This window comes from Carassius gibelio, chromosome B19 (assembly GCF_023724105.1).
Source record: "Carassius gibelio isolate Cgi1373 ecotype wild population from Czech Republic chromosome B19, carGib1.2-hapl.c, whole genome shotgun sequence".
Lineage (NCBI taxonomy): Eukaryota > Metazoa > Chordata > Actinopteri > Cypriniformes > Cyprinidae > Carassius > Carassius gibelio.
Window position 1 is genome coordinate 29,696,700 of NC_068414.1, and position 72,089 is coordinate 29,768,788.

At 35.9% G+C, this 72,089-nt stretch overlaps 4 protein-coding genes and 1 long non-coding RNA gene across 16 annotated transcripts; 2 read left to right on the forward strand and 3 right to left on the reverse strand.

Moving 5' to 3' along the window:
- Window positions 1-1,747: 1,747 nt before the first annotated feature.
- LOC127979131 (MAP7 domain-containing protein 1-like) lies at window positions 1,748-40,973 on the reverse strand. 10 transcript variants are annotated; one of them, XM_052584327.1, is made up of 20 exons: window positions 40,628-40,973; window positions 26,094-26,288; window positions 23,279-23,347; window positions 22,920-22,940; window positions 17,980-18,143; window positions 17,660-17,768; window positions 15,075-15,179; window positions 10,447-10,566; window positions 9,017-9,156; window positions 8,573-8,703; window positions 7,252-7,493; window positions 6,822-7,104; window positions 5,578-5,737; window positions 4,387-4,491; window positions 4,202-4,252; window positions 4,065-4,113; window positions 3,861-3,939; window positions 3,535-3,767; window positions 2,398-2,424; window positions 1,748-2,292 (listed from the first exon to the last, which is right to left on the reverse strand). In XM_052584327.1, the coding sequence occupies exons 1-19, from the start codon at window positions 40,692-40,694 to the stop codon at window positions 2,414-2,416; spliced, it is 2,334 nt and encodes a 777-aa protein (XP_052440287.1). In that variant the 5' UTR covers window positions 40,695-40,973; the 3' UTR covers window positions 1,748-2,292; window positions 2,398-2,413. The 10 variants fall into 10 exon arrangements, with proteins under 10 accessions (XP_052440287.1, XP_052440285.1, XP_052440284.1 ...); XM_052584325.1 differs by having other exon boundaries at window positions 1,748-2,317; XM_052584324.1 differs by having other exon boundaries at window positions 1,748-2,332.
- Window positions 40,974-47,409: 6,436 nt separating this feature from the next.
- stpg1 (sperm-tail PG-rich repeat containing 1) lies at window positions 47,410-51,112 on the reverse strand. 2 transcript variants are annotated; one of them, XM_052583954.1, is made up of 11 exons: window positions 50,984-51,112; window positions 50,598-50,664; window positions 49,987-50,079; window positions 49,831-49,877; window positions 49,642-49,748; window positions 49,429-49,527; window positions 49,105-49,284; window positions 48,720-48,831; window positions 48,187-48,355; window positions 47,804-47,994; window positions 47,410-47,713 (listed from the first exon to the last, which is right to left on the reverse strand). In XM_052583954.1, exons 4-11 carry the CDS (start codon window positions 49,859-49,861, stop codon window positions 47,640-47,642), a joined length of 963 nt encoding a protein of 320 aa, XP_052439914.1. In that variant the 5' UTR covers window positions 49,862-49,877; window positions 49,987-50,079; window positions 50,598-50,664; window positions 50,984-51,112; the 3' UTR covers window positions 47,410-47,639. The 2 variants fall into 2 exon arrangements, with proteins under 2 accessions (XP_052439914.1, XP_052439915.1); XM_052583955.1 differs by lacking the exon at window positions 50,598-50,664.
- Window positions 50,987-59,482, forward strand: meaf6 (MYST/Esa1-associated factor 6). Of its 2 annotated transcripts, XM_052583956.1 has the most exons (9): window positions 50,987-51,135; window positions 51,606-51,721; window positions 51,805-51,892; window positions 51,999-52,024; window positions 56,870-56,889; window positions 57,178-57,367; window positions 58,569-58,598; window positions 58,866-58,899; window positions 59,065-59,482. In XM_052583956.1, exons 1-9 carry the CDS (start codon window positions 51,046-51,048, stop codon window positions 59,080-59,082), a joined length of 612 nt encoding a protein of 203 aa, XP_052439916.1. In that variant the 5' UTR covers window positions 50,987-51,045; the 3' UTR covers window positions 59,083-59,482. The 2 variants fall into 2 exon arrangements, with proteins under 2 accessions (XP_052439916.1, XP_052439917.1); XM_052583957.1 differs by lacking the exon at window positions 58,569-58,598.
- LOC127978939 (uncharacterized) lies at window positions 52,862-56,867 on the reverse strand. The gene is made up of 5 exons (XR_008158675.1): window positions 56,565-56,867; window positions 55,112-55,787; window positions 54,886-55,022; window positions 54,466-54,593; window positions 52,862-53,648 (listed from the first exon to the last, which is right to left on the reverse strand). It is a non-coding gene; the product is annotated as an uncharacterized LOC127978939 (long non-coding RNA).
- Window positions 59,483-60,501: 1,019 nt separating the features above from the next.
- Window positions 60,502-64,619, forward strand: LOC127978932 (E3 ubiquitin-protein ligase TRIM39-like). Its single transcript, XM_052583951.1, has 7 exons — window positions 60,502-60,590; window positions 61,869-62,404; window positions 62,513-62,602; window positions 62,727-62,960; window positions 63,050-63,188; window positions 63,605-63,631; window positions 63,763-64,619. The coding sequence occupies exons 1-7, from the start codon at window positions 60,524-60,526 to the stop codon at window positions 64,308-64,310; spliced, it is 1,641 nt and encodes a 546-aa protein (XP_052439911.1). The 5' UTR covers window positions 60,502-60,523; the 3' UTR covers window positions 64,311-64,619.
- Window positions 64,620-72,089: the final 7,470 nt, after the last annotated feature.

The window sequence follows — 72,089 nt, forward strand, 5'->3', positions numbered from 1 at the left end:
CTGTGCACCAAGGGTTCATCATGACACAGCGTACTATTTAACAGGACTTTAAAGGTCAAAGGTTAGAGACAAATACGCACTTTGGATCCAGAGCTCTGTCAGACACCTTGGTCAACTCAGACTTTGTAATGCAAATTTGTGTTGTGAGTTTATATTAAAACCAGTGTTGTTTTAAAACCATTTATATTTTTAGCATATTAATATTTTGAATTGCCTTTTATTTGTATATTTTCAGTTTTCATTTTAATCTTTTTTATATTTTGTTGTGCCTTTGTCTTCTTATTATAGTATTCATGAGTTGTTGTTGTTGTTTTTAAACTTTACTTTTAGTTTATTTAAAACTTTTAGTTTTTGTCATTTTGGTACTTCACCTTAAACTGATTTGATTTCAGGTGCCAGAAAAATCATAAATTAGATTTTTTTTCACTATGCTTACATTTGAAACTCAAAAACATATCAAGAGCAAAGCTCTGTATGTGTCAGGTTTTATTTCCCCAATAATTTCAGGAGAAACATCTACAACAACAAAGTTGTAGCATGATTTCTTAAGTCTCCTGAGCAACCATGGAGCAATGGATTTTTTCCTAGGAGTTATTCAAATCAAATGCAAACATGAGACCAGTTTTTGTAGACACAGGCGGCATGCTCTGTCACTCATTAAGATCCTATTCGCTCCTGTCATGCCATATGAATTAAAACCCAGCTGGCAGCGTCTGACTTACTCATAACTCACTAAAAATAAAGGGCCTGAGACGAGCCTCAGACTATCAGGGCCAAGAACACGTCAGTGGGTGTTGTGATGGTGAAACTTCAGGTGGACGCCGCCAGAGTTAAAACCACTGGAGCAGTTTCTTTTGTTTTCTGTAGATAATATGCTATGAGCAGGTAACTATGTTTTCTTCGTATGTGCACCTAAAAATAAAAAAAAAATGCAAAAAATTTAGAAAAATTAACCAACTCATGTCATCCTGGAGGAATTTTTCATCAGATCAGATTTGGAGAAATTTAGCATTGTATCACTTGCTCACCAGTGGATCCTGTGTGTGTAGTGAATGGGTGCCATCAGAATAAGAATCCAAACAGCTAAAAAAAAACATCACAATAATCCACAAGACTCTAGTCCATCAAATTACATGTTGTGAAGCAAAAAAGCTGCATGTTTGTAATAAATCCATCAATACGGCATTTTACTGCACTCCATAATCCACAACAATGAACAAAATTTATAACAAAAGCTCCATTCCAGGTTTTCCTCTCACATCAAAGTCTATCAACATATTAGTTTACCACTGTTTTGGACTGTTAACTTATAAATTTGATCTGTGCACATTTCTCTCCTGATTCAGACGAGGTGGCTTTTTCAAGCATGTTTATGGATCAATCGAGGAAGAAACAGTTGAAAGCTACTAAAAGAGGTCTTAATGATGGATTTGTTTCTTACAAAAACACAGCTTTTTGCCTTTTCATTGAACTATTCCGTTAACATCTCTTTGAATGACTAGATCTGGGTGTCCATGCATGCACAGACTTTCAAAGAGAACGAGAGGATACAGAACTAGTTTGTGAACTTCATAAATACAATATGCTTAGGAAAATGAGAGAGGAATGCAAATGTACACTAGTTATTACACAGGAGATGAGAGACTGTTCAACAAACATGGGCTGAGTTTAGATTCAGCGATGCTCTCTGCTGGCAGAAAATATTCACTGCACAAAGATGATATACTAACGTGAACTGACACACAGCCCCTTTCATAAAGATTTATTCCACAGGTCCGTCATAATCAGGCAAATATACATTAACATACAGAATATCGCCCCGCACATTAAATAAGGCAATAATTCAAGACGCACGTTTTTCTACTTAAAGGAACAGTAACAATACACCATAACAACAACAATAACAATAATAATTATTAGCATAATGATAGCCAAACATTGTGTGTTTCCAAGTTGTATTTTTTCTAAAATCCATCATATAGCGACTCTTTTAAGGTGCACCACATAATCGGCAGGTGACTTTTTAAAGAAATGCAACAATTTTGCACCATGACACACAGTGAAATAGACAGACATTGCAAACGTCTTATATGTATAGAAATGTCTTTTTAAGGTTCCTCCTCCTCTTCTTTCGCTTCCTCAAAGTGCTTCCACAGAAATCGGTGGTTTCTGTCTTGCTGTGTTTCTAAAGTTAAAGCAGTCTTTAGCAGTCTAAAGCAGTTTGTTGATTTGGCACACGTCACGGTGGAAGCAGTGGTAGCGTAAGGCTTCTCTTCTCTTCTCTTCTCTTCTCTTCTCTTCTCTTCTCTTCTCTTCTCTTCTCTTCTCTTCTCTTCTCTTCTCTTCTCTTCTCTTCTCTTCTCTTCTCTTCTCTTCTCTTCTCTTCTCTTCTCTTACAGAAGGCTCTGCTCTCTCACAGGACCTCTGCAGGAAGAACAAGACAGAAATAAACATGTATACAGAAAGAAACTGATTTAGCATTTAAAGTCAGTTTCTGAAATAGAAGTAACTGACACTGTCAAGCTCCCAATGACAAAATAACAGAATGTTCCTGCAAAAAACTAGCATACGGCTTCAAAGACAAAGAAAAGCATTGCTCGTTTTCATGCAGAAAAGTGAAGCCTGGAGATTCTTCTAACCATTTTAATGTTCAGCTGAAGAGAGTCTTTGCTTTGGATCATCTGAGAATGATTAGGTGAACTAATCCTTATTATTGTCATCAGGACATTACTGATAAAACTGCAACAGCAGTACATTTCAATTTTATATGGATAATGCTGTCATAAAAATGCTATATTTTTCATAATATAAGTACCAAGATATCTGCATGCTTAAAGGGAAAGAAATTTAAGACATTTTGAAATATTTTCATTATAATTTAAAAAGAATAATAAATAAAATTTAAAAAACGCCTTTCAAAAGTAAAGCAATTCATAAAATGTATGCTATTTGTTCACTATATTTCATGTAGTAATTCACTAATATATGTAAATATATATAAAATATAAAAAAATATCATAAAATAAAGTTTTATAAAAGGTAAGAAAAAAAATCCATTTATTTAAATACAGACAATTTTTTTTTACCTTATATTTGTTATATATTTAGTCACTATACAAAAATATAATCATATAAAAAAATTACATAAAGATAAAGAATCCATACATTTATATACAGACACTTATTATGATCTTATATATATATATATATATATATATATATATCTGTAAATGTAAGACCTTTTAATGCACATTTGAATACAATCTAATGAATAATAATCTAACAGAATAATTAGTCAAATAAATAGTCTAATATTGTAAAATAAATAAATATATATTAGGAATAAATTGCATACATTTATATTCAGTTGTACTTTTTTATGACCTTAAACAACATCACAGAACATCCAGAGTATTTTGTGCAAATTCTCATTTTTAATTTTTTTTTTTTTTATATAGTAATATGGCCTATAGTCTTGATATAAAAATACAAAATACAATATCTAATCTAATCTAATAATATCTAATATCTTACCAGCCACATGTTGTGGTTTCATAGGCCCCGCCTTCATCATGAACGGTTCCCCTCCCTCAAAGGCCATGATTGGGTCAGCAGGTTGGCCCTGCCCACTGTTTCCACTGCCACCGTGATTGGACAGCTTGATGATCCCCTCAAAGTCTGCTCCCTCTCCATTGGAGGACAGTCCATTCTGATGCTTAGTGGGCTGGACTCCGTTAACGATGGGTGCCGTGTCCCAGGACACAGAGCTGAGCAAAAAACATGAAGAATTCTCATCAACAACAAAATATGCACAACATCTCTTAGTGCATTTCAAATCATTCCTAATTGCTCAACTTTACCTAATTTTCATGTCTCCTTGTGATTGGTTCAAATTCGTCGCACCACTATGCAGAGTTTCAGATGGGTTTTTCTGGATTACTGCAAGACAAGAGAATAACAGCACTCTATTTTTCATGTAAACTCATTTACAATATTTTGAACAGAGTAAATAGTTATTTTTAAGAGTAACGTAGCATACACAGCACTACAAATAAAATGTTTACCGCTGTCAGAGACTCTGCCGTTCACTTGAGCTGGAGCCTTAACGTCTTTCTGCAAAGAAACAAATAAAGCAAGTTCATTTTCCCTTCGCTGTGTGTGAAATGAATTCAGACTCAATAAAAACACAGATGTGTCCCACCTGTCCCCCTGCGTCACTCTTACGAGTCCTTTTCATGATTTCATCCAGACGCTAGAAAGGTGAACACAGATGTTAGTCAAAGCCACAGGAAGAGAAAATCATATCAATATCTCGCGTGTTTCTCATAGAAAGCAACGAGATTCTTTCTAGTTTTCAGTAAAAGCATTTGCAGTCTCTTGCTTTACCTTCTTTCTCTCCAGCCGCTCCTGTTCCTCCTTCTGGAAGTGTTTCTCTCTCTCTATCCTCTGTCTCTCTGCTTCCTCTCGGGCTTTGCTTTCAGCCTCCTCTCGCTGGAAAACGAGATACAGTACATTACACATACAGTACATCCTGTAAATTACCCATAAGACACCACAAAGTAATACAGTGGTTGGTTTTTATCATCAACCAAAACTCAAATTATAACTGTTTTGAACAAATGCTGATTATAATTTAATTACTAAAAAAAGAAAGCTATACGGAAATATTTAAAACAAATACAAAAATGACAAAAATATAGCAAAATTAATAAGTTAATTTAAAAGTTAAGTTAGTTTGTTTAGTTAATTTTTTAATTAATAAGTTCAACATTTATCTAATAAAATGTACAACCACAACTTAAAAAAATATAAAAAAATATATAAAAATAAAAGCTTTTTCAAAATATCAATACATACTTTAATAATATATAAAAAAGAATACTAAAATAGGCAACGATCACATCATTTGGTAGTGTTTTAATTTCACTCCTTTACCACAAGGGGGAAGCAGCAGGCAAAAATTCCCTCTGTTTGATTGATTTGAATATTCCTCACCTAGACACAGTATTTTCAACTGCATATCAAAATATGGACTGCATACTGAATCATAGGCATAAATGCATCAAGATAGTATATTAAATCTCATAGCCCATAAGTGCAGATGTGGCGTCAAGTTAATTCTGCTTATATATATATCTGTGTTCTGGGTCACTGTTTAGATCTGCTCAGACGTCACTGATGTGCTTTGTATGTCCATAGAGCCACAGACAGACCCATTAGGCCTGTCCTGCATGATCAAATCAGACCAGAACACAGGCTTGGTGTCAGACGCGCTCTGTCGCCCGCAGGCTCACGTGACGTCACAGATCTGAACCACCGGAGACTCAAGCTAACGTCCTTTAGTCTGCCTCTGCCACAGTCTCCTTGAAGCCTTGAAGGTCTTTTGTATTATAATGATTTAAATGAAGACGGATTTGCTTGAAACTAATATATGCCACAAATATAGAATTAAAATGAATATTTACGCCATTGAAAATTGCTGAGCCAGTTGAGTATCTAACAGAAGCTTTTCAAAATCTTCTAAAACTTGAGATGTTTGTCATTAATGGCCTCCATTACCCACGAAGCACTGCTCACCTGTCTCTGCAGACGCAGGTTTTCCTCCTGCTCGGCCTGTGCTCTCTCCTGCGCCTCCTTCTCCTCCTGCAGACGCTGCTGCTCTGCCATGAAGCGCGCCTCCTCTTCCCTGCGCCTCCTCTCCTCCTCCTCACGTCTGGCGTGCTCCTCGCGCAGTGCTCTGAGTGAAGATGAGGCAGGGTTAGCAACACGAGAGATACGAATAGTCACTCTCAGTCAACGTCTCGGAAGCAGGGTTATTACCACTAACTAAAGCTAAACCATGAAAAAAAAACATTTTACTTGAAAATATAGTTATAATTGTTTTATTTCTGCCATTTGCTTAGTCAACATTTTTCATAATATGAATAATAATAAACTATAAAGACATATTTAAAATGACAAAAACACATACCAAGGTTACTACAACTTTGGACTACAATCAAACTAACTAATACAACTTATACATTCTGAACATTAATACAAATTATAATATTAAAACTGAAATTCTAAATACAAAATTATAATGTACTAAATATGCTAAATACAACGATACTAAAATGTAACTGCTCATTTTTATTGTTATGAGCTGTCTGGCGAACAGAAAAGTCATGGAAATGATCTTTAACAAAATCATGTAAATCAAAGTCTAATTAATTATTAAATCAAAATATATATTATATTTAATACCATTTTTTGTATTTATTATGTTTAATAATCATTTATGTAATTTTAATCAACTCTAAAATATTTAATCTCCAAGAATTTGTAGAGCATCTATAAAATTATTTTAAAAATCCTTATCCAATAATCATAAACAACTGGAAAAGTTGTAACTTAGCTTAAAACTTTGAATTAATTTTTATTTTTATATTTTAGTATATTTTTTAGTATAAACATTTTTTTTTTATTCATTTAATTTTTATTTATAATTTTGCTATGCACTTTTGTCAATTTTGTCAGGGTCTTATTTTACATTTTGTCCCCCCCACACACTTTTAGTTTTAATTCATTTTTATATTTTATTTATTTCTAGTTATGGTAATTTTAGTGCTACAAAAAATATTTCAGTTAGTTGCAAAGGCAACAAGTTTTTAATCTAGTATTAATATTAATATTAATATTTTTTATAGTTTTAGTTGTAGCAAATGATAACAACAATGCAGTGATCATTTTAAGTCAATCCCGCAGTATTTTTCTTTCTTTGTAAAAGTGGTTTTGGACATTATTTTGGCTGTGCAAGACCAAAGCTGTCTATAACTGACCTGCTCTTCTGCTCCTGCTCTCGTCTCTCCTGCTCCTCCCTCTCTCTCTGCTCACGGGCCTGACGTCTCTTCTCCGCCAGCACGCGGGCCGCCTCCTCGGGATCATTGGTCCCAGCCGTGGGCTTGGCGAGCGGAGGGCCGGGCTCAGGAGAGAGCGATTGGGAAGGTGTGGCTGCCGCACTGGCCACCTCTGGTGTCTGAGGAGCTGCTGTGATTGGTGCAGAGGGAGTAATGGGCGTGGCCGGAGCAGATGAGATGGTGATGTCAGGAACACTGGAAGCAGCTACACAGAAAAAACAGTCAATCAAGAACAGTAAATGCTTACTTTTTGTTCACACATATTAAAACTGGAAAAAAGTCCTTGAAATCCACTGAGCCTTCACACTGATTTATCTGAGAGCAAACTGGTCGTCATGATGATCACACTCACTCTTTGTGTCTTTGGGAGGGTCAGCGTGACGGGGTTTCTCCTTGGTTTCCACGGCGACAGCAGAAACGGCGGGGGCCTGCACGCGGGCGGGAGTCTGAGCCCGTTTAGGCCGGGTCTTGGTGCCAGGAGGAGTCCGGCCCGCAGATGAGGGTGGTTTAGGGGACACCGCTGGATTGGGTGAGAGGGGGCGACTCCTGGGCGTCGCAGGTGATGAAGCTCTGTTCTTAGCTCTTATATTTGGGCTAAAAAGAGAAGAGATTTCAGAAAACATCCCAGTACAGACCAAAACAAATCTGGTTTTAACAAATCAGTTAATTTTCTTATTTTTTGTTTTGATATCTATTAAATTACTTTGATATCTTGAGCTTTCAATATTAATATTTAATATAAGATTACTATTTAGGTTTAATTAATTTTAGCTTTAATTCAGTTTTGGTTTTTAAATCAATTTTATATTAGTATATTAAGTTACCAAGTTTTACCAAGTTTTATTTGGCAGATTGTTTAGGTGATAAAGCTCTGTTTTTAGCTTTGATATTTGGGCTGGTTTTCTAGCGACACTGAAAATATTACTTAAATACATAGTATCTTTATCTTTATTTTTGTATTATATTATTTTGATATTTTCATTTCTTTTTTTTTTTTTCTTTTTTTTTAGTTTTTTTTTTTTAATTCTTTATCTATTTCTTGAACATATTTTCCACTAAAACAATTAAATCTGGATCTAATTGGGAATAAAAAAATTTATTAAGTTACAAAGATATTAAGATGGACGAAAAATGGATGAAAATTAAGTGCGTTTGAGCTAAAACCAAGAAAAACATATCCTATAAGAATAAGATTTTTTTTTTTGAATTAAGTTTTCTTGTTTTTTTTATTTTATAAAATCACTTCATTCAATTCTACAGAAAACAGCACTTACTAACCCTAAACTGAATAATTATATTGATGCTTGCCTTAGCAATAATGTGGATTTTGTTGCAGTGAGGAAACAGATTATGCTGGAAAGTTGGAGGCAGTTTAAGAAACATTGTAAATAAGCAATCAGGCAGGACATGGCCTGGCCATAATAAGAGTACAACCTTAATTCTATAATGGCTAATTTATCACTTTTCCACAAAGCAACTGAACACAAAGGGAACACAAAGGCCTGAAAAGACCCAACAGCCTGTAAGAAACCCTGCTGAGCGGGATCAGAGCTTCTCTTTGGCTCATGAGCGCACAATAATTTAACCTGCTGCAGCTTAAAGAGCATGTGCTGTGAGTGTGTGTGTGTGTGTGTGTGTGTGAGAGAGAGAGAGAGAGAGAGAGAGAGAGTCACCTGGCTTCTGTTTTCGTTCTGGTTATGGATTGGGACTGTCTCTTCTTCTCCACCTTTTCTTTAGACAGAGCACTCTTCTCCTTTTCGTTCTCTCGTTCCTTGTCTTTCTTTTCTTTCTTCTTCTTCTCAAACTAAGTAAACACAGTGATGGATAATTTCAAAGGCAAAACAGGACGAGCTGATTTGTTGTTATGTAACTTAAAAGATAAATGAATGCTTTCATTCAGTAAGGACACATTAAATGGACTTTTATAATGTCTTCTAAACAAATATAAACAAAAATGTACAAATTATTTTCTCAGTATTACTTTTTAACAAATAAATGCAGCCTTGGTGAGCATAAGAAACAATAAAATATCAAAACTTTTGAACGTGAGTGCATATTAGCATTATTATATGAATAATTGTACATTTGTGAGTGGGTTATTATGTGCATGTACTTACTGGTGTAGAGTTGCGTCTCGGCTGGCGTTGTGTGATGTCAGGTGTGCTGGCCGAGACCCTCCAGCGTTCAGCGCTGTGCTGGTGAGGATGATGATGGGAGCAGGGCGTCAGAGATACGGACGCAGAGCGGGAACACTGATCTGAGATCAGACAGAGACATGATGTTTACAGACACTCACTTGCTGTTATTTAAAACATGAATGAGAGATCTTACATTACTGTTCAAAAGTTTGGGGTTGACGTGTATTTTTATGTTTCTAAAGAAGAAGCCTCTTATGCTCAGCAAGGCTGCATTTATTTGATCAAAAATACCTTAAAAAAAGATAAATATTGTAAAATATTAAAATTTTAAATAGCTGTTTTCTAAGTTTATACAGTGCTTCAGTCCAAAAGAAGTTAAATAAAAAGCGCCCATCCATAATAAAAAGTGCCTCATATGGCTCTGGGGGTAAACAAAGGCCTCCTGTAGCAACTTGATGCATTTTTGTAAGAAAAATATCCATATTCAAAGCGTAATAATCACTTTGATCTAATGTGAAACCTTTTTTATTTTTTATGGATGGGTGCTTTTTATTTTATATTTATTTCTATGAGTGGCATTAAACAGCGTATAACTCAAAGTTATTTATGTCTAGGATGTCTTTAGGGTGAGTAATTTATGGGCTAATTTTGATTTTTGGGTGAACTAACCCATCAAGTAACATTTCTATAATCATGAATTGATATGGGGTATAAAAACAACCCACCTCGAACAAAGCATAACATCAATAACACCAATTTAATACATAAACTATGATTTTCATCATTCTTGATTTAGATGAAGAGCCAAAAGTCAAGTCTTTTTTACACACAAAAAAAGCAATATAATCATATTTATGTGCAAAAAAATGATAATTGGATATTATATAAACATACTTATGCAATAATATCATGTGACAACAATGTAGCATCTTAATGTTCAAACTGTATACTGAAGGTAAAAGTATATACAGTTTCACATACTTTCTTTAAATTGTACAATAGTACATACTGTGCAATATACAGTGAGCTAGTATGTCTATTCTGAAAAACAAAAAGAAAATCGTCAGATTTAGTAATTTGCTGAAAATTATGTGCTTTCATTTGAAATCCTAAAGATGGAAAATAAAATTTTCCATTAAAAACACTACATAAGCTCAAATAGATAAATAGATTCCATTTGGGAATTCAATTGCTTCATTTTATACTGAGACTAATGAAATGTACATAGAAGAGACTGAAAGCTTTTTCTCTTGTTTGATTTCAGCAGACAAGATTTACTGCTTGTTTTCTCTCAATGAGGTCCATTTATGATGTGTGTTTGACTCATTACATGGGTGTGCATGTGTTTGTGGTGAGTATAACCGTTACCTCAAGCTCCTGACATGTTAACTGTGTGATGTGTAACTCACGGGGGTCACTGCTGTTCTGGAGGGTGGCGACACTCCGGCTGCGAGCCAGAAAGGAAAGGGTGGGCGTCATCAACCTCTCCACAATGCGGCTCTCCCACGGGCTCAGACGCAAGCTGCGGGCTGACACAAGAGGGCGCAGTTAGCATCGACACATGTGGACACGGACCGCAGGTCACTCGACAAAGGGCCGAAGTGCTGGCTAACATCCTGTAACAGGGTGTTTGACCAATCAGAGAAGCTGTTACTTGAAGCAGAATCTTCAGGCCCTTCATTGAGTGAGCGATTTCACGACCTGGACATGTTTGTGGACTTCTAATCCACATAAATTTCAAGTTTCAATTTAGTTAGTGAATTTAACCAGTACTATAACTCATGCTGGTTAAATCAAGAATGCAGTAACTAGTATAGTACAGAGTGATGGTTTATATATACTACCATTTTGGGGTCGATTAGAAATTGTTACTTTTATTGAGCAAGGACACATTCAGGTACCATCTTCATATAATCTTGAAATATAAACTGTAAAAATATGATCATTTTTTAAATGCTTTCACCATCAGTGTTTCATGAGCATGAAATCAGCATATGAGAATGATTTCTGGAGGATCATGTGACACTGACGACTGGAGTAATGATGCTGGAAATTCAGCCTTGCATCACAGGAATAAATTACTTTTTAAAGGAACACTCCACCGTTTTTTGAAATAGGGCTTATTCACATTATTTCCTACATTTAGATAGGTGGGCAAATGCATTTTTGTGTCAGTGCATGCATTGTTTTAGTTTGACTGGGTCGGCGTTAGCTTAGCTTAGCACAATGAATGGAATCCTTTGTTGCCAGCTAGCATGGCCTGAGTAAAAGTGATCAAAAAATAAAAAAAAAACACCTAATTACTTCTTGTGGCCTGCGTATTCACAACGAGTACAAATAGCGATCCAGATTAACACTAGGCGATTTCCTAGGCAGATATTGACTTGGGACTATATTGTGGGGAAGCACAGAAGAAAGCACTGCTACTTCGGCGCAGAGATATCACGCAACACATGAAAACATCAACTCTATGTGAATACAGGTATAATATGGGTCGATCTATACATGCGTCATGATTAAAATAATCACTTACTCTGTGGACAGCTGTCCATTTGGTCCATTCGGCGTGGGGCGTTTTTTCCAGTTCACTTTGTCACACCGGAAAAAAAAATCGAGTACTGCAGAATGGATCAGCGCCGTGAAATCCTCTGTAGATGTGACACAACTTCGGGCACGCTCATCTTGATCTGACGTGTTGAGCCTGGTCATCAATGGCAAAAACATGTCCCACTCTCTACAGCAAAGACACTCTATTTCCGTCGGCATAGATTGGCATATTCCCCCACATTCACACCACCAGTTCATGTTGGCTCTCATCCTCACGTCCTCAGGCTGTTGAGCGGTCGCAACTAATACACGCGCATATAAATTTCACTCGCGGCTGGCTTGACGGTGTTTTTCTGAAGTGCGGCTGGCTTGACCGCAGTCTCCTACTGTCGTTCTATTTCCAAAGCACGCAGCTCGTCTTCTGTAAACTCTGGTTCAAATAGGTATGGTTCTGGTTCTTGACTGTCTGAGAAGTCACCCTCTTCGTCTCTCTCAAAATCAGCCATGTTCATCGCCATTCGTGTACTGTAAGGAAAATAGCCAGGCAGGCAGCTACTATTCACGCCGGTATGTTGAGGGAAGTCGTGGGATTTCATGTGTTGCGTGATTCTCTGCCCCGAAGTAGCAGTGCTTCGCCTAAGCAGCAGTGCTTCGCCTGTGCTTCCCCATAATATAGTCCCAAGCCAATATCTGCCTAGGAAATCGCCTAGTGTTAATCTGGATCGCTATTCGTACTCGTTGTGAATACGCAGGCCACAAGAAGTAATTAGGTGGGTTTTTTTTTATTTTTTTGATCACTTTTACTCAGGCCATGCTAGCTGGCAACAAAGGATTCCATTCATTGTGCTAAGCTAAGCTAACGCCGACCCAGTCAAACTAAAACAATGCATGCACTGACACAAAAATGCATTTGCCCACCTATCTAAATGTAGGAAATAATGTGAATAAGCCCTATTTCAAAAAACGGTGGAGTGTTCCTTTAAAGAAAATTCAAATAAAAAAAAATATTTTAAATTGTAATAATATTTTACAGTTTTTTACTGCATTTTTGATCAAATACATTCAGTCTTGATGAGCTTAAGACATCTTTTAAAAGCATTCAAAAATATGACCCCAAACATCTTAATGGTGGTATAGATGGCAAGAAATATGAGACAACTTTGAGTTCATGCTGAGATTTTTTGATCGATCGCAGACTTCAGTGTTAACATAGTTTGAGATATTATAAGCCTCTAGAAGAGACAAATCTGAGCATTTTGCTCTTCATTTGATCTCATTGCTCTCTAGGAGAAACATTTAGATATTTTAGAGACTATACATCTATTCTATAAATGATTTAACAGCATGTCTAGACAAACAGCACTCTTATACTAGAATAAAAGCTTTATTAGTTCAAAAACGGCTTAAAATAGGTTTTATTTAGGGAATTATGGGATACTGCTGTGTTAATAATCTGAGAGCACATTAAAATGAAGTCTGTGCTGTCGAAGTGCCGAAGAAATGAATCTGTGGTCTTGTTTTCTCCCACTCTCCTTTTCTACACACACACACACACACACACACACACACACATACACACACACACACACACAGGCACAAACAGGCAGAAACCCACTCTGAATGTCGTATTTGCAATCACACAACATTAAATCGATGCTGTGTATAAAAATGGACATAAAAATGTAGCAACAAGGTAGTGCTACAATCTGACACATTAGCAACACTTCGTGATGTCTGGTCACTGGCTGTTGCTAGGCAACAGCTGCATTTTTTCTCCCTCACTGCGGCAAGCTGTGCTGCTGCCTGAACTACTGTAACAGAAGGTTTGATCACGATCTAGGATACAAACTCTTTATAATATTTGTTTTAAAATCTGATACAGAATACTGTATTTTTACAGGACGCTCGATGCAAAAAAAAAACACACCTTAAACAGTATGAGCTAAAATATGTTTAACCCAAGTATTGTGTGTTATATCTCAGCATAAAGTGCACTCTGAGATGAGTGGTAATCTCTAATGACAGGGAAATAAGTACAGACCATGAGCTCCACGGTTCTCATGCGGTGCACAATGCTGTTATTATGTTGATTTATACACATCTGTATAGCCACAGCTTTGCTGACTCATCATCCTGCTGCATGTGGAAGTCAGCATTCTAGAAAACCCATTATTTCCTAGGACAGGAAACTTAAAATGAGGCTATGTTCAAAAAACTATTTCTGCAGATTCTAGCATGTATACCGTGCATAGTGCATAAATTATCCATATATAACATCAGGATGGCACACTCACTTTTGCTGTGTAAAGTATATAAGCTCACAATACAATGTGCTCAAACTGATTTCTGGGATGATGAATATTATGATTTCTGACCTCTTGTCTTTAATTTGACAGACAAGAGTTGATTAAAAATGTGGAAAATAACTTTTTATTACTGATGACTAGACACCGGTTGTAGAAATAAACATACACATACTGATAAAAAAATAGCATACTACTATATGCTATAATACTAAAATATTCTGGCAGTGCTTTTGATTTTTTCAGTTGCATTTGTGAAACCTTTTTGCTTTTGTATATAAACTACCATTTATAAGTTCATAAAAAAGAAATGTATTCAGCAAGAATGCATTCAAATGATCAAATAAATGCAGCCATGGAGAGAATACATTTAAAAAAAAAAAACAATTAATAAAAAATCATAACAAACCTCTAAAATGTTGAATGGTAGACTAGTTAGGACATGTTATTGCACAAAAAAGCAAAAGAATGGTTAAACCAACCATTAAGTGGCAAGAAGCTGTTAAGTTAAGTTTCTGTCCTTCCATACAGTTTATAATTTTCCATATTCTATAGTTCCTTCCATAGTTTTTAATGAGCAGTACACAGTAAGCAGTATGCAAGTATTTCATTCTGAACACAGCCATACACATTTCACAACATCTCATATGTATATTAATTAATTAACCAATTAAAATGCTTAAGATCACACTAAAGCAGCATATACTATATTGCACCTTCTAACTTAGTTAGCACTACATTGTTTTATCACTGATCAACAATCAGCACTTCAAATCACACACTTAGGTTAAAAACCCACCACCAGCACCACGACCCACACCAAAGACTGAAAGTGATGACGGACCACAAAAATAAGAAAAAAGAAATGAAAACAGATATTTCCACCACTTACTGGACCACAGATAAATAACCATCACAGACTATGAAGCAACAATGTGAGCACTGATCAAAAGTGCACGGAAGGAGAGATTACCCATGATGCAACACAAGAACGAGGGGGTTGTGGGGTAGGGTAAGATGTGAGAATGACCATTGATCACCAGGCGCAAGCACAGGCAAGCAGGCCGCCAGAAATGAGCAAATCAAAAGTAGTTCATGAGAAAACACAACTGAAGAACCAAAAACCAGACGGGGGTTTGCAGGGAGGGGTTTTTGGAGGTGAAACGCGGGAGCCGCTCCGTTCTTACTTCTGCAGGGCGAGTTCCAGAGCGTGGCCGAGGACTTGGACAACCTTTTGTTAATCACAGGCTCCGTCTGCCGCGGCAGGTTGACCGTGGAGGCCGAGCATCTGCCTGCAGAACGCAACACAGAGAGCAGAGCGTTCATTCTGACCCCCTGAGCGACGGCGGGAGGGAGCGCGATACTGGTTTTCCCAAAGGAAGGGTCATGCAGACTTTCAGAGGGAGAGCTGGAGGAGGCGGGTCACTCTTGCATCAACTTGTAAGAGGATCGTACATTTAAGATGTACATTAAATTCCACTGACACCATTTTTATATGATGACTTACTTGAAGTACATGAACGCTAACCAAAACAGTACCATTCAAAGGTTTTGGGGTTGGTAAGTTTTTTTAGTTTTTGTAAAGAAAGGCCTTTATGCTAACAAAGGCTGCATTTATTTGATCAAAAATACAGTAAAAACTGTAAAACTGTGAAATGTTACTATAATTTAAAATAACAGGTTTCTATTTGAATACATTTTAAAATCAAATGTATTTCTTCAATGCAAAGCTGTCACATGATCCTTCAGAAATCATTCTAATATGCTAAATTGCTGCTCAGGAATCATTATCAGTTATTGTAAATCTTGGTAACTGTTGCTCTGCTTAATTGTTTGTGGAAGCTATTTTGTATTTTTCTAACATTATACACATCTTTACTGTCATTTCTGGTCAATTTAATGCATCCTTGATGAATAAAAGTATTACTTTCTTTAAAAATTCTTTATGACCCCAGAAATTTGAATGGCATAGAATATTTAGACTATCTAGATAAATCAGCACTATTCTACTGAAAACACCAGCATTATCACCAGCATGTGTTGTGTTATGGATTATGGTTTCTAGCATGGCATGACTTCTTAGCCAGTTTAACCATAAAAACCCTGTTGGTCATCCATCATTACCAACTCCAAACAGCATGTAAACATTTCATACTGGTCTGATCTGGTCTTTTCAACAGGGTAGCACTGTACAAAGTGATCCAACAAGACATCACTTCCTATAACACACTGGTCACTGTAGACACATCATCATATAAGGAAAAGGAATAGGTTTTTTTTTGTCTTTATGTTATAATTGATGTCATACATAGAGTAGACACATCAACGCCCATCACTGTGATGGTAAAGTGATAGTTCACCCCAAAATTAAAAACTCTGTTATCATTTAAAACCTGTATGACTTTCTTTCTTGTTTAGAGAAATATCCCAGTGTACCAAGTCTGTTCGGTTACCAATATTGGTCAGAATATATTTGTGTTCCACAGAAGAAAAGCAAGTCATACAAGTTTGGAACGACATTAGGGGGAGTAAATGATGACAGAATTGTCATTTTTGGGTGGACTTTCCCTTAAAAATCCCAGTATAACATCTCTTTTAAAGGGTTAGTTCACCGAAATGAAACTGACTCGCGAAAGAGTCAATCATTCATTCGATATCTGGCTATCTAGTCAGTGTACTGTTTGAGTACATGAATTACTCCGGGATATTGGTTTGTTTGAACCCAGAGGGAGTGTCAGCCACATTAAAAAAGTTTACAACTTAAGTCATTTGTGGATTAATGCGTATTGGAGACGCGAACCATTTAAAATGATTCAGTTCGATTTAGTGAACTTGTTCAAGAAGATCCGGTTACATAGAGTGATTCGTTCGTGAGCCAGACATCACTACACTGCAGTGAACACGCTCACAACAGACACGGAAGAGAAGAAAATGCTAAATAAAGTCGTAATTTTTGCTATTTTTGGACCAAAATGTATTTTCGATGCTTCAAAAAATTCTAACTGACCCTCTGATGTCACATGGACTACTTTGATGATTTTTTTCTTACCTTTCTGGACATGGACAGTATACAGTTCATACAGTTTCAATGGAGGGACTGAGAGCTCTCAAACTAAATATAAAATATCTTAAACTGTGTTCTGAAGACGAACGAGGTCTTACGGCTTTGGAACAACATGAGGGTGAGTTATTAATTACATAATTTTCCTTTTCAGTGAACTAACCCTTTTAGCTCTTTGGGGCAAATAATATATAAAAAATATCACACCTTAACAAGAGATATTTTCACAGTCCTCTACCTACTTACATTATATCTAGCACAGCTACACCAGTCAAACCAGACAAAAAAGGTTTCAAAGAAAAAAAAACATACAAAAACCAAAGAAAACAAATATAAACTATATAAATGATGCTGAGGCCAATGATTAGCAAGTTTTGTGGTGGCGAAACCATAGTAAGATGGTTTTCTTCCTACACGTTTGATGTCAAGATGAAATTAAAGCGGGTAAACAAAATAAAAACCATAGGATGATGCATATTAACCATCTACAGCAGTGAAATTTCAGCACTGAAGACAAACTGACTGCTAGAACTAATCTAAACAGACACAGAGCAAACTCTGCTGTAGTCAAACGCAATGTTGTGTCAACACATAAAGCTTCCGAGCTTATATCAGGTTCTCTTTATGTTCCTGAGTACAGTTTTGAAAGGAAATGATAGGTCTAGACTTTAAAGCTGTATGAGGGTGTAAAGTTGGACTAAGGACACTTACTCTCTCTGCGGGAGGTCTGGTTCAAGCCCCCGGCCCATGACCACCTCTGCTGACGGATCTCAGCCCATGTTTTTTTGGTTGACCTCTTTATGGCAGATTCATATCTCTCCTGCAGAGAAAAAGACAATCACAAGAACACTTGTGGTTCATTTTTTTTATCCTACTAAGATTCAGAATCACTTATATTCCTGGTAGAGAAATTCATTCAAATTATAACACATAGGGACATACTATGTTTGACAATTAGAAAGTCCGACAACACTTTTTCATCCTAATTTGTAACAGTATGTAATAAATAGTAGCACATTGTGTCTCCATACCTTGTTTTTCTCTAGTTTCTGTCTCTGTTTTTCCTCCAGTAGAGCTCTTCGTTTCTCCGTCTTCAGTCGCTGTTCCTCTAACTTCCTCCTACGCTCCTCTAACTGGCTCTCACGCAGACGCCGTGCCTTCTCCTCCTTCTCCAACCACTGAGCTTTCTTCGCCGCTGAGAGGAACAGAGAGAGTTTCTGAGTGATGCTGCCTGCTGTATATTATGACATTTTCTGTCAGAGTTCTCAATTACATTTCACCTAAATGAATTGTTCGCCCAAAAATCTAAATTTGCTCAAATGTTCTCAACCTCAGGAAATCCAAGATGTAGATGAGTATGTTTCTTTATCAGAATAGATTTGGACAAGTTCTAACATATTTTTTAGAACTCTTTTGGCCTGTTTTTGCTTGTAAATGGTGCTTGACTTGTGCATATTTCTCCTGATATGGACGAGAAAACGTTTCACTTTAGAAAGCATTAATATCGATAGAGGACTTGTATTTTTAGCCAAAGCAACAGTTTGACGTTAAAAATAGTTTCTTACAAACACGCAGCTCTCTGCTTGAGAAGATGTTGGTGAACTGGAATCCTGTGGACTTTTTGTGGATTATTGTGATGTTCTTATCAGCTGTTTGGACTCTTATTCTGACGGCACCCATTCACTGCAGAGGACTCACTGGTGAGTGAATGACGTAATGGTAATGCTACATTGCTCCAAATCTAAATTTCTCCTATGAAGAAACAAACTCATCTACATCTTGGATGACAATGTAAATTTTTCTTTAACTTAAATTTTTCATCTTTGTGTATTTAACTATTTGTTTAAGCATCTTTCCCTCATATGTTACTCTTAAAAATCTGAACATATTCAAAGCACTGAGATATTTTCTAAAAAAAAACTCAAGGAGACACTGGGGTCTTTTTTTCTCAAGAAAAACATCTGAAAAGTAAGAAACTTCAGCAAAAGTCTTAATTTAGCAAATATCTCATCACAGTCTGGCAGAAATAAATGAGATATTAAAAATCTCTCTCATGCGAATTTCCTATTTTATAACCAGAAGTGATTGTTTCATTAACGGTCATTCCACTGAGAACTAGTTTTCTGTATTTATAAAATCCAGTGCTTGAGGAAAATGAAACTGCTAATAAAACAGCGTTTTTCTCTCATGTGGTTTCAGTCGTTTCACTTCAAAAACAATTAAAAACCAATCAAAGCTCTTTATTTAAACCCCAAGCACGCTGTGCTGCAGCTGGATGCATTCTGCTCACAGGCCCGATTTAAGGAACACACAAGACATCACACTGTGGAATTTCCTGTTTTTCAGTCCCTCAACCATAACTAATTCTACACACACAGCAGTCCAGATGGGATTTGAGTTGAGGAATACAAACACAGAGGAACTGCTTCCAATCACAACATCGCTCTAGATCCGTGTGGGGCGACCCACTGTACTTACTTTAACCTGTTTCATTTCAAAGGCACATCCGCTTTATACCACAGGAAATACAGTGACTCAAGAATGAGATGAGCTGTTGCTTAGATAAAAGTTTGTTTTGAGATGCACTGAAATTTAAACAAATTCAAACAAGGCAAAAAATTATGAACAGACAAAATGTGGCTCTGCTGTGTGGATTGATATAATTTTTCGGCCAAGTAAGAGGGAGAAGTAAAAACGGTAATGTGGCAGCAAACTTTTTTGGATGTAGCACTATAGTAATATCATGGTGTGCTCTGAAATATATGTGTGATTTGTAATGACGCATTGAACTGAATTGCATTGAGAATATATATATATATATATATATATATATATATATATATATATATATATATATATATTAGGGCTGTCAAAAATAGCACCTTAACGATGTTAATTAGTTGTTTGTCGTTAATTACGTCAAATTTTTTTACGCATTTCACGCATGCGCAGTGTGACAAATTATCTAGGTCAGGAAAGTCTCGTCGATCTCTGAATTCTCAAGATAGTAAAAAACTGCGGCGAGCGCCGCGACGAAAACACAGAAGAAGCTTAAGGTTTTACCCCAGTTACTCTCAAATACATTCATGCCAAGCTCGATAAACAGAGACGACTTTGGTAGTTGATACGCTGGAGCTTCTTCCTGTTATAGCGTCCTGTGTTTCACAATGCCCATGCACAGAACGCATACATGCAATGCAGCGAAAATTACAGCTGTTTGAAAAAGCATTTGCATTTTTACTTGGTTTTACTGGCACTTGAAGCCTTCAGAACGTGAAAATATCGATCCTAAAGAATTGTGGCAGGGTAAATGAACACCTCCTAAAAACAAGAGTGCCCAGAGTGCAGAGGGCGCATGTTTGTGTTTCTGAGTTCATTCTTTCGAGTTTCTCTATGCATAATTTCATAGATATGTGGCTATATTTAACCACTGATTCACCTAAAACTCTTACACTATCTGTAGTTAAATGGCATGGTTTGATATAGTGGTCAGGTAAATTTGATTAAGTAAATGTTAAACTTTTGAAATTCAGAAAAAAAAAGAACCACATATTGATGAATCAATACATGAAAATTATGTATCTGTGTCCTGTTATTTATCTTTTGGTACGCATTTCAGAAAAAAAAAAATGGTTAGGATTCAGGTGTATTTGCAAATAGTGATTAATCATGATTAATCCACTGAAAATTCTGATCAATTTGATTAAAAATTTTAATCATTTGACAGCCCTAATATATATATATATATATATATATATATATATATATATATATATATATATATATATATATATATATATATATATATATATATATAACCCTAACTACATAAAAAATATTTATATAAGGAATGATGTATATACTATATGTATATATTATTTATGTCATAATATTAAGACAAAATTTCAGTTTCACATACACTACCATTCAAAAGTTTGGGATCAGGACATTTTTTAATGTTTTTTTTTATTATTTTTTTACAGGAATTCCAAATGCTAACCAAGGCTGCATTTATTTGATAAAAAATACAGGGAAAAAATTCATATTTTGAAATATTTTTATGATTTAAAATTAAATGATGTTTTTCTATTGTAATATACATTAAAATCAAATTTATTCCAGGGATGGAAAGCTGAATTTTCAGCATCATTACTTCAGTCTTCAGTGTCACATGATTTCAGAAATCATTCTAATATGCAGATTTATTATCAGTGCTGGAATCTTTAATATTTTATTTGGAACCAGTGATACTTTTTTTCAGGATTCTTTGATGCATAAAAAGTTAAAAAGAAGAGCATTTATGTCAAATAAAATAAAATTTCTATCATTATAAACTACCGTTCAAAAGTTTGGGGTCAGTGAATTTTCATTCTTGCTTTTTTAAAGAAATTAAACTTTTATTCATTATTTTAATTTATTATTTCGATAGCAAAGATTTATATTTTTAGAAAAGATTTATATTTTGAATAAATGCTGTTCTTTTTAACATTTTAGTCATCAAAGAACCCTGAAAAAAGTATCGCAGTTTCCCAAAAATATCTGGCAACACAACTGTTGCCAAGATTGATAATTCTATTAATAAATCAGCATATTAGAATGATTTGTAAAAGGGTCACGTGACACTTTATACTGGAGTAATGGCTGATGGAAATTCAGCATTACATCACAAAAATAAATTATATTTTAAAGTATATCAAAATACAAACCATTATTTTATATTGTAATTACATTTTGCTAGGTTAACGTTTTTTTCTGTATTTTTGATCAAATAAATGCAGCCTTGATGAGCAGAAGAGACTTCTTTAAACTTACTGATCCCAAACTTCTGAACAGTATTGTAAGTATTTTCTATCTTTTTAAGTATTTAATATGCTATTTGCCTAGAGTTCATATGTTGCGTTACATTTTATATTGCTTTACATTGCTTTCTTACTACATAAAATACTAAAACATTTCTGATTCATGAATTCTTCTAACCTTATCTTAAAATAGTCTCTTAAACAGTAGAACTGTGAAGCAGACATGTAGTTTGTGCACTGAGAAAATCATGTGTAATTCTGACTTCTCTAAATCCAATTACATAAAGTCCTCAATCCTTTATAAATTATATAACAATTCTGTTGTACATCCTTCAAAGTAAGATGATCTCAGCTTTCACTATAAACCACTGGGTCTCAGCTGCAGTGAACCGCTAGTGAGCTAAGCAGAGCTGGCTAATCCTATTAGCTTCATACAATATGCTATATGACAGTGCGACTGCGCTGAAAAATACATTTTAAGCTTTATGCAATTCAGTGCAGCAGCAATCCGGCCTTGCAACACATGCTTCATTCTAACAACTAAGCCAGGTTTATGTCTTTGTACTGTATATACAACATTTGTCAAGCTGAGATATTTCATCCCAGGCTACAATAACCCCTTTATGTAAAGTCTGCTGCTGTGGGGCCAAAGCTGGACTTGTCGAACCGATAAACAGCTGGACGGCCAGAAACTGTGGATTATCTGCGTCTGTACAGCTGAAAGTGAGCTGATATCCAAGCAGGCTAATCATGCTAATGGCAAACGTAATTACAGCTAATCTGAGCGAGAGAGAGGCATGCCTTAATGAACTGTAATGATGGCACGTTTTTCACCCTGTGCCTGCAGGGACCTATCAGACAGCTAAAAGTGGAGAATATGAGACACATGCATTGATTAATGAAGCCTGGTACACATGCAAATGCTTAAATATGCTTGTATTTCATAGTCACTTGTAGCATGGAACGGCCTGTGTTTTTACAATACTGCAATAAATGTAAAAAATGTATGTATAACTAATATAAAATAATATTCCTTAACTGTAGACAAAGTAATTCTGAATCAAACTGGACACAACCGAAAGTGAAAAACAAAAGGACTTAAAGATGACAGGACATGAAAACGATGGAAACGATCGGCTTAATCTAATGACTGACCGCGTGACGTATCTTACCTTGCTCCTGGGTTTGCTGTTCTGCAGCAGTAAACACAAATCACAAGCACAGCTGTCAGTCACCTCAGTTTTTACCTTTATATGATTCTGCTGGCTGAACATCACTAGAACCCAGTTGGCCTTGTATTGACAGTTAATGTTTGATTACCTAATTACACATGAGAATAGTATATAATTTGGTTAATTATTATTTGGCCTCACACAGACTCTGTAGTCCCAGTAGCTTTAACTGTATATATATTTATGCCGATGTGTTCTTCAGTTATTACTAGATTAATGTTTTGTGTGGCATAAGCATATCATTAGCTCTGCAGGGCTGAACGTGTCCCGGGACAAAGGATGTGTTTATGAAGTCTCACCCAAATATTTGGCCCGTTCCTCTCGCCGCTTTTTGGCTTGTTTCTGCCGTTGCTCTGAACTCATCCCATCTGTTGAGGAAGAAGAAGATAAATGTACTTTTCATGCCTTTTCAGTAACATGAAAATTTATATTGACAGTATGTCATTTGCAAATGAAATATCATGCAAAAGTATGAAATGCAAATCAAATACCAACATTTTAGTAGCCAACACCATTGATATTCCAATTGATATTTAGGGGAAAAATGCCTTTATTTAAAAGTTAAATATTAATACAAATATTAACAAAAGCAATGGCATGATAATAAAACTAAACATAGAATACAATACTAATTAAGTAAATGCATAAATAATAAATAGTAATAATAAATGCATACATTTAATTAAGTAAACTTTGACAGCAGCAGCAATTAAGTACAAATTAAAAATGTTTATTATAAATTAATTAGTTATCAGTTATACACACAAACATATTTGAAAAACACACACACATTAGTAGCAAAAACAAGCACTACTATAATTCTACGGAATACAGAGGAAATGGAATAAATGATGATATTCTAGCTAAACTTTTAGGGGGGACAGACTTGTAAAATGCTACAAAAATTCTAAAGAGAGCTGGCTGACACACAGTAGGTAAGACAAATGCTGAGTAATGTGTCTCTCAAGCTCCTCTTCTTCTTCATTTCTTTTTCTTGAGAAATTAGAGGGTTGTAACTGACATTTTCTGTTTTGTTCTTAGCCTCAGGAGTGCATTGATTCAATCAGGATAAGTGTGACTCCAGCTCTTTGACCGCAGAGATGCTTTAACTCAAGGCATTGTGGTGAGTCAGGTATTATTCTGATCACACAGTCAAATGTAAAGGAGGTTCATTCAGTGAAGACTCATGCATCAGTGTTTCATCTATCCGTTCTTCTCGCTAAGCGTGTCCTCCTTATAATGCAATATACAGCCAACGCTTTCCCAATGAATCAAACTGTTGCCATGGCAACCGGTCTACCCCGCACCCACCATCAAAAGGACTCGGTTGGCTCTATACACTCAAGACTGTTGGAGAACACTCTGCGAGCCTTCCCCAAACACACACTGCCCAAGGTTCGCTGGATGCTTTGATGCAGGGTCATGCTGGGTTCCAGCGTCTCACCCTCTTCATGAACAATGACTTGGCTTGCTGCCACAAACGTCCCATTAGGATGCATTTAGAAAAAGGTCTTTTAAAAGTCAGTCTGATGACAGGGATGTTAACAAACATGCGGTCTACAATGCTGAGGGTGTATACGTTTTCTCACTTTCACCATTTTACTGTACACAAATGCCATGATAATTTTGAACTTACCAGTAATAATTGTAAAAATTGTAGTATTACATTTTTAAAAGAGAAAATGTACTCTATATTCTAAATGGTTCTTGTAAGTACATGTGAAAAAGCAACTATAAAATACAAATAAAACAAATTAAGAGTAATAAAACAAAATTAACTAAATAAATAATATATAATATAATATAATATTACATTATATATATATATATATATATATATATATATATATATATATATATATATATATATATATATATATATATATATATTTTTTTTTTTTTTTTTTTTTTTTTTTTGGTTTAAATGATAAATTCAATCTTAAAAATATTGTATAAATATATTAAAGGGCCCTATCTTGCACCCAGCGCAATTGACTTTGTACACCAACGCATGTGTCATTCCTATTTTGCACCCGCGCAAAGCGCGCTTTTCCCTCCACAGAGGCACGTCGCTAAACTAGTGAATGAACTTACGCTCCCTGGGCGGTTCAGCGCAAAAAAGGAGGCGTGTTCCGGCGCAAACAATCCCTGGTGCTATTGTGCTGTTCCATTAAACAATTGCGCCACTGACCAGAAAAAACCTAGTCTAAAGTCAGTGGCGCGTTGCGCGTTGTTCATTCTGCTATTTTAAGGGCGCATGCTTGACCATAATGTATAGCGTGCACAACGCGTACACACTTTGCTCATGTAATCTACACAGATGCAACAGTTATTTTTGCAAATCATAAATTGTTACACTAAAAAAAATATTAACACGTGAGATGACGGAAATCATTGTGGTATATTTTGGGTGGGTTTCTCCCATCCCCATACAACACAATTTCTCTGTCTTTCACTGCTCTTACAAGAACATCAGTCTCCTCGGCTGTGAACCGCTCCTGGCGTGCGCCTGGTAAATTACGCCATAATAATAGCAATCCATAATGGAACTTGCGCACCTGCTTTTAAAGGGAATGTTGGATGACGCTCTGATTGGTTTATTTCACGTTACGCCCAAACCACACCTATGAATAATGAAGCTACTTCAGACCAACCCATTTTAGATTTGCGCCGGGCGCAAGAGCTATTTATCCCGCCGGGAAAATAGCAACAGCGCCGAGACCCGCCCACAAACTTACTTGCGCTTCGCGCTTTGACACTTGCGTTTCAGATCGTTAAAATAGGGCCCAAAATATTATAATTATATAACAATATATTTTGTGTAATAATTATTTAATAATAATTATTAAATAATTAAATAATACAAATAATTAAATAATTTTACAATATATAATTATTTTTTATCACATTCATTAGATTAAAATACAAGCAAACCAAAATAAATACGATAAGAATAATTCAATTAAGATCCATCTATCTATCTATCTATCTATCTATCTATCTATCTATCTATCTATCTATCTATCTATCTATCTATGCTATGGTGGTTGCTATGTTCTCTCATTCAATATAATGATAACAATTCTATTCAACACCTGAAAGCTTGTATTGTACCTTTCTTTGTCGGCGGGTTGGGGCTGGATCCAGGTGTGCCGGGTCTCGGGTCAGATTTGATTGGTTCAGTTTTTGAGGGAGGGTCTGTTATGAGGGAGGAGTCTGTGACCGTCGTGTCGTCAGCTTTCAGGATCTCACTGTCCAACTCAGTATCTTTCTGAAGCGTGCCACTCGTCCCTGGAGGAGATGTGAGAACTGGAGGAGCGAGAGAAACCAAAATGAATTCACATTAAAAACATAAAGCAGAATTTGATAATTAGAATCAACCTTTGAAAGCCAACCAAAGAGTAAGCAGCGTAATTTGGCACTGACCACAATCATAATTGATGAACTTTGAAACACAGTTATTGAACTTAACTGAATCAACACTGAACTATATTGAGCTGAATAATGACACTTTTCCCTTCTGTACAGCTTGTTTATTTATTCATTCATTCATTTTATTTATTAGACCTTTGTGTATCTCTTTTCTCTGGATATAAAGGTATGGATGATGCCCTGGGGAATCAGCACTGTCACTACACATGCAATATACACTGACTGTACCCTTAGGCCTTGCTTTTCCACCTTTGTTTAATGCAAGTCCTAAACCATCCCCCATCCTTAACATAATGGATTGAGTGGCTTCTGGAGGATTAACTGAATGCTATGCTGTAGAAATCCATGACTGCAGCCCCTCAGATGAGTTTGGATAATGATCATGGCTTGAATTTAATTAGATAACAGGATGAGAAGTGACCGCTCATTTAACAGCCGACTAAATATGTTTATTCTCTTCACATCAGATGCAGAAAAGAGCTTCAGACGTGTTCAAGGTCCGCTGGAGCACCGAGACCCTCCGGAGAGCCAAAATGAAGGGCAAATAAAGGGCTGGTGGTTTCAAGCCAAAAGCTTCATCTCAGCTTCAAACAGTCAGTGCTGGGCAGAGAGGGTTGAAAATTGGCAAAAAGTCATAGTCATCTCTAACAAATGCTGCTAGAACCTAGCTATATGAAGAAACCATTTGCTAAAGCATCAAATACTACTGTATCACAACAAAATGATCAATGTCAATTATCTATGGCACACCAAAATGATAGCCTACATTAGGATTTCCCAAAATGGTGATCATGAGGGGAATATATTGAGCTTTTTATTTATCGATTTGCATTTCAGTCAGTTTGAAACCAGTTTTTATTTTTTGTGTTCTGTGTCTTTTGTCAGTTTAGTAATTTTTGTTTTTATTTGTCTTAATAATATGTCTTTTTACATATTATTTTAATAATAATCAAGTAAAACATTGTCTTGGTATTTAAAAAATAAAATAAAAAAGGTTTTATATTTTATTTTATTTCAGTTAGCACTTATTTTAAGTAACAACAATATTTGAATGACAATTTTGCATTTTTAAAGTTTTTTGTTTTGTTTACTACAATAACCCTGATATTACTAGTCAATAATAATCGGAAAAATGTCTGTTGAATTGCAACTTAAAAACTGACCGCTGACTTTGTGTGAATCAAAACTACTGTGCCACACCAAGTTTTTTATCTTTTATCAAAACTTCAATGTTGAACGGTTGACCTCTGACCTCAGGGGGTAAACATGAGGTCAGCGTGGGTCTGAACGTCCTGTTTTAATCAGAGTGCATGTCTGTGTTTCTCCAGTTGTTTCTGGGGGTCGATGAGGTTTCTGTCTTCGAATGTGCAGCTGTCGTCTTGTTAGGGCCAGCCTCATGACAGAAAGACAAACAGCCTACAGACGCTACACTGCTGTTCAGAAGTGCAAAGAGACAATCGCTGAACTTCGCTACTGTAAATAACTCAGAGAAAACCATAAGCCAGTAAATAAAGTACACTGTTGGCAATTCATCCCCACACATCGAAGCCCAATGATAAGTCCCAGCTTCTTCTCTGTACTCTGTTTCTAGAGGAAGTCAAGTTCCCATGTTGGGTCTATAAAGGTTAGCAGCAGGCCAGTGTCTCACTGCTGAGACCAACGGGACAAACTGTCTGTGTTAACAAAGAAACGCCATCTGTCCCGGGAAAGACACAGAAGAGTGTCATTTTTCTTCTGCTTAGAAACAGATACGCTCACACTAATCAGATGCTAAATTACTCTCATTTGGAGATGGAATTAATTAGCTCTTTAAGCATGTTAGATGTGAGATACCATAAGCAGACAGTGATTTGTTATCAGAAGATTATGGCTAATTTAGGATGGAGATTTAACGAAATTCAGTTCAAACGTCAAATCGTCCACATGAAAACAAGTGCAAACTCTTTAGTTATGAGTTACATTAAATGCATTTAGACCTGTTAGAATTACTGCAATCACATTCCATGTTTGTAAAATAATCAAAAAGTAAGACTCATGGGGGATATTTTGAGGATCCATTGGTTATTTTGATCAGATGAAGTCTTCTCTACATTAGTTAGGGCTGCAAGATGAAATAAGTAATATTTATTTAATAATAAATAACACAAGGTGTGGTTTGAAAATGATGAAATTAAGACTTTTCGTAAATTTTCATTTTAAAGTTAAACTGTGCAATAACATGATTATCATTTTATTATTTTTTATTAAATACAGTTTTTTTACAGTTAAATATTAGTGTCTTTTTATATGCATGTAATATGTAATCTTTAACATTAAGAGGTGGTAATGCCATTTTAACAGTGCTGTGATATGAATAATTATACTAATTATAATGGTTGACGCTGTCTTTAATTACCCATCAGAATGGCAACAGGAACAAATACAAAACCTCCCAAGATGCACTAGGGGAAAATCTAGAAAAAGAGGTCAGTACTAAAGTTTTGTGAGCTTGAAAGAGAAAGAAAAACATTGCATGTGATCCAGGGATGAGACAATGTTTGGGCAAAGGGACAAAGAGATAAAAACAGCAGTAAAACCCGAGACTAAAGCATAAAAAGGGTTTAGGACATGTCCGGGCAGATCATCAGAGAAACCCTCAATACAGAGACGACGTGTCTGGAATTTCGGGGAAAAAAGAGACAGATCTTCCTGACAGGCTTTGTGCTGCAGTACATTTGGTGTTTGAGAGAAAAGGCCGGATGAATCTTCTTCCTGACCACAGACACCTGCGTTTGAGTATAAAAGTTCACGTCATGTGACAGACACAGATCTGTCAGGTTCATCGATTCGAGTTTCACCTCTATAAGTAAAAATAGTGTTGTTTTAGGTTGCCAAGGTGTTGCAGTGCACAAACTAAAACTATATATCAAAAAATATTTTAAATAAAGTTCAAATTAAGCAAAATATAACTATGATACATTTAAATGAATGAAAATGAGAAATGTTGCCTTTGAAACTAAAAGAAATAAGTATAAATTGATTCACTATAATGATAAATAAATAAATAGACTAAATAAATAAAAACTTAAATGTCAAACTTAAATTTTAGGCTAATATATATATATATAAATGGTTAGGTAATAGGGTTTTATAGTTAACTAAAATGTAAACGTTTTCTTACTTGAAATAACACTGAAATTAAAAATAAAAAAATAAAAAATTATTTGATAAAAGAGGCAACATTTATATTTTTTCTAAAAAAAATAAATAAATAAATAAAACTCAAAACTCAAATAAAAATAAATGAGACATAATCAGTAGTATAAAAGATAAAAATGACAAAAAATATAAAAACCCATATAAAATATTATATGAAATGTACTGTAAATACTTTAGTTAATTTTGTAGTATAATTTATGTGCTATTATTATTTATTATTATTATTATTATTATTATTATTATTATCATTATTATTATTATTATTATTATTATTATTATTATTATTATTAAATCTTAGATTGAATGTAATTTTAATTTCAGTTTTAGTTATTATTTATTTCCAAATCATTTAATATTTAGAGATTTTATACAAACTTTATTTCAATTAACAAAATGGGTTTAATAGTTTTAGTTAACGATGGAAGAACAAATATAGACAGAAGTTAGACGACTACTTTTAGACAAACAACAACTATGGTTAAAAAGCTATAAAATCCATAACTCAAGATTCATTCTTATGGATTTGAATTTACATAAGTTTGAATTTACATTGAAAAAAACACAAAGTGGACACATTTCTTCATTGCTCTTAATGTAATCACACTCCTATCTAAATAAAGTATGTTTTTTCCTTATGATTTAAAAATACTCTCTGTTCTGCGGGTTTTGCATTAGCGTATGTGCTCGATGAAGGGATTTACAGACACAATGGTGTGAAGTGGGTCAGTGGCACGTCCACAACAGGTCTGTGTGTGTCAGCAGCGGAGGCAAGAGTACAAGACTCAGTGGATGTGGGTCAGTCGGACCTCAGGCATGTGCGGCATGCATCTCTACTGTCTGTGTGGATGGCAACAGAACACAACATGGCACAGGACTGTCAGAGAGCAGCAGCAGAGCTAAACAAGGACACTCAGAGACTCTACTGTTTACACTTAAAACCACAACCACAAATACCTATTGCTAATAATTGAATTGTAAGTGTCCTGCAAGCAGTAAACTTTATATCCTTTTCACATGGGTCATTCACAGGGAACTGTGCTATTTGTGTCCCAATGTGTCCCACATTTAACATTTGACAAATTTAAAGTTTAATAAGTATTGCAAAAGAAATTTAAATTGTATTTAGGTTCTTATCAGATCATTTGCATCTCTGTTACCGAATCAATACATTTTATTGAAATTAAAATTATAACTCTATATTGAAAATAATGGTTTGACCTTTCTGGCATCATATTTAGGGCAGTTACATAATTATAAATCTTTTCCGACTGGTTCAAACATGCTTAAACTTAAACCCTCACATAGTTGAACTTTGCATTAAAAAACTTGATTAACTTTATATACTTTTTTCTAGGCATAAAGAACAAACAATATTGACTGTGATTAATGTGGTGTGATGTGATCATTTTTGCTTGTTGAGATTATTATTAGCCATTTATTATGACCTTTTATGACATTAAAACTCTGTTTAATTAATTCAAAAGTTAAATACTTTTATTTATCAAGGATGCATAGAAGTGAAGTGATAGTAAAGACATGTCTAACGTTACAAAATGTTTCTATTTCAGATAAATGCTGTTCTTTTGAACTTTCTATTTATCAAATGAGAAAGATTAATTGAGGTTTCCACAAAAAATATTTAGAACCACAATTGTTTTCAACATTTTTAATATGATTTTTTAAATATTTGTTTTTATTTTTTGAGCAGCAATGATCATGTGACACTGAAGACTTATTATTCAATATTATTTTAAATATTTATTTATTTAATACATTAATGAATTAATATTTAATTTAACATTAATAAATTAATATTTAATTTTTTTATAATTAAATAGTATTTATTAAATATTATTATCAAATGGCTGCTAAAAATTAAGCTTTGCTTCACATTAATAAATTACATTTTAAAATAGATTCAATTAGAAAACAGTTACTTATAATGTAATATATTTCATAATTTTATTTTCAAACACCAATCTTTTGAGCTTTTAACTACAACAAAGCACAAATTGATACTATCAGAATTTACTTAATACTAAAATAGAAATGGTAGATGTTAATGATTAGTTTAAGAATAACTTTCCTGAAAATGACAGCATCAAGTAGCACCACAGTTATGTGTCTGTTAAAGTAAGAATAAACAGCAGAAACGATGTATATCTGATGTTTTAAACAGAGCTGAAATACTGTAAGCTGTTCCTGCTGCTCTAAAGATCTCAGTGTTTCAGTAGCCCTGATAAAACACAACAACCCGTCTACTTTGAAATAAAAATCTCTGCAGTGCATCACTGCTGCCTAAACCATAACACCTGTTTCTACAGAACATCTGTATAAGTCTAGACCCTTTGTCATGTGACAAAACTAAACACAACCCTTAAGATATCTTTCAATCCAAATCAAGTACATCCACAGCACTATAAATTCAAAACAGAGCAATGAACAGCAACAGAATTGCATGGATCTCTTGGGGATCTTCTGAAGAATCCAGTTGAGTGAAAACAGTCCGTCTCGCAGATCAACATCTGCACTGACACACAGTACGAGTGCTCGACTCGTCCAAACACCATTAATATTTGAACAGCCCTCTGCATCTCTCCCACTCATGTGCACAAATGGAGACAGTCAGAAACAGCTCATATCTTGATATACGGCTGTGAGATAATAGGGCAAGACTGATGTCATGGCTAAACGTTGTTCTTCAAACTAGACAGCTCATAGCACAAAAAACGAGTCCCAATCCAACAACCACACGGCCTGAACGGTTGCCCTGATTACAGACACAACAAACACACAACAACGGCAATCGTATCAAACCAAAAAACTGCCTGTAAGTGCTATATTACATAATGTGGTAATTGGTCTCCAACTGAGACGCATCCTGTTTGTTTGGTGTGTGATTATCCAGACTGATCATTTAGAAATAATCAGCATCAATGAACACTTCAGCTGGGCACAATGAGACATATTTTATAGGCTATATGAGAGAACACGCAAAAAAATTATTCACAGTTATTTGTATTTTTCATGGTGATTTTTTATTTTTTTTTGCAAACATCTAAAAGCCTCAGATCAGTAAAGATGAGATAAGCCGGTATTAAGGGATTTTATCAATCTAAATTAAAGTTGGCCTTAAATGTAGGTTTAATGGAAAGAGCATCCAAATGTACATAAGCTTGTGTGTGTTACAGTATGTGTGTGGACATGAAGGATGTCTGCACCGTGACTTTGTTTACATCCATCCGTCTGCATGTTTTGGCAGCTGCCTTCAGCAGCATAGGAAATGTCAACGGGAAATTAAACTTACTTACTGCATGTTTCTGAGTGAACTGCTTTTTACATTTAGATGTATGCATCTAGCAGATGCTTTTATCCAAAGTGACTCATGTTATCTTTTTTAGTGCCACGCTCCACTGTCTGAGTTATAAGGTGATGTGTATGAATCATTTGTAGTCTTATAAACTGATCATAATACAAAGTGGACTAAAAAGTAAGGGTGAAAAGTCAGAATAAGAGACCTAACAGCTAATAAAAACATCCGTATGTAATCCACATGACTCCAGACCTTTAATTAAGGTCTTGTGAAGTGCGTGTTTGTAACATATGTAGGCATTTTTAACTCCAAACAGATCTTCTATTCATAATATTGCTTCCTCCAGTGACAAAAGTCATCTCGCTTGAATCAGGAGAGAAATATGCACAGATCAAGCACTGTTTATGAGCACAAACAGGACAAAAGATGTCTACACAATTATTTTGATGGGAAAGGACAAAGGATTGACTTTTTAATTATGGATTAAGGAGTCGTATTTTTGACGGCACCCATTCACTGCAGAGGATCCACTGGTGAGAAAGTGATGTAATGCTAAGAATCTCCAAATCTGTTCTAATGAAAACAATTATAATTCTCACATAAACCCCCCAAAAATGTGAAAAGGCATGACAGGAGTGTAGCACAGGGTATCTAGGTTTGTCTGTGTCACGTCTAGCCGCCTCTGTGTGCACTGAAGCAGAAGAGGACTTATATAAGTATGTAAAACAGAGCAAACTGATGCTGCCTGCCGTGACAGCTGATCCTGCAGAGAAGTATCAAGGGTGAAGGCTCTCTGACACATTGCAGTATAAAATAGCTGTCGGAAAAAATGTCTTAAAAATGATGAAAACCAGTGAAAAGGGATGAGAATTGAATGGCCTAATGGTTAGATCCCTGAACCTCAGGGGTTTAATCCTATAAACTTTATGATGAATAAAGTGAAGCATCCACCTTATCACCTTGAGCAAACCACTTTAGAAACATTAAATTACTCGAGACGCACACAGTAACAAGCAGCTTTTGATTGTACAAATGCAGTCAAACAGAGAAAAAAACTTCATGTTTAGAGGGAAATGCTATGTAATTTTTCCCCTTCCATTAGGATACCACTTGATACTGAGGTCATTTTATGGAGGACATATAGTGAAAGTGGAAATGACACTTCCTGAGCACCTAGCCAAGCCACCATGACTCGATTTCTAAACACTGACGGCCAGGCAGCACTCCGTGAAGAGCATCTAATATTACTCTCATCAAATGACCATGTCTATAAATACCTTCAGGTCTGTTCGGACACACTTGGGGGAAAGTGTTAATGTGGCTTCCCCTGGCACATGCTGCAGCGGCAGAAGATTCATTTTGAAGGTCAACAGAGGCAGATGAGAGAACATCAGGGAAAGAATCCAAGAAAATGTGAGTCATGTGACTCATTCCCAGCATGAAACGCCTTCTGAGATCACCAGACATGCTGCAAACTCTCTCTTTCTGCACTACGTCCTAATAGATGTTTTTCTTAGCAATTGCACGACATCTGTTTTAGATTATATTACGGCTGCTGAAACAGTTTGAGGTGTGGCAATGCTGTTTCTAGATCAGTGTTATGGGCTAATAATGTCGAGCATAAGGGGTGCAAGCCCGCCTGCGCAGCTGTGGGGCTAATATTAGCAGGCCTGTCCTGTGACCACACTGGAGCGGGACAGGCGACGGACGGGTCTGTGAACACACACACAAGCACATGCTAACGACTGTTTTCTCTTTCTGACACACACACATCTCGTCAAATCCACACTGACGGCTACAGCTGCTGGAGAACCAATTGAGACTTCATCTGTGCACCACACGAAGTTCATACTAACTGCATTAACATACACTACACAACAGCATCTAAAACTTACTGTGCTCAACATATACAAACCAGGGGCAGAAATAAACAGATATACATACCTTTGAATTGATTTAAAGGGCCATTTTTTAATTTGTGAAAACATATTTTTGTACCCATATAAGTTGGCTGTTACAAAATCGACACCAAAATGCAAAAGCAGCTGGAAAAAAGAGAGCAGATCTATAGGATTAAAATAAAATAAAAATGTGTTAGGAAATATTCATTTATTATTACATTGATAATAAGATTATTATATTATTAAATCTCAAATACCACAAATTAGCATATATTTAAAAACAGTGGAAATCAATACAATTCACTTGATCTCCAAAGTCCTGGCTAATGTTTCAAAACCATAAAATGTCTAAAATTTAAGTAAATATTTAATAAAAGCAAAAAGCATCTCAAAGATGTGGTATAGATCATTTTTATTTAATAATCAAAATAATAACTGAAACAATAAAACTCATAAATCATTTATTATTTGTGCTATACTTACTATTTTAATAACAATAAATTATGCATTAATTAATGCAAGTAACCCTAAGACAAACCCTAACCATACATGTAGTTAAATAACTCAGTGCTTAAATGTATAATTACATCGTAACAAGGACACCTTATAATAAAGTGTAACCTAATTGATTAATAAATAAATTAGTTTAATAATAATAATATGGGCATTATGTCATTCCAAACAACATTTCATTACTTGGTAAAACTCATTTTAAACTTATTGTTCCCTTACAGTAAAATACTATAGCACACTATAATTAGAAAAAATATAAATATTTAAATATTGAGACCAAAATGATTTTTGTCTAAAAAAAAACCCTGCATGTATATGAAGAACAGAACATATCTTCTTTACACAAATATAGTCCAAGCACACTGGAGCCTTACCAACCACACTTTGCTGATTCGACATTCTTCCTGAGACCACCAACCAACCCTGGACAAGAAGTCAAATAATAAACAGAGCCAACAGACTGCTGGAGTAAACTCTAAAGGTTTTCTTCTTTTACAAAGAAGAAACTTAAAAAAAAAAAAAAGCCCCAACGGTTCATAAAGCACTTCTTAAGCTTTAAATACCTTTAAATATGTCTGATGTGCTTACAGGAACTCCTTAAGTCTGAAAACCTCTGTTGGTCTGCGGAAGGAATGGAAGAAATCTCACTGATGAAACTATAAACTAAAAGTGCTGGGTAGAGTTTGCTAGAATGCCACAAGCTTGAATATAATAGAAACTAGACCCTAGGCATGTAATGTTTTGTCTAATTACAAAATAATAAGCATCATTTCTGCATAAATTAGCATATTTAATCACACTTTACAAACATCCTCTCTGCACACCAACAATGAGATTCATTATTCAGAAGTTATTCAAAGTTTGACCTCATTTTCAGATCTGTGTGCTGGTAAACACATATGCATTCAGCTAAATTTAAAATTGTCTGTCCTTGAGGGGATCCTGTTTTCTCATGTTTGGACTCAAAAGGAATTCACATGCCCCGCTTACGTAACACGGAGACAGATTTCCACTGTTTTCCTGTCGCCGAGACAAAGTCATTGTGCAATAGTGAAGACTTGATCTAATTAAGCACATTCTCACTTTGTTTACATTTCAGCTGCCGCGACAAAACTGGATCCTGACTTCCACGGCCCTGCAGACGCCACACCTCATTATGTTAGCAGAACTGCAGATGAAAACGATTACGCTCTAATTTCAAGGTGCACACTGTCAGTAAAACATAAATGACTGAGATCTAAAACATCAGCACAAGCCATCATTTTGAGCTTTAGGGTAAATAAAGCTTGGAGTGGAAAGAATGGCTAAATTATGGTGTTCCTCCATGTAAAAATTACTTTGTCTGTCAGTTGCTTCTTAAAGGAATAGTTCACACAAAAATGAAAATCTGATGACAAACACATCATAGTTGACCTGAGGTTGAGTTTTTTGTTTCTTCATGGGAACACATTTGCAGAAAATTAGCATTACACGACTTGCTCACCAATGAATCCTCTGCAGTGAATGGGTGCCGCCAGAATGAGAGTCAAAACAGATGCTAAAACATCACCATAATTTACAAGTAATCCACATGACTCCAGTCTCCAGTTCAATAAACATATTGTGATGCAAAAAATGTATAAAAAACAAATCCATGATTGTAGATATCTTTGGGATATATAACTTCTTAAACATTCGACTAAAAACTTTTTTATTTTTTATTTTATATTAATACTTTATAGAACCCAGAAACCAGAAATACTGACGTTCCTATAATTAGAAATAATGTTCTATCACCAAAGAACAATACAGCAACTCAAGAAAACTATACAGCTGAATTCTTGCAAATTCAAGGTCTGATATTAATTTTAATGCATAAATCATATTAAAAACATGTAGTTTCCCATCTATTACTACATTCAAAGCTGCTTCGAGAAACAGATTTTTACAACACTCTAGTTCTCATTGTTTCTTTCATTTTCTTGCTCTTGCGCCCATATAAAACTTCAGATTCAGGCTTCTGGAAACAAATATCTCACATGAAAAGAAATCCTTCCATGCTGCTGCTTCCCTCCTCTCTCTATTCCTTCCTCCTCCCTTTCCTTTTCCGTCTTTCCACACGGTTATGACACACAGCTCTTGCCAAAGATACCTCCAAAAATAGAAGTCATCCTCTCTCATTACTTCACGACATTATGGTGAAAACAGTCCCGAATAACGATTACTCAAGGACTACACCGACTGCCATGATGTTTGAACCACAGAATCATGGTCATATGCCACAAACAACTCATATTTTCCGCTGAAAGCAGAAGTGAAAATGGGGTTTCTTGGTTTCTATATATATGTATATACAGTATGTATTATTATTTTTTTTTTTTACAAAAGTTGTATGATTTGCAGATTTAGATGATTAGGATACAGTTGAAATCACCTCTAGAATCTGTATGTTATTAGCCTGGCAGAAAAATGCATTTAAAGTGTTTTGTTTTTTTATAGCAGTCTGTTGGGTAATATTATAATGAAATTCTTAGCTGAAACCTGTCGCAATAATCCCATGCAGTCTGCTGAGCTGGCCACTTTGGCCAGATATCCAAATTTCCAATCCTCCAAGACCACTTGGGGGAAAAAAGCAGGAAATACTTTGCCATTGAGAATATCCACGTCATACATTACTAACACAGACAAGAGCCTTCGGCTTGAACAATAACTCCATCCCACAGGAAATAAACCCTTTCTCATCTAGGCCTGGTCTTAAAAAAAAGGCTCTTCAATGCTTCCCTGCAGCACTTTAGGTTCAGCAAAGTGCCCTTTTCTTTTTAAGACATTAAGATGTGAGTTTCTAAATAGCTCTTTGGAGATTTTATGCATGTGTGAATACTTTGCAAACTTGGAAGTGGATAAACATTTCTACTACAGATTCTGCAGATTTGAAGTATGTCACCATACTGGAATTGAAATCTGCAAGAATAAAAAACTACAGAGCAAATCAGTATGAAGTTACAGCCACATTAGCAACTACTATTGGAAATAAAACAATAAAAATAACAGATTTTCTGACCTAAAGGTTCTCGTATGCTCTAAAACACTCTACAGGTTTAATTGACATCTTTACTCTAAACAAGACAGCTAAATCAAAATGGTGCAAAATAAAGTTCTGTGTTATGAAGCTGATTCTTATTGTCTGTGCAGCATAAGAAAATGTCTTGCAGTGTGTGAGAGAGAAAACCCCTGTGATGGAGAAACAGTGTTCCTTTGAACAAGTTCAGTCTTGGAGAATCTTGGTCCTGTGCCCAAAACACTTACTACAAAGCAATCAATGTTGCTGTACAGAGGATTTTCTGACCTGTCTCTCTCTCTCTCTCTCTGTCTCTCTAAGCCTCAGGCTACAGGACAAGACGTCCATCAAAGCTGACAATAATGCCACACTGGTGTCCATGACTCAGCTGGCCCAAGGTGTGAGAAATACAGCTGCCACTGATCTAAAATCAGCTTTGTATTCACAGGATGTGAATAACTGATACAGGAAAATATGTGGAAGGAACTGAATAAGGTCTTTTATTAAAGAGCCACAAGAATGGCAGGGCAGATCAATATAACATTAAAGATGCTTTACAGTGTAATCCCTATTATCATCATGATGCAACGGTGTTCTGGGGGGTTTCTAGGTTGTAGTTCACTGGCCCGGTTCAAGAGAGTTGAGAACGAGGACTGTCTGTAACACAGTCATCACATAGGAATGCATTTACAAGTTTCCTCCTTTTTTGGTGCATTCTGCCAGTTCAAAACAACCTGATTTAAAACGACAAATACCAAGAGACAGGAATGTGCTCAAACTAAGATCATGTGAGATAATGACTAGACGTTTCCATAGCATAACCCAGATTTACCGGCGTTACCTGAACCACACATCTGGAGGCAGCACTTGACCTTGCTGTTAAAGTAAATTTTAGTCTAGTTAAAACTAAGGGATTGCATTCTATTTCTTTCAAAGAAGCTTACATTAAATTATACCTAGCCTGAGGTTAAATGCATTGCTAAAGGACACTATAGCTGTGGATCATAAGTTATGCCTTATGGGATTTGAACCTGCTACATCTGGGTTTCATGCTGGATCTATAAAAATTATTCTACAGGATACATTTAAAATATTTTCCCATAAAAAATGAATAAAGCAACAACAAATCTGCACAGCAAAGATGGCACAGACGTGTTTCTGAGGTAGCATTTAGAAGTCTGTTTAATGCTGCACAGAAGTGGCATAAGTGCATTTACAAAGCAATTGCACATTTGGATACTGCGGTTGAGGTGGGTCAGAACAGATATAATTTAGCCTGGGTTTAATGTGCCATTGCGACTTTACACAGAATTTAGAGCAGGCGCAGAGCAGCCTTAAATCTTCTCTCTTGGATGTAAAAAAGAAAATACAACATTATCTGCATGCCTGAAAAGTTGGGAATCAGTATCCTTGTCCTATTTATAAAAGATATGTAGATTAATAAATATAAGATCAATATTATATATTAAAAATACTGAAAAATCTTTCAAACAAAAATTCTTAATTTACTTGAGAAATACAATTATATAATTCTAATTTATTTAACCTCATTGGCAAATTGCTTAAAATTTAGCAAAACAAGTAAATTAATCTTGTTTTAAGGATGTTAAGATATTGTTTTACAGGCAAACAATATAAAACACTGATTACGAACATTTATTTTCGTAGTTTCGAATTGCTTAATAACATTGAGTTCTGTATTGCAATAGACAGATGAATCATGATGCAACAACGAAAAATCTGTGGGCTTTCATTTGGTGCTTATTAATACGGACTCTAATAGAAAGGTAGAGGTTAATTAGACACGCGCACACCGGTAAACTGCATTTAAATCCATGAAACCTCTTATTGTATAAACGCTCGGATGCTTTTCTCGTGGAAATATAGCAATGATCAAACTAAACAGTTAATATATTGTACGAATCGTGTTAGGTAGGCCACAATAAATGAAGAATGCTGACATTAAAGGACAAATTTTGCTCACTGAAATGCGAAAAACCGTTATCCAGGTCACGCGCATTGCATATGGGCCGTTACTTCTGTAGTTTTCTTAATGACAGGTGGCACAGGAACCTTAATAAACAAGCTTAAATATAATAATAGGTTTATACAAAATATAAACACCATGACATGACTGAAAATGTGCGCATATATTAATACTCTAGCAATATATTCTGCGTCCTATGACCACCAGTGCGTTTATCCAGGGCTTCAGGGACATTTTATACGCATTTTTTAATACAGTTGTACTAACCTTTGTCTGACAGCGTAAGTTTTTCTTCAAAGCTGCTCTCTAGAGACTTGTTCTCCATTTTGTTCATAGTTTGCGGTCAGTCATTCCATTACAGGGTCCAAAAGAGACGCGTGGAAAAGAGGAACTCCCGGTTATGAACACACCCGAATGCAGTGGCCCTTTAAATCTGGTCAGTAACGAACAGTAGCGCTCAATTAATAGAGTAATACGATCGATGATTGATTAAATTCGTTATTCCCACTGAAATGTGTGATGATCTCAGCTGTGAAAACTAAAGATAGAGAAGTAGGGGAGCCCAGGTCCATGGCCCTGCCCACCTCACAGCAGCCGCTAACTGAATACAGAGGCTCGGTGGTGCGGGACGCGCTGTGCCTATTCACTGGAGCGAACCATTCACCAGGATGGGGGACACTGACACACAGTTAGCGCATTTGAAAATGTTGTTCATGGTTATATACACTACTTCTGGTTTTACATATCTTATTTAGACATATACATTTTGGATCAATCTGGAGCCTCCTCAGGTGCTGTGAAAGAAAAGGTAAGTTTGTAGGGTTTTGCTGAATGGCTCCCCCTCTCGGTTTCTAAAAGCTGGATCTGCGGCATCAGGATTGAGGCAAGGGTACACGTCCTTCAAGGAGTCCCGCTGGAAAACTGAGGTGGATCCCACTTTTAAGTACTCATCAAATTTACACTATGACCTGGTGAGCCTGCAAACCTAATACATTTAATTTTATAAGTGATTAGTAAAATATGTGCATTTAGCAGAAAAACTGTTCAATAAAAATGCTTCATATTTTAAAGGGTTAGTTCACCCAAAAATGAAAATTATGTCATTAATGAAATAATGATCCTCATGTCGTTCCAAACCCGTAAGACCTCCATTCATCTTCGGAACTTTAAGATAATTTAGATTTAGTCCGAGCGCTTTCTGTCCCTCCATTGAAAATGTATGTACGGTATACTGTCCATGTCCAGAAAGGTAATAAAAACATCTTCAAAGTAGTCCATGTGACATCAGTGGGTAAGTTAGAATTTGTTGAAGCATCGGAAATACATTTTGGTCCAAAAATAACAAAAACTACGACTTTATTCAGCATTGTCTTCTCTTTCGTGTCTGTTGTGAGAGAGTTCACTGCAGTTTAGTGATATCCGGTTCGCGAACCAGTTCACCGAATCAAACTGAATCGTTTGAAACGGTTCACGTCTCAAATAAACATTAATCCACAAATTACTTAAGCTTTTAATATTTGTTTAATGTGGCTGACACTCCCTCTGAGTTAAAACAAACCAATATCCCGCAGTAATTCATGTACTCAAACAGTACACTGTCTGAACTACTACTAAAGGTATTTATTTACTTATTTGAAAAAAATTAAAAAAATTATAACGTAAACTAAAACTAAATGTAAAAATAAATTATACCTGAAATAAGAAGAATGTTAACTAAAATAATAATAATAATAATAAAAAAATCTTCTTTCAACTAGTGGCCAACATTTATAATTTTCATTTTTTTACTTGATGCATGAAAATAACTAAAAGTATAACTGAAATAAAAATGAACAAATACTGCACAGATTAACAGATTAAACCACCCAAAATAAATAAATAAATACATAATAATAAAAATGACAAAAACCTTAATTAAAATTAAAATGGAAATAAAAAACTCTAATATATGCATACATACATATGCGAATATGCTATGCTATATATATAATGACATGGATTCCAGACAGTTGTTCAAAAAGTAAATTTCTCCCCATAAATAGGCTATGTACTAAAATGAACCATGTCCAGACCTGAATTATAATAATTGGTACAGTCCCCGTAAAAGACCCTCAGACCCTTAACTGAGACCACACCATCTGAGACTGCTGAAAATGTAATTACAGCTCCCACTGGATTGGATCATGTGTAAACCAGTGCGAGTTTGGTCTTATTTAATACTTTAACTAGAGCACTTATGAGTTGAAATCAGGCCATTAGAGCAGCACGATGCAAATAAGCCATCTGGCACCACTGATATAACCCTGCCAACAACACCAAACTAGTCGAGCATACCTGCATTTGTGAATAATCCACATTTCCAAACATAATCATTTAAGTTAAAAAACACATTTTAAAACCGAGTAGCTAAAACAGGCATAAAAATAACGCATGGGTCAAAACACAGAATGTGCCGCAGTCAGGCGGAGTGTTTCTCAGACTGCGTCTAGTCCCTGCTTGAGGGCATTTGGAGATAAATGTAGATCCATCAGTCATGAGTTAAACAATTGAGATCTGTACTGCACAGAAGCCTGGGGATGTGTATCCGGTGTGATGGCGCACTCATTGCGTACCCTTCCTAAAATAATCTCAGTTATGTCTTGCTGCCATGGAGAACGACACATGAGATAAAAAGATGCTCTGTTGACATGATATAGGTGAGCATGCGGTCAGGATGGGCCACATTGGACAGCCTTAGCCACAAATAAGCATTAAAACATAAATCAAGTTTTTTAATGAGCAGATACAGATGGGTTTTATATAATTTGTGCAGTGCTTCGTACACAAAGCACTGCACATGTGAAGATCTCAAATCAAAATACTCTTCTAATGTGGTCTGTAAATTGAAAGAAGAGGCAGAACCACAAATCGTGAAGAGGTTAAATATAAAAATGTAATATGATTGAAGGTATTTTGTGATCTACCCAACAACTAAGATGCACCATCCATCACTGAAAGATCAAGGGCAAATTTGAGGCTTTTTTGAAGCGCTGTTTGTAGAAGCTGCTGGCTCTTCACAGCACTTTAATAAAGTGTATCTTGAATGGATCTCAGGTGTGGCCTTCTGTTATCTAGTAATGTCAAGAATTATAGAAATGCGTTATCAGTGTCATAAGCAGTAGATTTAAATGACTGGAAACACAAAATGTATTTAGATATGCTCTCTCGTTGTAGCTATAAGTTACTTTAGGGATTTACATATGAGTATCACATAAGTAAACAACATATGCAACGTTTGTACATGGATACATTGTTTACGTTCAGATCAAAGCACAAACAATGTAAATAATGTATCTGTGTACATATGTTGCATACATATGTGACACTCTCCAAAATGGCGCTATAAGGTGACACGGTGGAGACAAATTGTTGAATAAAGTCATTATTTTTGTTTTCTTTGCACACAGAAAGTATTCTTGTAGTTTCCTTGCTGTCTATAGGAGGGTCAGAGAGCTTTTGATCAAAAATATCTTAATTTGTGTAATGGAGATGAACGACATGAGGATGAGTAATTAATGAAAGAATTTTCTTTTTTGGATGAACTGTCCCTTTAAGAAGAAGAAAATAATATTTATATATGAAGAAAATAATATTTTAAAACAAATCTAAATTAGTTTTATTTCTGTACTATTAATTTGTAAATATTTTGAATTGGATTTTATTTGAATATTTTATTTTACATTTTTATTTATATTTTTATTTTTATCAGCCTCCGTTTTTTATTTTTTCAAACATGCCTATTTAGCTTTAAAGGCGGGGGGGGGGGAATGCTCGTTTTCACTCAATATCCTGTTAATCTTGAGTACCTATAGAGTAGTACTGCATCCTTCATAACTCCAAAAAGTCTTTAGTTTTATTATATTCATAAGAGAAAGATAGTCTGTACCGATTTTTCCCGGAAAAACACGACAGGCTGGAGGCGTGACGTGTGGGCGGAGCTAAAGAATCACGAGCGCCAGTAGGCTTTTGGGTTGAGAGCGTTTGGAAGCTGTGACAGCTGTGAAGGCTGAAACTGAACAAGAGCTGCAGCAGCAACGACTCGCTCCGAGCGGGGCTCGAACCCGAGTCTCCGGTAGGGGAGGGTGGACGCACTAACAAGGAGGCAGAGATATTTTAAGCAGTTTTACTCACCGCCTGCGGTTCCAACACACAATCGTGACCCTTTTTCGTTGGGACTGCATTAATCCTTAAGAAATAAACGATATGCAAATCCGGCGTCAAACTGGGCCTTGTAAACAAGCATCTTCGAAATGCAGGGAACAAACAAAAACACTTGCACAACTCCGTTGATGCTCTGTAAAATAAAACTCCCTTATAAGAAGTGCCCTTATAAGGAAGTGCCCTTATAAGGAAATTCCGCTCCATCTAACGTCACACAGAGCCATACCCAAAAAAACTGAAAACTTGTGACAAACCGGTAGGAGTATTTTTGGAACAAAAATAATCCTTCAAACGTACAACTTAATTTTTGAAACTTTGTCCATGTTTAGCATGGGAATCCAACTCTTTAACAGTGTAAAAAACTCAGTATGCATGAAATAGCATTTCACCCCCCCCCCCCCTTTAATGTTTATTTATGTATTTATTTTATGTTTAATTTGAGCTATTTTGAACTTATAGGACTTATTTTATTTCAGGTACATTTGAAAAATAAAAAATCATTTCAAGTTTATTGGATTTAGTATTGGAGATGTACATGACCTTTTTGTTGCACTAGGCATGCTCACAAGAAGCATGAGCTCTCAAAAACATCACATCATTTTAACAGCTAAGATCAGTTTATGAACTCTGTAAGATATACACATGATAATATATACAGTATAATCTGTTTTGGACAATGGTGAGGTCAGCAACTGAATATATTCACAGTTGTTGTCGGGGGTGGTTGAACAGCTGCAGGGTTTGAGATATCAGCAACAGGAGACATATGGGATGGGTGGACAACATTCTGCATAACTGCACTCTTTTTGCTCCAAATATTTCACCAACTGTACTGAAGTTTACTGTAAGGCTCCCATGCTGAAAAGAGCTAGTACTGAATGAATCAAAGTAAGATAAAAGGTCCAAAAGGGGTTTTTCGAAGTTATGTCATAGAAGTACCAATTATGGTTCCCCAAAGAACTCTTTATGAACAGTTCTAAAGTAAGTAATCACCTAGCAACCACCCTAGCAACTGCATAGCATCCCACTACAGAACACCTTAGTAACCGCATAACAACAACCCGGCAAACCACCCTGCACACCCTAGAATCCTGGCGGTGAGTTTTAAGAACGTTTATTGTATATATATATATATATATATATATATATATATATATATATATATATATATATATATATATATATATATATATTCATAATTATCATTATACTGCAATTAAGACATTTTGGTTTAGCAAGATCCGGAGAAAAACCAAAACTTTTATTCAGTAAGGACACATTAAACTGATCAAATGTGATGTCAAAGACATTTATAATGTTACCAAAAAAAATATGTTTCATTCTATTCCTTTCTAATCATCAAATAATCCTGAAAAAAAAAGTTTCTAACATCGATAATAAATGTTTCTTGAGCAGCAGATCTCTTCTGAAGGAACATGTGTCACTGAAGACCGGAGTAATGATGCTGAAAATTCAGCTTTACCAACAAAGAAATAAATTATATTTTTATAGTGAAATATAGAAAACAGTTCTATTAAATTGCAACAATATTTCACAATATTGCTGTTTTCACTATATTTGGAACAAATATATGCAGCCTCGGTGAGCTATTATCTGTTATATTTTGTATATCTGTTCTCATAAATGAATAAACTTTTATACTGTTATATATTCATCTACTGTATAAATGTTTAAGCAGATAAAGCTCATTAACCAGCCCAATAAAGTCCTGATATAATAACTTTTAGGAATAAGAATAACTTTTAGACATAATGTTGACCTTGTCCAGAGGTCATTCAGTGACGCTCCACAGGACATTTTCATGTCATGACCGTCTGAAATCCCCAGACAGATTTTCACATTGTTCAGATGAGCGCAGACCTCCACACCCTCGTGTAGTCCAGCAACAGCTGCTCCCACCCTGGGACTGTAGCACTGACCCAGGATCAGCCGAATCGCTTCACTCACATCATCGTGTTCACTGTACAGCAGATCCAGGATCAGCTGCTGAGGGATCAGGGTTTGGAGGGTTTCAGCTGTTCAGACGTGACTCAGACAGAGAAAGCAGCTTCATGTTTCTGAGAATCATTAGATTCGCTTTGTGGAAAAGTCTGCATATTTGATAAAAAATACAGTAATATTGTCAAATATTATTACAATGTGAGCCATTTTTCTATTATAATGTATTTTAAAATGCTACTTATTCCTGTGACGCAAAGCTGAATTGTAGCAGCTGTCAGTGTCACATGATCCTTCAGATATCATTCTAATATGCTGATCTGCTGCTCAGTTATTAATAACAGTACTATTCTTTTATTATTATTAATGTTTAAAATGTTTTCACTGCCATATTTTCACTGCTTAATATTTTTGTGGAAACCATGATAAATTTTTCAGGCTTCATTGTTAAATAAAAAGTTAATAAAACTTTTATCTGTGCATTTATTTAAAATAGATATTTTGTTGTAATATAAGTCACTTTTGATCAACTGAATGCATCCTTACTGAATAAAAGTATTGATTTTTTTTTTTTTAATCATGCTTACCCCAGACATTTGAATGGTATTGTATTATTGTTTCCATAAAAATAAATTTTTTTAATCTACATAATAATATACTGTAGATAATGTAATAATATAGATAATAACAACAAAATCAGGATATTATAATGATTTCTGAAGTATTGCGTGACAGTGAAGACTGCAGTAATGATGCTGAAAATCATGATGCTGTCACAGAAATAAATTACATTTTAACACATTCATACAAAAAATACATTTTAAATTGTAATAATATTTCACAGTATTTTTGTTTTTACTGTAATTTTGAACAAATAAACAAAGCCTTGGTGAGAATAAGAGACTTATTAAAGATTTATTTAAATATCTTAATAATTTCAAATTTTTGATTGCCAGTGTATATCTCTTCATTAAAGCAATTTGTAAGCACAATTGAACAATTCTACATAATAATAATGTAAAATACTAATCTTATTAAGACTGGCATTTTATTGAAACATGAGCAATCAAATACTTAAAATCTGTATTAAACTGTTTATTAAAACTTGATTAATAAAAGTTTAAGCTGGCAACCACATCTTTGCAGGATTATACAAGAATGATGTCTTTGAAAGGACCATGGGTTCATAGAAACCTGGGAGGAGGAAGGTAAAAGTTAAAACTCCACAGACAATGACAACAGAAGTCTTGTTTTTAAATGAAGTAAAGATTATGTAAGTGTTACCTGGACCAGGTATATCCTGTCCTTTGACGTCCTGTATCCACCTGCTTGTCCCAGACAGGAAGGCAGCGCTAGACACGAGGTGTTTAACGGGACGATTGTAGTTCACTATGTCATAATGTCCCGGGCCTGGGAAGGGTGGGTCTTTGGTGGGTATCAGAGGTGGCGCTGATAATCCCAAGTAGTGTCTCCTTCTGCAAAAATATAAGACACTGATCATCTCATGTGAAACATATAATACCGGTGATGAAATACTTGGCTGGCAATATATAAATAGCCAAAAATCATTATATAAAAAGGCATGCAACCATTGCATATTGCTTTTAACCACATCAAAGAGAACTCTTATGGGTGTAAAATGATTGCAGATCTCTCCAAACACTTACGGCAGAATGGTTCTCTTCACAGGTTCTGGTGGTTGATAGGGGCTATAGGTCCCGGGACCAGGGATGTTGTTTCTCACTGGTGGCTGGATCCGGGAAGTGGTGGATTTAAAACAGGAGTAAGGAACTTGAGGCGTCTTCTGGAGCAAAACGTCACTCACGTTATAGTGGCCTTCAGAACAAGGACAGGGGTGGATTCATCAACCGTAATTTCTATTGTTTGAGTAGACTTTAAATATGAACATGTGAACAAATAAATTATAGCATCACAATATTTGACTGTAATTAGAACAAGACAAAGTAATGGCACAAGAATAGATCTTCTTTTCTCATTTCACTACTGAGTTTAAAATACCTACACTGGTTGTAAGTATGTGTGCATGCAAACATACATTCATGTATGTATCAAGGTATCAATATTTGTTTTCAAATATAAAGTTTTTACCTCAGAATTACTGAAGGGTTTTAACTGTTCGTATTGCACCACTAATTTAATTATCTTCATCTAAAACTGGTCAAATATGTGAGTGACTCACAGGGAGAGGGTCCTTTAAAGCTGTCTGAGACACTGGCACTCCGTCTGGTTTTAGAGCGAAATGCACTTTGAGCTGAAACAGTTGATTTTTTGTCCACGGCACTATAAGACACCTGACAGCAAATAAATAAAGAAATAAACTAAAAACTAAAAATTAATTAATTAAACACCACCACTCAAAAGTTTGGACTGAGTAAGATATTTTTTTCTGCATAATGTTCTTGTGAACTCTTTTATATTCATTAAAGAATCTTGAATATTAAATATCTTAAATATAAAAATATAGATTAAAATCTGACCAACCCAAAACCTTTTTTTTTTTTTTTCAGATTGTAAGCTTTCATTGTGACAAATAACTATCAAGATGCATGCTGGGTGATACATACATCATATAGATTTGGTGCAGGATTTTCATTTTTGGGTTTTTCCGTCTTTACTGCAACAGGCAGACGAAACATTCTGGATTCTCCTCTGTTAAAATCGTGCTTGTAAAACAGAGACGTCTGGAGGTTATAAGCATCAGGTCCTGGGCTTAATCTCTGGAAGCTACGGGGCACACAACCAGCCTTGAGATATGAAAACAGTCAGTAATATTATTCACGATAATATATTTCAAATAAGTGCAAGGCAATTAACAGGAAGGCCCCATGTCTAAATCATAAAAGTGCCTGACATGCATTAGTTATTGTAGGCACTAATCAGGGTCTCACTTTTGAAGCAAAGCTGCCTGTTCCTCTCTTAGAGAATGAAGGACTGTATCCCTCAGCAGGTGCATGTGACATATAAGACCCAGGCCCTGGATTCTCATTCTGAAATGGCAGACAGACAGACAGATTAAAAGCCTTGGTTTTAATGGAACACCATAAAATCATATATTCCATAACAAGTTAATATATCAGAGCTGGATTATTTATTAAACTCACCAGGTGATCTTGAAACCTTTTTGACTGTGAGGAAAAGCCTTTCTTCTCTTCATTGCTGATGATGATTGTCTGGTACTTGGTTGGAATAGATGAAGCACATCCCTGAACTACAGAGAGAAAAACATGGCTCTGAATAAGATTAAATACAGTAAAACACTTTTTAAATGACACTAAAGGCAAATCACTCACATTCATTCAGGCCTTTGTAGAGTTTACCCATCCTCGGCTTTCCTTCCCTTGAATGTCATGGAGACATAAAAAATAAACAAAACAACAACAACAACAAAAGATACTTTATTTATTTTAATAACGAGTCGGTTTCAAGTTCAACACGGAGAGAAATACCTGATTTGTTGTTCTCATGCTGCTGCAGGTAAACTCGCTCTGAGTTTGTGTTGGACTGACTTTGTGCTGCCATGGCAACACGTCAACGTGACGCTGAGAATTCGGAAAAACTAGTTTAGATTAGTTAAACTAACCAACCAGTAAACAACTGCCAAAAACAAATGAAATATGTACATTAAATATATATATACAATTAATAAAGATTCTATTGTTATGATCCAATCGGGTAAAAGTAAATATATATTTCTATTGAATTAATATATTATTAATGTAATAGTTGCTCTTGCCTTCACATCAATTGAGCTCCTGTTTTAACAATTTATCCCAAAATACGTTTTTTTTTCTGTGACGTCTGTATACGAAAAAGAAAGTTGCTTTTATAACTAGTACTTTGTCGCCGCTTGGTGGCCACTGGCTATGTATGTGTGTGACAGAGAAGACAAAAAAGCGGGAAAAGCCTTACGCTGTCTATGGAAAAGCGCGAGAAAGTGGTTTTGTTGTGCGAGACGCGAACGCGCTCCATGTTATTGTTGGCTGAAGGCAAATACATTTCATATTGTGTAGAACTCGAAATAGAACGTAGAACGGACACCCAGGGAGGCGTGGCTTACCTGTTCGAGACCGCGTTTCATTGGCCAAGGAGGAGGACACGTCACAAGGAAACGATCTAAACTTGATCTAAATGTGTAGAGAACGATTACTTGTATATTTCTTGGAAATTATAAAATCCATTATCTTTAGGATTTCATTATGTATTAATTAGGAGTTTTAATTTATTATTAATAATGATAATTAACCCGGTCCTAAGTTAATACTGTAAGTAAACCGCAAGGGCTAATGTACTGAAATTTGAAGTAGTGACAACAATGACAACACAAGCAAACCTCTACATCTACATACAATCCATAAACAGAAAATACTATTCTTAAAAATTCAAAATTCCTAGGGAAAGCCCTAGCAGGTTTTAATCGAACTCCTCGGATCGGAGGGCACGCACACTATTGCAGACAGTAGGTCTAGCTTCAGCTGTTCTCGGTCACTGAGCAGCTCAGCTCCATCATGGCGATGCACGCCAAAGCGACTCCACCGCAGATCCCCGACACCCGCCGCGAGCTCTCCGAGCTGGTCAAGAGAAAACAAGAGCTTGCGGTAACCAGAAAGCCTTTCGAAATGTCCAGAACTCTTAGAAAAACCCAATTGATGCGGGACTAATAGAGACTGTACTCTAGACTGAAATACCCGTAGCTTAGTTACACGAGTCTGAAATAAACCATTACAAACACTTTACATAAAATGAATAAATTAATTTATGCATGTATGTCTTTCTGTATGTCTGTGTTGTATTAAAAAATCTAAAAGTCTTAGTTAACCGTAGTTGTTATTCCAGTAACTAACTTTATATCTATGCTAACATGCTAACTGTGTTAGCTGCTTTTGTTGTCGCGCCTCCTAGCTGATGCACATCATATAACTTCCTAAACATGCCTCTTGTACACAGCTTCGGTTTACAAAACGAACAAAGAACATAGAGTTACACAGGAGTATTAAAATAAAGGTATCATATGTGGGTCATATATGATTGACAGCTACAGCTAAAACCTTTTTTGCATTTTTAACAGGAGACATTAGTGAATCTAGAAAGACAGATTTACGCATTTGAAGGCAGTTACCTGGAGGACACTCAGATGTATGGTAACATCATTCGAGGATGGGACCGATATCTGACCAATCAAAAGTGAGTGTGATAATATTTCATGTGGTGCACTGATGAAGAATCATAAAAACATTCAGGTTAATATCATCTGTCTTCTACTTTAGGAATTCAAACAGCAAGACTGATCGGAGGAATAGGAAATTCAAGGAAGCTGAACGGCTTTTCAGCAAGTCCTCTGTCACATCAGTGGCGGTCAGTTTCTTAGAAATAAACATACTTTGTGTATATGAATTAAGATACTAAAGAAATAAAACGTTAATTTATTTTATTTTTATTCTTTTGGTGGATTGTCTCTCAGGCTGTTTGTGCTCTTGGAGGTATTCCTGCACTCTAAAAAACACTGGGTTAAAAACAACCCAAATTGGGTTGTTTTTAACACAACTGCTGGGTAAATATAGGACAGAACCCATATGGGGTTAAACTAACCCAAGAAGTTGGGTTATTAATTTTAACCCAGCAAATGGGTTGTTTTTTCTACCCAAAAATTGGTTATTTTTACAAAAATAATGGGTTAATTTGATTTCATAAATGGGTTATATTTTCAAAGGAATTTTTATTCCTTTTAACATTAAATATACCACATAATAAACAAACAGGACAACATTGTATTATCTTTATTTTTCTTTCAGCATATTACACTTTGTAATTACACTTTACCTCAACCAAAAATTCAAGAGATCATACAAAACTAAAAAAATAAAATTCCATTTATAAACAGTATTTAAAACAATTTCTTTCATTTTTATGGTTTGCCTCTGTAACTTTTCTAAACTGTAAATGTTTAGAAAAAAACATTTGAATTCATTAACTCCAAAGAACCACAAGGTTTAGTAATGCATTTAAAAAATAATTCATATTATTTTTAATCCATATGCTCATGAAATTCATGAACTCCAAAAAACCTCAAGGTTTTTTTAAAATATACAAATAAATACTTATTTTTAAATAATCCATATGCACATGAAATTAAAAATAAAATACTTTACCTCAAGAACTGTTTGTTACAAAGCACATTTGTTTTAAGCCTACATTATGGACCTGTTGTTTTAAGTCTACAAAATGAACACAAAAATAAATCTATGAAATACAACGTATTGGCAGTAAAAGATTTCTACATAAAAATGTAATTGATAATCAGTACGCATAAAGTAATACTCTTCCTCAAGCAATAAAACAGTTGTTTATACAAAAAAAACAGAACAAAAATCTCATGTGCAAATAAAACTTAAACTAAAATGCTACCTCGTGTTCTTGAACCACTGTTTGTTCAAAGAACCTCTTATAATCTACTTGCAAGAATGTAGTGACCAGTGCAAAAAATTCACTGTTGGGGATTCACTTCCCTCCAACTCAAAAATATTATGAATAAACTCCCTAATATAGAAACAATGTTTCGGTTAGTTTACATCAAAAACATAAAACGATTTGAAACATACATTTACTGTCCCAATGAAGTGAAGTGAAAGTGATGTGACATTCAGCCAAGTATGGTGACCCATACTCAGAATTCACGCTCTGCATTTAACCCATCCGAAGTGCACACACACAGAGCAGTGAACACACACACACACACACTGTGAACACACACCCGGAGCAGTGGGCAGCCATTTGTGCTGCGGCACCCGGGGAGCAGTTGGGGGTTCGATGCCTTGCTCAAGGACACCTAAGTCGTGGTATTGAGGGTGGAAGAGAGCACTATACATTCACTCCTCTCACCTACAATTCCTGTCGGCCCGAGACTCGAACACACAACCCTTAAATTGTGAGTCCAACTCTCTAACCATTAGGCCATGACTTCCCCTTAAACAATAGTTCTTTGTTTCAAAGCTTCTCCTGCGAGGATGACAAATGCCCGCGACGCAATGTGTCCATTTTCAAGTTACAGGACATATGGGTAAGGTCTTGATGCTTCAGCCTGCTGGAGGTACTCCACCATATTTGTTCCAACCTAAAGGACAGATAATGCAAATGAATAAAGGTGAAACAGAATGGGAGTGTCAGGGGTGTGGGTATGGGTGGTGGGTTGGGTATTCATTCGAAACTGTTTATTCAATCAAGCAGTCTTTAGAAACAGTAGGTCTTGTATAGGCAGAGCTTTGGATGAGGCAAAATACCTGAAAATTATTACAGCTTGATCTGGCCCACTTTGACAGAGCCACAGACAGGGATGCTAAGCAAGTCAAAAGAGTTTTGGTAACACTTGAAATACTTTAATTTTACTTTAATTTCTACATTTAATATTCTGCCCTACAAAAGCAAAAGACCTTAACTTGCTAGAGTGTGAAACTGAAAAAAAAAAGACTTTTTTTTTATCTGTCTAGTAAAATTAATTATAGCTAGGACACTAGAAATTTGCCAGTAAGATGTTTTAGTAATGAAAATTATCTACAGAAAAAAAAATTGTGAGCTCAGACTTATTTATCCAAGATACATTATAAATTAAATTACAAAGTTCTTATGGAGCATATCTTGTCAACATGTTACTATATATAAGACTGGAATAACGATGTTGGACATTCAGCTTTGATCACAAAAAAAAATGTTCTTAATATATTCAAATAGCAAATATTAATTTATTGTAACAATATTTCACAACATTACTATTTTTGCTGTATTTGGATCAAATAAATGCCTTTGTAAGCAGAAGAGACTTAATTTAAAAACATTTAAAAAATCATACCGATCCCAAACTTTTGAATGGTAGTGTATTCAACCTGGTGAAGTCATTAAATGATTGAAGTAAATTTCTGTAAAGTCGTACTTACAGTCTGAATGTCAATGAAAGCTTTTTTGCTTTCATCATTGCTGGGCCGGATTGTTTTTCTGCCAATTTTGTAGGGTGGAGGTGGTAGCAAAACAGGCAATAGCTTTAGTGCAAGATTTCCCTTTGCATCTGTAGGAAAATAATATTACATTCATCAACACTACTAAAAACAGTAGCGAGTTGTCATTGAGAATATAGGGCCAGATTTACTAAAAAGGTCAAATTAGCATGAGTCCAAAATCCCATAAAAGTGTAGACTGAAGTGTAAAGTTGTGCTGTTGATCCACTGACAATATGCAAATAAAAAAAAAAAAAAGATTTTTTTCATCACTGCATTTCTATAGTAATCCTGACAGTACTATGGTGCAAGCTATTAGTAAATCTGGCCCATAATATCAAAATATTGTAGAAACATTTTAACCTTCTGTCATTTCTTCAGCTGTACATGGAAGCTTTGCTTCTCGCTTCGCAAAAAGCAAGATCCTGTCAGTATACCAGCCATTTTTCAAACAGTTTTGGGGCTTCATCTTAATGTAAAATGTGAAAGTCCTGTGCAATCTAAAAGCAAAAATAACAAAAAAAAACTTCTCAAAAAAGACTTAATATAACTCATGTTACCATATGACAAAGACATTATGTTAACATACCATGCCTGAGGTAGTTAGCCGAGGAAACTCATGGAGGACCTCAAACATATTTTTCAGATGTACTGTTCCACCTGGCTGATGGGCTGTGTGTTGTTTCTCAGCCATTGTTTAATTTCCTCAGCTCTCTCTTCAGATATCGGTTGATTCTACTGGACAAAGAAATAGCAATGCTGTTAATCAAATAGAGGCTTATGAAAATTTTTTACATGTAAAAGGATTAGTTTCCATAAAAACAGAAATACTCTTCAGAGCTTTTCAACACTTTAACTAGTAAATCCTGGATGTTTCTAAACTCCATGCAAACTGATTCCTGAATTATACTGCTTAACATTTCACTTTGCTCATAATTTGCTCACAAGTCGTTCCAAACCAGTAAGACCTCCGTTCATCTTCGGAAGACAGTTTCACGGTCTCACGGGTTTGGAACAACATGAGGGTGACTTATTAATGACATAATTTTGATTATTGGGTGAAGTAACGTTAACCCTTTAACTAAACGGGTATAACCACAATAACGTTACCGGATCTTTTTAATAATAGTAACAGCTGTTTTTTTTATGGTTTATGGTCATTTTATTATGATCAATGTATGGCAATCATTCAAATTAGATGAGATAAAAGTGTCACCTCCAGCTAAAGGCTGTGGATTTGCCACCACGGACAGTCAAGAGCAGGTCTGAGGGGAAAAAACAATATATTTTAGTCCAAGATTAATTGACACTTACCTGGATTTCAAATAATAATACATTTATTAAATGAATAAATGATTAGAAATTTATTTTTATTGTGAAAAAAAAAAAACGAAACGCAACAGACAGAAAAAAAATAGGTAACGTTATCTCTGGTGCTCGCAAATGCAGGATGCTTTATGATCTATCATATAAAGTTAAGTGATATTTTAAAATCAGAATGGGACATTTTTGCCAATCGGTAACGATTCAATGATAATAAGACCAATACAAACCTTTATTTCACCAGAAAAAAAGGCTGAAGTCAGTTTGTTTTTAAAATATTTTCTCCTGTAACGATCCAAAATATGCCCGCGACAGATGACCCAAAAATTGGGTTGTTTTGGCTTAGCACTGCATGCAGTAAGACGGGGGATGGGCAAGTCAAGGAATGCACGTTTACATCACATTGATCTCGTGGCATTGAAATTAATTGACTTAATGGACTTTGAAGTAAATTATGTCATTTAACAGTTAAGAAGAAACGTAAGACTTTGACAAAAGGGTCGTTTAACACATAAAAACTGAAGAAAACGTATTTACTATCCAGCAGGCATTACCAGCAAACCAAAACGAGCGAATCTGGCGGTGCATTTAATGTCATGTAAACGTGACTGTTGTCGCACATTTCTTTGCCTTTTTATCGCTCGTTCGCTCATTATTATGTTATGTGTGTAAATATGTTTAAAAATACATGTCAAATGTATAAATATATTGATACGAACCTTATTTCTCCAAATATTACAGCGTGTGTGTGGCATCCACCTCCACCTCGAATTCAGTCAGCCCGCGCTGCGCTGATCCTGCGCGGAGTTGATTTGACCCAATGAGCTGGGTTATTGCGTCCGAGTGGGGGAGGGGGTGCATTGATTCAGCTCTCAGTGAAAACGACCCAGAAAATAACCCAGCGGTTGGGTTACATAGAACTACCCAAAAACTACCCAAGACTGAGAAAATAACCCAAAAAATTTACCCAAATGGCTCAACCCAGCACTTGGGTAGAAAAAATAACCCAGGATTTTTTAGTGTGTGATCACATGAATGAAAAACGTGAGTAAAATCTCAAGCTTATTGTGCCAGCAAGAAATTTCTGTTAGTCATTCATTGTTTTTAAATGTTAGATGGGCTGTATTTTATAACCTAGTGAGCTATGAACCACAATTGTTTGCCCCATAGACTCATTTGAGTATTTGAAATCAAATAAGATGATCACCAGTGTAAAGGGGTATTGTGAAATGAAAAAGTGCGATTGAATTGAATCAGATTCAGTGTGTTTTAGTTGCTTTATATTTGAGTAATTTCTCATTTGTAAACTTTTCTTTTCTTCTGTTTTCTCAGGCGAACCAGGCAGCGGAACAGAGAGCGACACGTCCCCAGATCTCCAAAACCAGGAAAACGAACCTAGTCAGGAAGACACAGAGGAGGCAGATGGAGCCCTGCAGGACCTGAAACCCCAGAAAGCTGCTTCATCCTCTTCTGGAAGCCACCACAGCAGCCACAAGAAACGCAAGAACAAGAACAGACACAGGTACCTGATCTCCAGCAGCCCCTCGGGGTCCAGGATATAAGATGGTTCTTTACCTACAACATCATTCTGGCTGATCCAGAGCTTATTGAAAATGAATGTTGTTTGATTGTAAAAATTATGTGTTTTCTTGTGGACATCTCAATATGGGAGCATTTGTAAATCAACATATTCATGTATGATTATGATAGCTGTGCTTCTATTACCAAATGGCAGGGTTTTACTTCAGTTTTATAGTGCTCTATGTGGCTCCTCCTCAGCTCAATTTGCTTTGGTTTCTCCTTTTAGTATCTTTATCTACTCTTTCCTCTTATTATGTGGATCCAGCCTAGATTCTCTTACTCTGTCAGGATGTTTGATGCTGTCAGAGAATATGCTCAGTTTTAACATCTGTGTTTGTATTATATGGACAAAAGTAAAATTTGAGAAAGTATTTGTCCTTGATTCAGCCCAGAGTATTTACAGTCAGCCACTACTGCATGTATAATGATTTATGGAAAATTGTGGATTGAAAGGTTAGATATTAACAGGCTTTAAAATGAACCTTAATCTTAAAATTCTATTTCATGAATAAATACTTGCCTGTTTATCTGCATTTTTTTTGGAGTTACATAATGAATTATTATATATTTTGTCTTAAGGACAAAATTCAGACCTTTGCAAATTTTTGTTTTATTGTCATGCAAAAAAAAAAAAAAACACAATTGGCTGCCACAAGGAATATCTGATGAATGAAATCAAAGTTTCACTTGTGTGGTTTGCCTATAACATATGATGAAGAAAATGGCAAAGTAATATATTATAGGCACAAAATACAAATTTCACATTTTAAATTAAGTAATTTTTAGTTAACTTTTTTTCTTAATTAAATTACATTTTAATTTATTACATTTTAATATTTTTTTGTCTTTTACATATTTCAGCCATTAGCAAGTTTGAATTGCTCTTCAAACCCATGTCTTGATCTTTCTGTCTTTCTTTTGGAAACTGACGGTTGCATCCAGGGTCACTTCAGATGAAATAAGAGGGGCACTAGTTAGGGTCCTGTATTTACTAACACACTAGAGAGGATGCATTAGTCTCTGTCCTGTGGTATAAACTGATGTGTTGGTACCCTCTGTAGTGGACTGTGGGATTGATGTGCTGCTCAGTGTAGTGCACTAACCTCTGATGCTCTCTTCCTTTCTATCGCTGCCCTCTTCAGCCCTTCTGGCATGTTTGATTATGACTTTGAGTAAGTCTCAATTTTATTTCCTGTGTCTTACTCCCGTGTCTTCTGTCTGTTAGCTGCTAGGGCCGTCCACGTCGCGTGGATGAATGCTATGACGCTTGCTTCTACCTGATCATTTGCAGATGTTGCTGCAGTTTCTTTTTTGGTTTTGCTTGGTTTTACAATTATTATTCAACTGCATGTTTGTGGAATTCATATACACAATGGTTTTATAGTTGGTTGCATGCAGGGTTTTAAACGCCTCTCGTTAATTTTAGTTTTTCCTTACAGATTTGACATGAAGATGAACAAGAAACCGAGAGCAGTAAGTTCAAATCTACTCTAATATGTTTTGTATATATGTTTGTGTGTATGTATAAATGCATATTTTATCTATAGAAACTTTCACTTTTGTTTGTAAGACTATTATGTCATATCTGTACCCTGAGTGTTTTTTTTTTTTCTCAGTATAATTGTTTAATTTTTGCAGGATTACTCGGCCTCATAGATCCAGGTAACTTTCATGCAACCGAAGCTCTTCAGTCAGCTCCAGTTCTCTCCGGTCTTGATCGTCTGGGTCTTACACTGCATTTCTCCATGTTTGTGTTTGCTTCTTTCTCGACTGTAGTGAAGCTCTCATGTGAATTTTATTCTCTGATGCATCAGATCTGCATGATGTACAGCAGACTTGAAGTTCCAATTCTGCTCATAATGACGGAATCTTTTTATTTATGATGTTACATGGATGATGTATAAATGTATAATCCAAACATTTCCCTCGTGCTTTTGGATGTCCTTCGCTTTTGTTTTATAAAAGTTGTGTAGCTAATGTAAAATGTTGGTCATGTCTTTACTTTTTGTTGTTGTATACTATCTTGTTTTGAATAAAACTGAAAAAAGACAATGAATTGTATTAATGTGTTTCAGTTGATTTGTTAGTAAAGTTTGGTGTTTCTGTCATTTTCCCACTGGATATTGCAAGTATTACATACAATAATAATAAAACATTGTGTATGTGCATTGACATAAAAAAGGATATTTACTTTTGATACTTAAGTAAACTACTTTTAAAAGCAAGTACTTCTGTACTTTTACTTAAGTAAAAACCTGTCTTTAATCTGTCATTAAAACATTTCTTGTAATGGAGCATTATTTGACCAGCAGTATCTACTTTTACTTTTTTTACTTGTACTTTGTCCACCGCTGGATATGTATTGCATAAGAGTTGGCAGAAACATCAGTCCCAATCCAACACACCAGGACAGGTTTAAATGTGTAAAAGCAGGCGGAGCTCTGACATCACTGGAGTTCAGTGAGAGATTCACCTGAAACTATCATTGATCGACTATCAACCTTTATACGACAGACTCACAGGCAAGTGATATATAGAAGACAAACTGTCCTAAACAGTTTTTTTTATGAAATTATTCTGGTTTAGTAAGGTTTGTCGAACTGGAATTATTTGAATAGAAACGGGTTAAAGCATGTCAAATATTGTTTACTACACTGAAATAATATCAGAATTGTTTTAACAGTATATCATTTTATTGGTTGTAAAGTAAAGTTTGGTGTTTCTATCATTTTGCCATGAAAAAAAAGTAAAAAACCCTGCAACATAGGGTGAGCATCTACATAAAATGTACCTGCACCTGTATCAGTATGTTTATAGAAGTATCAGTTGTACTTTTCTTTCAATATAAACAACAATTCCGATAGACCAGTTTAATGATTCATTCTATTAAGGAACATTTCTTCCACAAAATAAAGTCACTGTTTCCGTCTCTGTCTGTGTTTGCATGAGATAACACATTCTTTCACACGCTTATCTTCAGGGTTTAATATAAACCCAGTGACCAAAATACACTCATTAAAAAAAGAAAATGGGCTTTTACTGTGAAATGCAATATGTTTTGCTTATTTCTTGAAAAGGTCTCAAGTAGGAAAGAGCAATGGCAGAATCATCACCGATTTCACTGAAAAGAAGAGAAAGGAGATGGAGTATAAATAGTCCTCCGTGTAAGTCAGTTACAAAAGGAAAATGAAATAGTGCATGAATGACTCTTTTCTCTTAAGGGAAAAATTATATAGCCTACTATCAGGCTTGGGAGGGTAACTTTAAAATTTTTTATTCCGTTACAGTTACTAATTACTTCATAAAAAAAGTATTCAGTTACGTAATCCAAGTACCACAATAAGAAAGTAATGTAACTGATTACTTTTGGATTACTTCTGGATTACTTCAAGGTCAAATATTATTTTTTAAAAACCACAACATTTATTAATTAAGAATTTCACAGCCCTGAATTAATATATATGTAAAGGACCATACAGACATCTAGTGCATGGTATTGGTATTACAGATTATTTTGTTTTATTTTGAAGAAAATATAATAAGAATTTTAAAGCAATGTTTCTTCAACAGGAAAATAGAGAATACAAATTCATTTTTTTTTTCAATGAAAATATAATAAGAACAATTTTTTGACAATGGTAAATGTTTCTTCAGCAGGAAAATAGAGAATACAAATATTTTTTATTTTTTATCTTTGCAAATATAAAACTAATTTTTAAAAGTGCAAATGCTTCTTTAGGTTGGATGTCGAATCCTTTGCTGGAAGGCACAGTTTGCACTGTTCAGTGTTGTTTGCAATTTCTTCTTTTTAAAGAAAATAGCAGCGGAATTTCCATGAAATGAACGCGTTTTTGCAGCAGTGATTCAATCTGCTTCTGAGGAGATTGTAGACAGCTGTTATTTGCGCATGCACCAGCGGGTGGCACACGTGACTTGCATAAGTCATTAATCAAGCTGCGCTTAATATAGTGTTATTATGCCAAAATACTGATTTATTTAGTTTTAAATAAAACCATTGTAATCCTGAAAGTATTACCCTTTTTTCAAAATGTAACTATAATCTTATTACTACGTTTTCTGACATAACTGTAACGGATTACAATTACTGGATTTTTGTATCCTGATTACGTAACGCCGTTACATTTATTCCGTTACTCCCCAACCCTGCCTACTATAAATATTATATAATACCTGCTTAGCTTTTATTATTTATATTTTGCACAGTTAAGACTATTAAACAACTATTTAAATAGTAACAAAGGATTGTCAGACACACTAGTGGTTTTGCTTTACCATCTGAACATATATATATTTTTTTCAAATATCAAGCATTCCAGAAGATGCTTTTACATCGAATGGATTTTTATGGATTCCAAGGAACAGAAATTCAGTGTTCTAAAATAGTAGCAAATGTAATTTATCTTCATCATTTATTTTTCTAGTCATGTCATCCTCCAGTGGTCCACTGACTGAGGAGCTTCAGTGCTCTATATGTCTGGATGTGTTCACTGATCCAGTCAGCACTCCATGTGGACACAACTTCTGCAAGACCTGTCTGAATAAGCACTGGGACAACAGTCAGACCTGCAGCTGTCCATACTGTAAAGAAACATTCAAGCAAAGACCTGACCTCAAGATTAATATTACACTCAGAGAGATCGTAGATCACTATAAAAAGAAAAGTCCTGAGGAAAAACCTGAAGTTCTGTGTGATTTCTGTGAGGAAAGAAAGCTGAAAGCCCTGAAGTCATGTCTGGTGTGTCAGAGCTCTTACTGTGAAACTCACCTGGAGCCTCATTTAAGAGTGGCAGGTTTAAAGAAACACAAACTGATGGATCCTGTGAGAAATCTGGAGGACTATATATGTCAGAAACATGAGAGACCTCTGGAGCTGTTCTGTAGAGATGATCAAACGAGTGTGTGTCTGTCCTGCACTGAAGGAGATCACAAGAACCACAACACTGTTCCTCTAGAAGAGGTGAGTACTTAGTGCTATCAATGTTAAAATAATACTTCACTCATAAATTAAAATTATATCATTATTTATTCACCCCCATGTCATTGTCAATTAAATTTTCTCTGTTAGACCAAGTTGGTGATCCAAGATGTGCAGCAAATGATCCAAAACAGAATCAAGGAGATTCAAGACATAAAACACTCAGCAGAAGTCAGAAAAGTATGTGGTTGCGGATGGTTACTTATAAGACACATGAATTTAGATATAACTACTGTCATTAACATGAACTGTGTAGCATGCAGATAAAACCACTAAAATTTTGTTGACTGAACTGGTCGAGCAGAGAAACACAGAGAAGGAGAAAGCAGCTTGTGCTGAGCTCTTTACTGATTTCATCCGCTCCATTGAGAGATGTCAGACTGAACTACTGGAGATGATGGAGGAGCAGCAGAAATCAGCAGAGAAACAGGAGCAAGAGCTCATTAAAGATCTGGAGAAGGAGATCAGTGAGCTAAAGATGAGAAACACTGAGCTAGAGAAGCTCTCACACACTAAAGACCACCTCCACCTCCTACAGGTCAGTGAACATCTCAGATCAATGATAATGCAGTATATGACACCGTAACACTCCCAATGCTGAAGGATCTCTCCTTTCTCCTGCTGTAGATTTACTCATCATTGTGCAGCCCCACAAACACCAGGAACTGGCCTGAGATCAGTGTGAAGACTCATGAGAGTCTGAAGACTCTGAGGAGAGCTCTGACTCAACTGCAGGAAACTCTTCATGAGAAACGCATGCAAACTGGTATGTCTTTATCAAATGCACTGTACAGATACACATGTATTTATCTTCTTTTAATATCAGCAATAAAGAATAAGTCTTACTCAAGCTAAAATTAGAAAAGTATGTGATCATGTGTTTGTGGATTTTTAAATGTTTTACAAGAAAATCAAATTGATATACGTTACAAGTTTAAGAGTTAGAGAAGTATCAGTGAGCCATAATGATTAGATGTACCGATGTACAACTGGATTCCCAACAACAGCAGAAGGTTGGCAAATTAAAAACCAAGGTATCTAACAGCAACTAAAAATCAGGAAACTAGAACAAAAAAATAATGTGACAAACTAAAGATAAGACTATTATAGACCTGGTCTATAATTTTACACATAAAACACCTCAAAGATCTCATGATATTTTATTGTCATGTGTCTCTACAGAGCTGAAGTGGATGCAGCAGTATGCAGGTACAGTGTGTGCTGTCTGAACTACGCAGTTTACATTCATACACAGCCTCTTAACTGAAGTATAATCTGTTTAAAAAACGGGAAGTTGTGATGAATATTTTCTTTCTTTCTTTCTTTTTTTTTTACCTTAGTGGATGTGACTCTGGATCCTCATACAGCTCATCCAAACCTCATCCTATCTGATGATGGAAAACAAGTGAGACATGTAGACACTGAGCAGAAACTACCAGCCAACCCAAAGAGATTTAATAAATGTCCTGCTGTCTTGGGAAAAGAAGGATTCTCCTCAGGGAAGTTTTATTTTGAGGTGCAGGTGAAAGGAAAGACTAATTGGGATTTAGGAGTGGCCACAGAATATATTAAAAGGAAGGGAGCAATCACGCTTGGTCCGAGTAATGGATACTTTGCTGTGAGGCTGAGGAATAGGAATGAATATGCAGCTCACTCTGATCATCCCGTTTCTCTGTCTGTGAGAGTGAAGCCACAGCGAATTGGTGTGTTTGTGGATTATGAGGAGGGTCTGGTGTCCTTTTATGATGTGGAGTCCAGCTCTCATATCTACTCTTTCACTGGTCAGTCTTTCACTGGGAAACTCTATGCATATTTAAATCCGGCCCTAAATAGAAGCGGTAACAATTCAGTCCCACTGGTCATCACACCTGTCAATTTTAATAAATGATGTTTTATTGAAGTTTGGGAGAAGCACATTCAACATCAAACAATTTAGCACTGGTGGTACATGTTCAGGAAATCAATTTAACATGATGTTAAATACAGCCAACCTACCTCTGTCCCATGACAGTTTCCTCACGGACGGGGTGATATGTGACCAGTAAGCTATAAAAGCACATGAGGTGGAGACAGCAGCAGCTTCTCCCTTACGAAAGGAAAATATATTTACCAATATATTTCTTAAAATATATTGTGATACATTGTAATATATTATTTTCCTTTTTATTTTCTAATATTTTATATATTTGAATACATTTAATAATATATTGATGATACATATATTATATAATATATTGATGATACATATATTATATAATATATTGCAAAATATACAAATGATTGCCGCTTTCAATATATTGCTATATATTGGAAAAAATAAATATATATAAGAATATATGCCTAATATATTACATGATATTTTCCAATATACTGCAATATATTTTTGTTTCATAAGGGCTGTCATTAAGCAAAGTGCTTTGTGTGTGTATGTCTTACACGGTCAGTGTCACAAACGAGAAAGCAAACATGCCAAAGTCCAAGCACAAGACAGATAAACAAGGCAAAGGGGGTGATAAAGAGAAGCAGCATTTTAGGCTGTGTTCCTCCCTGCCCTTGCTATATCATGGGCAGGGATACACACAGCCTTTGTCTGGGAGCGTAGCACGCCAAGTCAGCTCTCGAGGGGGGTGACTGTCCACACTGTGAGTGCTTCTTGCTGCAGATACTTCGCTCCTGGAGGGCTCTCTTCGAGGAGGGAGTACTCGCCAGCATTCCCCGTGGCTGCAGAGTGGTAATTGCGGTCATGGGGTTCACAAGTGGATCTGGTGGAGGGGATGGAGAGGGTCAAGTCCCTTTCTCCTCCCTCGTCCACTGGATCCAGTGCCACCTCCCAGGGTTCGGAAGCACGCTTTGAGGGAGCAGTTTCTTCCCCCCTGGAGAGAGAGCTCTGTGCTTAAATTGTCATCCACGATGAACCACCCCAGTTTGCACAGTACGAGGAGCACAGTACGTGTGGTGGCCACGTTAAATCTTGAATGGCATGCCAAGAAAGCAACTGAACCCTCAAAGAGAAAGTTTGATGAGCGCTTTTTTTTTTTTTTTTTTTTTAAATCTAAGTCACCGCCTTGATGCCGGGACTTCCCAATATTTCCCGATCTCCAGACTGAGATGATAAGATCATGGTCAAGACCATATTCGGCCCGTCTCATTTGTCCCTCCCTTACTGAGTACAGCAATATCACGGAACTAAATAAGGGTGAATATAGAGCGATGCAGCGGGCTGAACAGAGACTCATGGATTATCTGTCTCCCGGTGTGGCATCATCTCTTAAAGCCCTGGCACTGCCCATCAAGCCGCTTCACACTACATCAGCACTGGTGGGCAAAGGGTACACGGCAGCAGGTCAAGCTTAACAGGCTGATCCGCTGAAAGAGCAGGATGAGGGCGAGGAATTTAAAAAAGAAGATATTCAAGAACTTTGGAGAACCACTGATTTGTCTCTCCACGCCACAAAGGGAAACTGCTAAAGCAATCGGGTGGTCTTTGGCAGCCCTAGTGGCCGTAAAGTGTCATCTTTGATTGACCCTGTCTTAAATGCTTGGACCTTCTGGCCTGTTTGGCAAAGGCATAAATTCCGTCGTCGACAGGTTTCAGGCTTTGAAGCCGAAGGCTGATCTGAGGACTGTCCTTCTGACTAAGAAATCTTTGGCCAAGAAGCCCTGACATTTCTGTCCCAGGGCTTCTGAGGGCAGCCCGTGCTGGGGAAGAGCGGTGTACACCAAATAACATGGCTGTTAACCCTGCAACCGCCGGTGCTTCAGAGCCCAGTGGCCTCCAGTGAGCACACGTCTCAGTGTCTGCCAGAAAACATTTTGGATCTGGAAAGCTGACAAACTATTAGGAGGTATCCTATTACACCGGAGGTCAGTCTCGAGAGACTGATTCCCTTAGTAGATTTTCTGGCAGCATGGAAGCTTTTTGCAAATAGCTCAAGATCGGTTCTGCAGACTGTAGAAAGAGGTTACAGAATTCAGTTTGGTTCTACTCCACCTTGTTTCAATGTGATCATTTCCACTGTGGTGGGTCCTGAGCAGTCTAGAACAAAAAGTAAATACTCTGCTGAGCAAGGAGGCCATCAAGGTGGTCCCCTTTCTTGAAAGAGAATCCATGTTCTACAGCCAGTACTTTATAGTTTCGAAGAAGGACTCTCACCCCGTACTTTCACAAAGTGTGTGGATGCTGCTCTGGCTCCACTGCAGCTCCAGGGCATCTGCATACGATTGGTTGATTCTAGCTCAATCGGAGCAGATGGTGGTTTGACACTGAGATGTCCTTCTCGCCAACATGAAAGAGTTGGTGTTAAGACTAAACACAAAGAAGAGTGTGCTTTCTCCATTACAGAGGACCACTAATCTAGGTGTAGTGTGGGATTCGACCACAATGCAGCCACAGCTGTCTCCTTCTCGGATCGGGTCGATCCTCACTGCAGTCGTGAGAGTCAAAGAGGACCAGTCACTCACTGTCAAGCAGTTTAAAAAATTGCTGGGTCTGACTGCGGCTGTGTCCAATGTGATACCTTTGGACCTGCTGTACATGAGACCCCTACAGTGGTGGCTCAGACATGTGGATGAAACCCTGGTTCTTTTCACAGGGGCAGATGTTGGAAGTTTTTGCTATCACGTAATGTTAACGGCAGATGTGTCCCTCACTGGTTGTGGTGCGGTCATGAGTGGCCACCCTATCCGCGGTCTGTGGAGTGGCCGCCATTTCACATGGCACATCAACTGCCTGGAGATGCTGGCCATATTTCGAGCATTGAAACACTTTCTCCAAAACCCTAAGAGATTGGCATGTGTTGTTGCGCACTGACAACACCTCAGTGGTCTCATACATCAACCACCAGGGAGGTCTGCGTTTGTGCCTCTTGCACAAGATGAGTCAGAGAGTCTTTGTCTGTATTCCTCTTGCCCCTGATTGTTCTGCTCCCAGGAGAGAGTGCACCGGGATGGGGTTTGTCTGCTGCTAGTAACATGAATTGTTCTCATTGGCATGGTCCCTATACAGCGTTCCTTGCTCCCAACTCTGTTGCAGTTTTCCTCACTTCGGAATATTCATTCACGAATTTGCAATGCCCAGCATCTTCACATACAGACATTTAAATTCACATCTCGCACCGGAGTATGTGACTGGAGTCCAAGCATTCAAAAAATCGCGCTCCAAGCATTCAAAAAATCACTCCGCTCTTGGTTCACCATTTCCCACTCTCCATGCCACTCCTCACTCCACTGATCAGAAACACAGCTCTGCAGCTAAATCATTTCACTATGCTTGAAAAATCTGTTTTGTTCAGAAAATATTTAAACAAAAAACACATGCATAATACTAGAAGAATAGTTTTAACATGGTTTATTGGAACACTACAATTAGCCCAAATCCATATTAAATGATTAACTGACTGCTTGAATCAGATCGTTGATGCCATTACTATGTCATATGAGTCCACTGGCCTTCCCTCACCCTTAGGGGTGAAGACTCACTCCACCCGAAGTGTGGTGACCTCCAAGGCCTTCCTGTTGGGTGTGGCTATGCAGGATATATGTAGTGATGCAGGTTGATCTACATCACTCACGTTCATCAGATTCAATGACCTCGATATTCATACTGCTCCTGGTTACTCCGTCCTCTTGCCATAGTTGAGCACACTACTCAGGGACTTGAAAGTCTGGCAGTTTGGGCATCTCATTCCCAAAGCATTCGACGCAGCTCAAGTTCCTGATGGGGAACATCTTAAGGTTACATATATAACCCTATTTTACCTGAGGGAATGAGATGCTGCATCTCCTGCCATACTTCCTGCATCTCTGCGAGCACTTCCCTCATTCTCCAGAAGTTGCTACTGTCTCCACCTCATGTGCTTTTATAGCTTCCTGGTCACACTTCTGAATATATCAGGATTCAGTGTACATTTTTGTCTAGCTCCGTGTTCAATCTGACCCAAATTTCATGTGATCATGAAATTTGGCTAATATTCCTATCAAAAGTTGATCACAGATTTCGGTTGTGTAATAATTTAAATATTGGAGAATTCCCAAAATCCCATACTTTCAATTCTTCGTTCATTAGGGACCAGGTATCGCACATGAATTACACTGAGCTGATAATAAACTCACGGACACAAACTCGTCAGTGCTGAATTTACTCAGAGGATGACTGGTTATAATACCTTTAAGTGAGCTACACCCTACATGCTCATAACAAAAATATTTTTTTTCCTATGACCACGAGAGGTACACCGTGTTAAGTCAGCGACAGTCAGAAATCTGAACCACCTTATGGTGTCCACCATGGTTCATAATTGACTTGGAAAATTATTTCAGAAGAGATCAGAATAAATCAAATATAACAATTTATTATCAGTCAGGTAACAGTGGCGCTCCCAGAAAATTTTAACAGGGGTGGCCAATTGAGGCCACAGTAAATTTTGGGGTGGCACATTAAAATAAAGAGAAAAAAATTAAGGGTTTGCAATATAGACAAAACGTTATATCTCTGTGAGTTCTAGGATTTTATCGATAACGATAATTAGACTATTTTGCTGAGTGTTATTGTGCTGATATCTTATTTTTAATTGTGCTGACACCTGATTTTTTATTTTATTTTTACCTTTACACCATTGTTTCTAAAAGTGTGTACCATCTTTTAGGTAAAATACTTGCATTTGGGCTTTTACCAAGCAAATGCAATCATTATCTGTGGAACATGGAATACTTTAACCTGCAGTTACAAATGAATAAATAATGTTTTGATATTTTAAAGATAAAACATTGAAAACTGATGTTTGAAATTATTTAAAAAATGAAAAGGTTCCATAAAATGCGAAATTAAAACCGCCAATAGGTGGCAGCGAGTCACTGTTAATAAGTGAGTCATTGCGATTGAACCGAATCATTTAAACGGTTGATTCATTGAGGAACGAAACACTTTAATGTTGCTCAGAGACGCAAAACTGTGGCTGCAGCAGGTACTTAACTTTTTTTGCACTTCTTAAACTATTGTGAATTTACATTCTGCATTTAAATTAATAGTACCCACTGCAAATAACCCTAGGGGTGGCCACAGGGGTGGCCAGAGTTTATACAGGGTGACAATTTACATAGTCAATTCAAAGATATCAAATCAATAAAAGACATCAAATTCTCAAAGATAAATCTAGGAGTAAAGGATGCATACCTGACTTCAGAGTGTGTGGATACACTCCATACTACAGGCTTTCTGGTTACAGAATCCCCCAGTAATGTTTTGTAACTCCCCTTATATACCCAAATAAGAAAAACTGAAAAATCAGTAAATCAGTTGTAAAAACATAAAGACCTTTTGGCATGTTAGATTCTCGTGGCCCCAGGGTCATACCTGGCTTTACCAATCGCACAGAGACCTTTAATATGATACCAAACATGAAGTGGAAAAAACAACATATTCTCAAGATATAACATGGCATATGGATATTCTTGGTTTTAGGGGAGAATGAGTCAGAGGGGAGATGTAAATGAGCAAGGAGATAGGTGATGTTTGCTCTCTTTGAAGATTTCTTCTCCAGATCAGTTCTATTGTTTTATGGTTTTGCATGCGGCATGGCATCTGTTTTGTGTGAGTTTCTGAGTTTATTGGCTTCACAAGGAATTAATTTCATAAGGAAATAATTTCACTCCTTTCAAAGGCATTCCCAAAAGTTTCGATGCAGCGTGTCATTCCCTCAGGGAACTAGGATTACATATGTAACCTTGAGACATTCTTTGGGTTTGGGTTAAATTAATTTAATATGTAAGTGTGAACTCATGAAAACTTTGAAATATTATGTGAAATATATAGTTTTTTATAATAAAAATTTCTGAAAACATCTGCTGTCATACTTTCATCATCTGTATTTCATTGTTAAAATGTATAAAATATAATTGCATAATCCAACGTGAAAAATTATGCTTGTATGATTTTTTAAATGTATCTTAATTATTCATGCCATTTTCATCCATCACCATGTGACAAAGTGAGACTGCCTGTTAAATGTTTTTATTAATATAAACTGTTGTATCTGTTTCTATATTCTTCCTTACTAAAGGTTCTATGATATTACTGTGTAAGTCTATTGTGTAAAACCAGGTAAGTTTTACCAATAGAACAGGACAAATCAAAAGCTACTGTAGTATAGCTACTACAGTATATTTTTGTGCTTCAAACGAAGCAAGGCAGTTTTGATTGAAAATGTTTTAAAGGAAGAGCAGTATTCTATCATCATTCATTCACCTTCCTGTCATTCTGAACCTGCGTGATTCTGGAAAAAAAAAAACATTTAAAAACGTGGTCTAGTTTAGTGTATATTCAATTCAGTTCTTGTTTATTTGTAAAGTGTTTTTCACGATACAAATCGTTACAACGCAAGCTTCACAGAAAATTTAAGTTTCTACATTTATTTAGGAGTAGCTTATCAGAGGTGACTGTGTAAAGTAGTTATCCATATGGCAGAAATGTACAGTAAAATATCATGCAGTTAGTTAATGACTGGGGGTGTAACTGTACATAAATAATCACAGTTTGTTACCTTGGTTTTAACGTCATGTTTTTTTTTTTACATAAACTGAACTATAGAGGGTTTTCATGGATGCGTCATCAATCCGGAAGTCGGCCATGCTGGAGGCACTGAACAAAAACAATGCCACTGAATGGACTTGCAAATTTGGCTGATTATTGCTGCTAAAAAAAATGGTAGAGTTTTGGTCTGTACTAATCGGTCGCATAGGTTAAACACATTTTGAGTTCTGTCAAAAGTTAAAGAGAAGAGAGCAAAAAAGTGATTAAAGAAGGCGTTCGTGGTTGAGAGAGGTACAGTTACAGCACATGTGTAAATGAAGCGTTGACTATGGCTTAAATGTTGACGTAGTTAACTATGGCTACATGCACACTGTTAGTCCAAATACGATTATCTTTGTATCCGATTGGAATCTGATCTAAAATAATGATGTCCACACCAGTGGTGGACTGGGACAGTAAATCGGGCCGGGAATTTCACTCCACCCCAGGCCACCTCTGTTGCTGCAGTCACCACCACCCAATTCATGTGTCCACCAGACTGCTAAACTCTTTGGCTCTTTCAGTGGTTTGAATTGGGTTATACTTAAAAAAAATAAATCAAAATACTTAGATTGTGAATGACAAAATAATCAAATGAAGTATCAAGAAGTATCAAGGCTTTCACTGTCTCTATCATTTTTCCCTTAATCCCCCTCTCTCTCATTCTGCACATTGAGTTTCTCTGCAATATGAAATAAGCACTTTCAATAATCTATATTAATTATGCACCCATCAACTGTATGTCCCAATGATCACAGTCCTAATATAAATATAAATATATATATATATATATATATATATATATATATATATATATATATATATATATATATATATATATATATATATATATATATATTTGAGTGTGTGCATCATTACAGTCTGTAAAATATGTGTATATTTTATTACAAGACTGCAAGAATTCCAGTTAATCAAGTATCTAGAAAAGATCTACTCTATAAACAATGCATTAAATTACATTAAAGACAAAAATAAATTAAACAAGCAAATTAAATGATAACTCACATGTATCTGGTCCACTGATGAAGTCATGTGTCAAGTCAAGTGAATTATTAATCATTTTCTAACAGGTATCCAATA

Bases quoted from the DNA above. Each gene is read 5' to 3' on its own strand.
- meaf6 (XM_052583956.1), top strand. From the start codon at position 51,046: ATGGCGATGCACGCCAAAGCGACTCCACCGCAGATCCCCGACACCCGC. The intron at 51,136-51,605 runs GTAACCAGAAAG...CATTTTTAACAG, and splicing joins AGAGAAAACAAGAGCTTGCG to GAGACATTAGTGAATCTAGA. The intron at 56,890-57,177 runs GTGAGTAAAATC...CTGTTTTCTCAG, and splicing joins TGATCACATGAATGAAAAAC to GCGAACCAGGCAGCGGAACA.
- LOC127978932 (XM_052583951.1), top strand. From the start codon at position 60,524: ATGGCAGAATCATCACCGATTTCACTGAAAAGAAGAGAAAGGAGATGG. The intron at 60,591-61,868 runs GTAAGTCAGTTA...TTATTTTTCTAG, and splicing joins GAGTATAAATAGTCCTCCGT to TCATGTCATCCTCCAGTGGT. The intron at 62,961-63,049 runs GTCAGTGAACAT...CTCCTGCTGTAG, and splicing joins ACCACCTCCACCTCCTACAG to ATTTACTCATCATTGTGCAG.
- LOC127979131 (XM_052584327.1), bottom strand. From the start codon at position 40,694: ATGAACAAAATGGAGAACAAGTCTCTAGAGAGCAGCTTTGAAGAAAAA. The intron at 26,289-40,627 runs GTTAGTACAACT...TCGCTCCTCCAG, and splicing joins ACTTACGCTGTCAGACAAAG to TTCTCACATCTCCTCCAGGG. The intron at 17,769-17,979 runs GTATGGAGACAC...TTTTCTCTGCAG, and splicing joins AGAAACTAGAGAAAAACAAG to GAGAGATATGAATCTGCCAT.
- stpg1 (XM_052583955.1), bottom strand. From the start codon at position 49,861: ATGGGTAAACTCTACAAAGGCCTGAATGAAT. The intron at 49,749-49,830 runs GTGAGTGATTTG...TTCTCTCTGTAG, and splicing joins CTACAAAGGCCTGAATGAAT to TTCAGGGATGTGCTTCATCT. The intron at 47,714-47,803 runs GTAACACTTACA...TCCTCCTCCCAG, and splicing joins ACAGGATATACCTGGTCCAG to GTTTCTATGAACCCATGGTC.